A 69,484-nucleotide genomic window follows, 5' to 3' on the forward strand; every position below is an offset into this window, starting at 1 on the left:
TGCATGGATGGTCCAAGGAACCCTAACACTTCACAGATTTACAATGGTAAGACCTAATGGCATGTCTGGATGTCTGGTCACATCCAGATACAGGGTGAGAGAATATTTTTAAATATGCATGGAGTACAATGTATGGCAAACATTTGCAAATTGGACACACACACACACACACACACACACAGTGATTCAAATTCTCTTACACTTTGCAGTCTCACCAGCCAGTTATTGCATCTTTCCATCAGTTTTCTGACGCTGGATAAGTGCCCAGATCGCCCCTGGCTTTGGGCACTCCATGTGAATAGGACAACGGTTATAGAAACCGCATGGAAAATATCGCGGTCCTATGACCGGTGAAGAGGGACCCGTCGTTGAAGTCTGCTTTGTTGCGATTTTGCTCCACGACGGGGGATTTCGCTGCTCCGAGAGCTTCCAAATTTGCAAAATCTCACGTGAGATACAAACTGGGTCGTTTAATTTACGGTGGAAATTTCCACTCTCTTCAATGCCCAAGAGCGGCGCCATCTGTTCTGCGGCGGATCGCAGCGTTATGGTTAGCACTGACATGCGAAATCTCGAACTCACGCCCTCTGATTCGATTGTTTGAATGTCGTCGATTGGAGGTTTGTAATTGTTGCATGATTATACCAAGTGGCTTTCAAGCGTTTTAGTTCGAACGACACTGACGTCAGCGATGAAGTTTCTTCGGAGAGGCAGGTTTAGTCGAAGATGCGGAGGAGGGGGGGATCGGCCGCATCGGAGATGATGGTAGTGGCCCCAGAGGAGCAGCGGTGGGCGTTTCTGTCTTGTGGGAGTCAAGATATTGGAGAGAAGTCGACTTCGTCGTGTTTTGACGAGCGCTGGTGAGATTCCATCAAAGATCCGGATGCAGAGGCGGCTGGTTTGCGCGTTGTGCTGGTTGTCCATCTGGCTGTCAATCGTTGCGATCGTTACCACTGCGTCCGGTTCTCCCTCCTCACCGAAGAAATTATCGTCGTCGTTTAGGACACGCCTCGGTTGTGTCCTTCCTGGAGGTGGCGACCGAGATGCGCTCACCTGTTGCTATGGGTGCCTTAGATCTCAATAGCGTTAACTATTCAGTTACAAAAATCACTTTCTTATTTCCAAAGCTTCCTTTCTGTCTTCCAAGATGGATGGGAAAAAAGATGAGTAAACCCAGTTTCGTTAAAAGACTCATCCAACTGTCACTATTTTATTATTATATTTTAAGAAATTATAACCTTCTATCAACTTCTTTGGCCTGAATAAACGCTGTATCTAAGAACACATGAGATATATGAGTGAAATTCTTTTGGCTTACATTTATCAAGGATTAATTGTTGCAGTAAGTGTTCATTGATTATCCCATGCAAGTGTTCATTAAGTATCTGCCTGCCTAAACGGTACAAGACAAGAAGCTGTGGTACAGGTAGGCAGGTCACAAGGATACCAGTAGTTAGCCCACACAACACGCACATAAAGAGGTTCACAACTGTCTCCACGTCAAACATCAATCGAACCAGTCCATTTGGGTCGTAGCAAATATTGTACAAATCAATGAAATGCACTGAGGATGATTCTAAAATAGTGATGTACCATGAACAGAAAGTGCTAGAATGCTTCGCAAGAGGTTAAAAAAACATGAAGCATCGATATGCCGAGGAACAAGTTGTGTCGCGAATCAAATTCACTCAATAATGCACTCTGGGAAGGCATCTTCAGATAGAGAAAGTGAAGTCAAAATTAGTATCAAAATAGGGATATAAGCGTACGAACCCACTCCCACCCTTTACAGTGCATTTCCCGACATCTGCGGAAGCACAGGAGGTACAAAACGTATTGGAGTAACCATGAATTGTTGCAGTTCGCAACTATCAGCTTAGATTCTGAGAGTATGGCAATATCTAACGTGTTGTCTTACACATACAGATCAAAGATAGAGATAACACTTGCCTGTTCTACACGTCCGACCTCTCATATATGACCTTCCCGGTGTGATGACCAACAAGCAAAACTCATTAAGGACTTTGCAGTGGCTATAAGCTCCTAACTGCATCCTCAACATGGAAGAAAAAGAATAGCATCTACACAATCCAGTGAGTAGCAGCCTGCAGGCGAAGTCCTGTCGCTGTGGACTCTTTGAAGGCGATGAAAAGGAGTAAGCAAGACACCACGCGCTTTTCACACCGTACAAGGTGGTGGAGAGTGGCCTCCAGTTCAGGCCAGCGTCTGGAATTTGTTCTTTGATACCCAAATTGGGTAGAATATGCATCTTGGTACGAAACTTGTCGAGTGGACGGTTTCACTGCCGAAGGTATGCAAAGAATTGAGCAAGCTGTTGGGATCCGAAGAAAAACATGTCCACAGCTAGCATGAGCATGACCTGCATCACCCAAGAGAACCAGATGAGGTTCAAATAAACGCATGTAAGATGACCTGTAGGAGTATGCTAGAATTCTAATATGTAGCTATATTATGGACAGCGAAATCAATGCTTCAAGCGAAACAAAGCTTAAATTGATAGTTGTCGTCATACAAACTGTATGATAGTCACAAGAGCAACAGAACAAAAATTAGCTGGATTAATGTAGGACAAGAGCGGATATGACTAACCACTCTGCCGAACAGCATGGCACGGTACCCAAACCCCAGGTTAGCAGCCTCAGTTCTCTGCACATCGGTCCATCTGCCCACGAGAACCCATTAATCAAGCGACAAATTCCTCAACTTCAACATCTTCAACAGTTACTGTGTGGTATCTTTTATAAAGGAGTGTCTAAAAGATCAAACCAGTCTTTTCACAGCTAATCAACACAGACCTAGAGGTTCTTCTGTTGGAGAGAAGAGAACGATAACAAAAAGAACCTTGACGTCACACATTGATGGAACGTAATTTCTATGCCGGTAACGCACGCAAAAACAAGACGACAGTTAAGTAGTTCAAAATAAAAATAAATAAATAAATAAAAAATAAAACTGCATGTATTCAACGCAAGGACAGAAATACATCAAATTCGTACCCAAGAAACTCTGACATCCCTCCGATGCCTGCAAGTTTGAAAGGTTGCGGACCTTCTCTCTCAAGGTCCTGATGGCAACAAACAAAAACAATGTTAACAAGAAGAGGTAACTCGACCCAAATACTAGCATCTACATCGAATAGTTGTGCGCGGGAACTTTGGCTTAGTGAAATTTCGTCCCATATATTTGGAATTGATAAAACGCAGATATTGATAGAAATCTACGGAGTGGACACTAGACACTCTGAAAAAATGGTGTTAGACTGTAACAAGAAGAATAGATGAAGATTGGATGTAGGACGTACCCCTTCATCAACAGCATCAAGGCCTCCATTCAGCCAGTATAAATTCCTATACCCCACTTTGTACATTTGTTCACAGGCTGCCAATGACCTGGAATTTATGTTTGTATTAGAACCTCCACACGTTGAAATGACTAGTTACTCGTTTTCAGTGGCACCCATGTGTCACGCAGGGCTTGGACATCACAACTTAGCGTTCATAATAATTATGAACACAAGTAACGTATCACACGATCAGAACTTACCGAAGACCTTTCTGACAAGCAACAACGACTTTCGCACTCTTTGGTATCGTCGCAACAACATCAGGCATGAATCGTCTGCAGAACCCCAGCATTAAACAATATGTGTAACGTAAGTAGAAAGTATACATGTCCTCAAAGAATTGAAAGTACTGTGAAGATTGGTGTAGAGCACAATACAAAAACGCGAATTCAAACAATATCCAGGAGAATACTTGAAGAACCATCGAGAGGACAAAGACAGTTCAGCAGAAAACCTACTCGTTGTACTTCATCAATGCTTGCCCACTCCACCAACCCCCTGAAGAAACACCAATCTCTGTCGTCAATTAATGATATCTCTGAGCCCCTTACAGTCATCTATGTGAAAGAAGAAAACTTAAGATAGCTGGATCATCCGCAACCAGTACGCCTGCATTCTAAACAAAGCACGTTTCAGAAAAAGGTGCATTTGTCACATACCCATTGCTAAGTTCTGAACTTTCTTGTATAGAGTTCCAGGATCACCATGCTTGTTCACGTCATACATAGGAATCCAAGTTGAGTTTTTCACTGAGGCCTGCAGGGAGGGAAATTGTGGAGGCCAAACATCAAGATAAGGAGTCTTAATACAGTAGCTGTTCCAATACAATAGGTGAAGATCAAAGAATTATGAAGGATTGCAAGAACACGGATAGCTCACATGGGTAGGAATGAATGGGAAAGCCTGGTGTCAATACTGTACCTACATACTATCTCGGAAAGTGTTCTTACTGCGTCAGAAAGAAGATGCTCTCATGATCCTCAAATTTGGAACACAACACTCATGCTAACGTTAAGACCTAAACAATCTGAGAACACGAATAATACCTTCGCACGCTCATTTGAAGGGCGGACATCCAGGAAGGTGTATTCACCACTTTTAACGGCAAAACCTGCTTCTTTCGGAGACATTGATTTCACTCTTCCGTCTTTCACCTGTATTGGTTCAATTAATTCACAATTTATTAGTCATACATAATTGGGCACTAGAAGAGCGGCTACGTCTCGCTCGGTCAGGTAATCCTCAGCCTGATTAACCAAACTTGATACAACAGTGATTTGCACATTGACGCTGAGAAGGAGTCACTTGCCTGAGATTCCCATCGCCTCTCAGCCGCCTGCATCCTTTTCATTTGCTGCGCCAAGTTCGCTCGCACGACATGAACCTGTTGTAAAAATTTGGATCCTCATCAGCTTCCCCACATACCACTTAAATTTATCCACAATTCAATAAGTACACATCCCACACGTCTAATATGTCGCCCTAAACCATACAAAACTATTATCTGGCAGCCAGCTTTGCTTGAAACGGTAACAGACACATTCACCAGCTTAAACAGGGATACTGTAAAAATGAGCCCTCTAGATGAACAAACAAAGAAACAGACAAAAACTGCTAAACTCATGTCTAAGTGACGAGACAACTCAACCTAGTTAATGCTACCACAGAATAAGAGAAAGAGTTTCCAGAAAACAGAACATGCACTTCAGGGATACTAATCTATGCCATTCAGAACAAGTCAAGCTTCGTACCAATGCCGGACTAGAGGCATGCCGGGTATCAGTTCCTCTCCTCATAGCCACCGCCTGAAAGCCTCTACTCTGACTACCAAACCTCGCCATCTGCGAAATCTCCTGCGCAACTCGTCCCCCTTCCTGAGAGCAGCCCCCTAGAAGCTGAGAGGACGACGCAGCAGCTACCGCCCCAGACACCATAGCTGCTGTCATTGCTACCTCTCTCCCACACCACACTTCAACGAAAACCTCTCACTCTCGATGTCTCTCTCGCTCTCTCTGCTTCTTGACTCAACAGAGCACGCCTAGCAAACTCTCAAAAACTCATCCCACAGCCTCAGAAGCTCTAAGACATTCGTGCAATGCGGTTCTGGTTAACACGTGAAACAACCAACCGAGACCCAATTCGCGAGATGCACGATTAAGGCAAACCCAGCAATCGAGCCAGCACAGTTTCAAAATCGGCGATCGTGAAGATTGATGATGGAGATTGATTACGGAGCAAACCAATGGCCAGCATGGTGCGGATAAGGCGAGTCCCTATGATTCCTCCGACCACTGAACGGCGCTCCTCGGTAGTGGACGAAGGGAGAAACCGGTAGACGGGAGGGATGCCGATGACTAGGATTACGGCGACCAATTGGAAAGAGGAGTGGCTGTGATGGAGATAAAATGAGCCCCGCCCCCTCCCAACAAAGTCTTCTAGAACTATCCACGATGTCCTTCCATTTGGACTCCTACTAATATATTAATAATCATTTACCACTTTTTATTAATTTAACTCTTGTTGTGTTCTTAATTGCATTGAAATTAACTTATAGTGAAATTTGGAACAAAGATGTGTAATTGCCTTCTTTATTTATTATCATTACTTAAAAAAACAAATTATGGCATTTGATGATAATTAAGGCACTTATTGTTAGGTTAATTTGTTGATAAAATATAGTTATTGAGTGATGATAAGTAAATGTTAGCAGAACATCTTCTTTTTTTTCTTTTCTTTTTTTTCCTTAAATAAAGAATATATAGTTGAAAGGTAACGAGTGCTTGTGTTTGTTGCATTGATGATGTCAAAATATTTGGCAATATGAGATAATTTTTTTGTTTAGATAAAATGGTTTATAATCAATAAAAATTAACGATTTTTTTTTTAATTAATTCACAAAAAACTTTTTCATAAAAGAACAACTTGTATCATGTAACACTTCCATGAACTTGATTTGATTTTGTTTTGAAAATCCTTTTATTGCATGTAAATGATAAGACAAAAAATCATTCTTTTTGTTGACTATTCTGAAATTCCACTGGATTAAGTAGACTTTTAACATTTAACAAAAACTTTAATCAAATGTATGATTGTGATTTGTTTAACAGAAAACATAAACATGTGCAAAGACTTTCACATGTACTACTAATTATTGCTAAATGAAAGTCAAATAAGTAGAATTTGATTTTAAATTGTGTACTTTTTAATAGCCAAGTGTTCATTCTCAAAGAATGTTTGATAATTAAAAATCATCAATCAAGAAATTCCAACTGTTCTTTTTTTATTACAAACATTTGGATACTAATAATTAGGATTCAGATAAAATAAATTTACTATTTTTATAATACACACACAATTTTTTTCTTCTAAATATTCTTAAATATGTACTTAAAAATAAGTTCATCTAAAACACTTCAATAAAATATCACACCAAACAACTTCAAAATAAATGTAAGAATTTTTATTTTCAATTGTGATAGATTTTACTTTTAACAATGTTTGACACAAAATTTGCTTTTTAAAGACAAAAATGTACAAACCATGTATAATACAATATTATATTATCATTTGTAGAATAGTAAAAATATGATTAAATATAAAATTATATTTTCAACTATATTAAAATGTATAAAAAATATTTTTAATTAAATTTATATATATATATATATATATATATATATATGTATATATAATAGTAGAAATTCATGTTGTTGGCCACAAAAATGATGTTATAAACTATGTGTTGTAAATTAATATGACGTAAAAATCCATATAAATTTCATATAATGTGAAATTCCTTATTGCAAGCTATTTTATGTTGTGGTGCTTCTGAGCTCCATACCTAGTGATCTTGCAATGCTACTCTTTCCAAGTTTAGTTGTTGCTTCACTTTTGATAAAAACAATGAGATATGCAACCAATCATAGATGGTTTTTGTCTCCTTTGGTTTATCAAGTTGATTTATTTTGTGAGTTTATATATATATATGTATATATATAGTTTTATTAATATTTTAAAACACAAGTGATTTTTAAAGTATATCAATTTTTTATTCTATTCCTATTTTACAAGAATAAAGAATTATAATTTAGAATCTTATTTTGTAAGTTATAAGACTTTGGTCTTATCCAAACTAATATTTAAGTGAAGTTGTATGTTAAATTTTGATTTTTATTTATTTAAGATTCAATGAAGAAAAAAGATGAAATGTAAAGAAATTATGAATGGAAATAATAATTGTAAAAGAAACAATATAACATGAGATAATAGAAGGAATACCTCTACATATGATAACTTTGCTAATTGTTACAAGAGTGGCCCTTAACATTCTTATATCTCTCTTTTCTTCAATATTATCACCAACAAATAATATAAAAAATTAAAAAATTAAAAATTAAAAATTAAAAAATGAAAAAAATGACACACATGGAAACAATCTACAAATATGCAATAAGCCATACAACATAGCAAAGAAAAAGATTGAGACTACTTAATTGACTTAAGACTTCTTCTATTTTTTTCATTTAAAAAAGAATGCAACCTTTCATTTTCACTCACTTGCATGTTTTAATTTCCCTTCACAAGAAAGATGTCAAGCTAGTATTGTGGTAATTCCCACTTAAACACATATTATCACCGTGGATCTTTGGATGGCGTAACCTTCTCCTGAAACCTTTTGCGTCTGAACGTGCTTTTTTAGCCTGGACTTTAAAAGTGATAGTGAACTGACGAGCGTTGTCTCAGTGATGGACACGTCAACAGCATTCGTGTCAGGTTCACACTGTGCTCTGGCGCACTCCAATGCCACGAGTTAGGGTTTTGCGAGAGAATGCTCCAGTGTGGCAACCGATTGTGTCGAAACTCCGCTGGCGCATGATCTTGGGAAGAGAATCCACGAATCCAATCACCTCTCCGTCACGCCATGTTTGCTCGAACGATGCAGCAGGAGGAAGGCGACGTGCGGAGGAGGAACAAGCGCGTTTCGCCACTTGCTGAGCTCGCGGAGAGGCTCTCCGTCAAGTTCCGGAACGAAGAGGTGGGCAAGAGAGATGTAGCTCCATGAATCTGACTTGTTGGACAGACCGTTGTACAGCATTCAGTGCTCTGCCGATTGGCTCGATTCTGTATGCTATGATCAAGGACTCTGATGGATTGATTTGTTAGAGCTTGGGAGAAACGATATTGACGCTGAATTTTTAAAACTGATCGAATGCATTGAAAGTGGTAATTAGGGTTTTGTGGCGAGTAAGAGGTTACTTGTTTATTTATTGATGAACATTGTGTAACGTTCGAGGTTTGGTCATCTGACCATTGCGCATAACTTGAACGTAACTTAGGAAAGAGTACACTGCAGCACTGTCCTGATACAATTAGACCATTCATTCAAGAAGAGGTATCTTTAGATTCTCCAATTCTACTTCGTTCCATGAAGATACACCAAGTTCATAATGTCTTAATTTTGATGAATAGAGTTGGGATGTCTACCTAGTCTCACGGACATTTGAGCTCAGTCGGTTGTTTAAACTGAAGTGTAAATTTTGGTAAAGGTTTTGTGGATAGTGTCATTGTTGGTTGAGTACATCTCTTATTCCTGTCATGGAATGGGACTGTACGTGGTTGCAGTATGCGCCAACGAAAGAAGAGCTAGAGGCTGTGTCCAAGTGTAAGAACGAGGTTTTGGCGAGCTCATTGAAATACCCTCTCTTCTTTGGAGTTATCGCGGGGAGTGGTCAGTTGCTTATCCCTTCCTCTTTTCAAGATTCACTTGATTGGAGCGAGTTCTTGCACTCAGAAGTTTCTTCTGGACGGCACTGAAGACTGTAGGGCTTTGTCTCCTGCTTATAGTTTCCTTATAAGCAATGAACATACTAATTACCATCAGTTGCAATTTAGAGACGAAAAATCTGATGGGACAGGTTTTCCCGCATTGATGCAGTCTCTTACCGCCTGCAAGTCTTGACACGCGCGTTTAGTATTGCAGGTACTGCTCCAGCACTATTTCTTTGTTGTAGCAGAAATGAAGCTAACCGGTTTGTCCATGTGTTATGCAATGAAACAACAATCATTTACGATACTCAGTCATGGACTTGGCAATGTTCAGGCTTCTCATATTGTATGAGTATTAGAGATCATTGTTTTTGAGCTTGAATTTGTTTGAACGTGTTTTTTACGATGACAGTGGCATCTGCTTTTGGCCTTGAATATGGGCGACGGAAGGCGGAGTATGCATGCATCAAGCACTTCATTTCACTTGACGGAAGCCCAATCAAGTCAATACTTGTCGACATGTACGTGCTCCTGAGTTATTTGTGGTTATCTTTGTCTAGTAGGATCTCCTTTGAGTGAATCATTGCCATTTGGGTTATTCTTTTGCAAATTTCTGACAAACAAGACTCGGCTAATATTGGATCTTAACAGTTCACGATTGACAGAAAAAACGGAAATTATCTTACATTTGTGAAAGCTAATGAGTGCATCACGATCTCGTGCATTTCATTGTAGCCTGCAGAGAGATTTTCCTGATCACCCGCTATTGCGGGAAGCATCGCAGAGTAACTCTTTCCACTCCGAAGGTTACAAGGCTTCGGAGAACAACTTATCAAGAAGAAAAGGCAATAAAATCTGGCATAGTCGTTAGGAGTTCTGTCTAATTTAATTTATATCACTTCTTCTTGACCGTTTTGGCAAAGTTGTATGTGGCGTCAGAGGCGATCGAACCAACATACAGTAGAATAGGTTGTTGGGTCCCTACAATACCATGTTCAACCGTAAATGGCATCAAATTTGGACTAAACTTCTGTAAAGGTGCGCTGCAGAAATAGGCTTTCCTGCAGAACCTAGGGGCTTCAGCTCCTTGGGTGACAGTCCACCTGACTATGGGATGGAAGGTCAAGAACGTCAATTTGGTGAACTCGGAGGCAAACCAAGAAATATGATCAGTAGGCGTGACACACGCATCGGTCGAAGGCAGGCTGCAGAAGGCAGCGATTTAGATAATTCACAGGCATGATCTACATTCAGTCTGACATTTGCTATCTGATTACAGTGCACCACACAATGCATTGTTTATATTTCTTCACTGAAAGTGGAATCGAACTAACACATCTTTTGACCCTTATACAGGCTATCGAAGAAACGGATCTTTTAGTGGACCCGTTCAGTATAGCTGTGTGGTCGGAAATCGACGATAATTCTGGTGTCAACTCAGGGGATAAATCTACGAGGAAACGAGAGGTGCGTCTGAGTCGTATGACCAGCGAGCAGAAAAAAGAGCATTACAAAAGACTTCGTGAGCTGAGAGACAGTGCACAGCGGGGACAATTTAGTAGTTTGTAGAATCGGAAACAGTAAGAGTGAAAGATTTGGTTCTTACGCTGGTAATAATTGATGTGACAGGGGTATCAATGTTCAAAAGATGTGGTGAGGAGTGTCTGTAAATTCCATATTATAGTACACAAGAATATGTAGTATTGTAGCAAAATCCAGGGGTTTTAGGTTTAACATGATTACCTATCATAGGGTCAGATCCTAATTGCAGTTATTGATACCATTAATCAACTGTTTTTCAAGAGCTCGATGGCTTTTGAACGTACCATGTAATCTACAATGTGATGGGGCATTTCTATCAACGAAACATTGCGGATTATTAGCTCACAAATCATAAACCGTACAATCCAGCCTCAAACCCAGAAGCAACTCATCGCGCTGTACGTTGCATGACATACCTACATTCATTTAATCACTCTGGGTAATTTTTGAATCTTTTGTGGACCATCTATTTCACCGGAAACTGTGAAAGCTGTAGAAGCAATTCATTGCACTCCCTTGCGATGTGGCCGCACATAGTTTTTGGTTAATATTGCAATGCCTCTTGAGCAGGCATAAGCCGCTGCAAAAGCCAGAAGGGCAGTTATAACCAGGGTTGCTCTCCAAACGACAGAAGGCAGGACAATGGCGACGCCTGCTGCTGCTAGGCCAAACGCTGTAGCAACCTGTTCAAAAATAGTTCTAGTTAGTGGTTTCGAGAAGTAGAGCCTGCAAAAAAGTTTTCTTTTGGTTCGTAGATTGCTAAGACGTTAAAGAAACAATACCAGCAAATTATAACCCTGGCGAGGCTCACGAGGACATGGAGCTAGGTATACGAAATGTGCTGAAGGCCCACCTTTTGATATGTCTGAAAGCTACCGAGTGCTGAGAGACACGATCTGCAGTGTACAACATGACGGAAATACCGATTTGTTGGATCTCTCGCAAACATCTCGCCGAAAGATCCCTGTGCCGGGTATGAAGATGCGGCAGCCGCAGAAAATCCAGCTGGAGCGACTTCCACAACTGCCGGATTCTTAGCTTGAGATATTGTCTTATGTCCAAAGTAATACGGCATACCATGACCCACGAGGTCATTCCATTTCCGGAATTCTGAAACCCATGTATCTGACGACTTCAGGTTAAGATACAAGTCCTTCGTGGGTAGATTCTTCTTCACCAGGTCTTCATTTTGTGATGCCAAAAATCCCATATCCTGCTCAAATACCGTATTACTAGTAATATGAATATACCAGGGGGGGATCATTTTTAGCGATCCTGGAAAGTTTGTGCTACCAAATCGCGCAATCAACATACACTTGCCTTGACCAGCTGGTCTACAAAGGAAGACAGCACTCATGTGGGCGTCCGTGCCATCTGGTTTGACGTACTCTTTGTCATTTCGCACGATGCAGGGTGCTTCAAAGCGAGTCGCATTTGTGAAGCTTGGGCTGCTGATCTCTTTCCATTTCCCTGCAAACCCTCGCGATGAGCGCTCCGTGACTTCAAAAACCTACCAGTGGCAGAGCAGTTGAATGAACTCGAGTTTTATATTTTGATTTTTTAAAATCTTTACAAAAATAGGAGGATGATCATCGGACGATGAATATGAGTTGATGATGACGATTACATGAACATCAAGACCAGATATGGAGCAGCGATCTGCAGTATCAGTAGTTCACACAAGATGCCTAGTCTATCCTATCATCATCAACCTCCGAAGGAATTCCTCAAAGTGGAATGTTGCATGACAATACTTGTTCAATTGGCATCTTACTCGTCAACTTCACAGGCACTGCCCACAATAGTCTTTTTAAAATTTTCCATGAAGCAATTCATGTAAAAATACAATCAAGCAAGGGCAATCCAGTTCATAAACTTCCAAAATATTGTAAGATCAAAACATTGATGTATACGCACCAGAGCTTGAGCGTTCTCACGCCTAGCTGAGGGGTCTGTTCTGTCGTGCGAGATGGGGATGTGAGCTGGGTCCATTAGATTCTCCACAAGAATGGAGTAGTCGTATGGCAGCTCGTGAATAGCAGAGATGTGCTGGAACCCTTCCCTTTCATAATGTTCGAACCATGGCAGCTTCGAGGGATCCGCTGTTGCTCTATCACCAAGCCAAACCCACACCACTCCTTGCGATATCTTCACTTCGTACGCTTTGGCACATGCTTGCTTCGGGATTTTGGCTCCGGGCACCAACTGCCGTATCGAAATAAAGGACAGCCTTAATCTCATGACTAAGCCCTAGAAAATCTCCCATTTTCAACTGGATCGCATGTCTACACCTTCGAAACATACAAACCTAAATAATGGGAGTATGAATTCATCCACACAAAGTTCTCGTATTGATGAATTTAAGAGGCGATAAATTCCAACGCCTGTAATTTCAATATCAGAATTCGACTTTATAAAAACTGAAATCTAAAACCAAAAAATAAAAATAAAATACCTGTGGGATTTTAGTACACTGTCCACTACCCTCAAATTGCCAGCCGTGGTACAGGCACTCGAGCTTTCCATCAGTCACCTTTCCTTCTGATAACTTGGCAAGTCTGTCACCACAAGCATTGGCTGCTTTTACTTTAGTTAACCACCAGCAAGACTAAGAGATTAAATGAAAGGCAATAACCATACATGATGCTGGCCTCCTACAATCGAAGAGGTAAGTGGGACTTGCAACAATTGACAGCCAAGTCGTTGGAGCAACATCTGAATTGTGGCAGAGAGGCATCCATAGAGCCTTAAATTTGCAAATTCAAAGTACACACACAGATGCAGAACAACGAGTTGTTGCAACCAAGAAGTAGAGGCTATCTAACCTGTGAGGGCACCGATCTTCAAAGCAATGCAATTCGCCTTTATCGTCATAGAACAACACCAATTCCCTATCAAATACAGTGAGACCAAGCGGTGCGGCTTTGGGCATCTCTGCTGTCAAGTACATGGGATACCATTCCTTCTCCCAATCATACTCCACCACATCTTTCACCTCATTCTCCTCCTCAGGATGAAGTATAGAATCCTCTTCAATCGAATCCTCTTGAATTGTTGTCACTCCAGAATCCGCCACCACTTTCAATCGAAAACTCTGCGACTTCGCTCTTCCCTCACTCACACCTCTGAACCCACCCAAACTGCTCGTCTCACATTGCATTCCAAGGATCGGTCGGCGCTTCGCAAGAGCAGGAAGAAACCCACCCGACAACCCATGAACCGTACTCAATCTCTTCACACCCCTAACTCCATCCCTGGAGCTCAAAACCGACCCACTCACCTCAACTATAACTGAGGCGGTGCACGCCATCCCTGCTCACATGCACTCAACCCTCAACCAACGAGCTGCGAATCCAAATACAAGCTCAGCTCGAGCTATTCATCCCCTAAAATCAGGATAGAAGTGAAAAGCTGCGAGCTCGTTTCGTTGTTGGAAATCCACACGCATGCAGTTGAATTGGATCCAGGGGGTGTCGCTGAGATCGCAAGCAGCGCTGCGAGAAGAGAAGGTCTCATACAAACGGAGGGTGTAGGCGCGGTAACAATGGGGCCCAGCTCGTCATCTTCTTCCTTTCCTCCCCTTCCCAATTTGTGTGGTTACTTTCAATTTCGCGAAAAGCGTCGTCATGTGGACCCACCCACAACTACGGACTCGCACACACGAAGCTGCTGAAAAAACATCCGGATAGAGGGAGCGAGGTGCGGAAAAAACAGTCATGGGGCAAAAGAAAAAGCCACCATGCCGGGTCCCGGTATGCACACCCTCACCGGCAACGGCGCCGGTAAAACCTTCATACACACGTGCTCCCCCCTGTGTAGATCGGAACCCTACCTACCCACCTATCCCTAGGCCGTGGACCTCATCGCCCGTGTGATTTGAAGAGGATGGGGGTGGAAGATTTTATTATTATTATTATTATTATTATTTTGTTAATAATTGTGGTAATACTTTGGACATTAAAGAGTGACAATCGAGGGCTGCAACAAAAATAAATAAATGAAAGGCATGGTCGAGATTTCATTGGTGATAATGTGTGGCAATGTATTGATATGGCGATGTGAGGATTCCTTCTTTTCAAGATAATTAACATGAGCTATTTAATTATTTTATGAATTTTTTATTATAATTTTTTTTGTTAGTTTGTTTGATTGTTTTCTTTTTCTTTTTCATCAGAGTATTTGTCATGTGTTGGAGCTGACTGAGTAAGATGTCTTTTTGCAGTAGGCTTGGAGATGGATTGAATTTTAAATAATTTATATATATCAAAGTAATAATAGAAGGGGGAAAAACCATCACAAAATTATGTTTATAGTGAAAAAACTAAAGCAAAAGCAATGTTTTCTCTTTTTATCTTTCTTGCTGTTGTGTGTTAATGTTGATTTCAACAGATTTCTAATATGAACTAATAAGGGAAACTTCTCTATTGTACAAATGTTTTTTAGTTGTATATTTTTGGCTTTTGAGCACTTTCTATTATTTTTAAAAATAAATTAGTCATTTCTTCTTCTTTTTTTCCCTTTTTTTCTCCCTCTTTTCATTTATTTATACTTGTTGCACCTTTAAAAGTGATTCTAAACATCTAAATATTTTTTATAGTTATATTTTAATATATAGTAGAAATAACGTTAAGAATTTATTATTTTTATTGTTAATGTTATTTTTTAATGTTATAATGTGCCTTTATAATGTTTTGATAATGTTATATGTCTTTATTTTAATACAAAAGATATGCATTATATATTATATATTAGAAGTTAATAAATTAACGGAATTTAGATAAAACTTTATTCTGAATTTATTATTAACAATGTAAAATGCAAAAAATTATATTCATTGCCTTAGAGCCACAATCTGTTAATATCTGCATTATAGAATTATACAAGAATTTGAAACATAATTAAAGTTTCAATTACCAATATTAGAATAAATATTAACCATCCTTACACATTGATTTCTATACCTCTAATGAACCATGAAATATGTACACTTTATTGACAATTTAAACTTTCCATTACCATCTTTTTTGTTATATTTTTGTGTATCAATAATATACAATATTTAGATTTATAAATGCAAGCTGCACTATAGCTACATTAATTGCATCTATTATTGTAACTAATATAATTTTATTTTTTTATTAGTGTTAATATTTATATTATTTGGTACGATCTTGATTCTGCTACCGCAAAGAAATAAATGCATTCTTGAACAATTAGAAAAAGTAAGAGTTTGGTTTTAAACATACTTTAAAAAATAAAGTTAAATATCTATTATTTCATTCTTCAATTTTATAACTTTTTTTTATTTTTTATTCTGTAAATATATCAAATAACAAATTGATCATAAATAAAAAAATAAAAAATAGTGTGAGAAAATTAAATAATTAAGATAAAATTATCAAAATAAATCCTTTTTCAAAAGATATAATCTTTTAAAACTTATTAAAATTAAAGAGAAAAAATTTTAAAAATAAAAACTGGAGAGTAGATTTTAAAGATATTAATTTAAAGATTAGTTATAATTTGAATGCATACTTATTAACGTGCAATATTCAGAGATTAAATTCCAAAGTATATTTTTATTTTTTAAATAAAATTTTATACAATAATTTTATATAGCATCAATGTTCACAAAATGATTTTTAATAAATAAATTAACAACATCTAAATGAAATTTTAGTTGGTCTTAGAGTTTGTCAAATTTGATTCTTAATTGATATTCTTGGTTTTAATATTTTAATGAAAGTACAACTTCAATTGTTAAAAAACCAAATTTTCTTTAATACATTCATTGAGAATCTACAATTAGTTTATTGAAATTTTTAGAACTATCATCAAAGAATTACATTAATCATAAATATGCCTACAAACGGTTTCTACTTTTTAATTCTAAAAATGGTATTTTACAAAAAAAATTGCAGTATTATAATCTACAAAAAATACCAAAGTGATTATTTAAGGTTTTTGATGTATTAGATAGAATCTACACTCAATTGGTTTGTGAAATCAAAATATTAAAAAAATATATATACTTTCGTATGATGGTTGTGTTCATTATTTGCAACCAAATTTGATTAAAGTGCATCTATATATATATATTAAATTCTCTAACTTTAGATTTGACAAAGTTCAATAACTAATTGTATTTGGTTAACAAATTGACCAAACTTGAACTTAATACTATTTAAATTTTCTAAAAGAATAATTATTGGTTCTTTTACAGAAGAAATTATATTTTAATGATGTTTTGTAGTGAAATGGTCACCAAAGGTAGTACAATTGTTGAAGAAATTGTATTTAAATGATGATTTGTAGTAAAAATAGTCACTGAAGGTAGTGCAATTGTCCAAGCAACTCTTGCATAGCACCTCTATTTTATTAGTCACACTTTATAATAGTTGTAGTAGTAAATAATTTGATGCATTGTAAGCATTTCATTTATTTTTAAATTTGTATTGTAATACATTTTTTTTCTATAAACTTATTTTCATAAATTAATATCAACAACTTTAAAATGACTTCAATTCTTTTAAAAAATTGATAGTTTATTCTATATTAAAAATAATTAAAGTCTATAATTAGTAATAAAAAAATAAAAAGGCAATAAATATAGATACATTTTTTATAAATGAGGATTTTAAAATTAAATTAAATAATAAAAAGAAATAAAACCAAGAAGAAATATTTATCAAAGATGAAGATACTAAAAATATTACAAAATCTTTAACCAATACTATATTACATATAAAAAATGAAATGACTAAAAACAAGCTTATTTTTAGCCAACAAGAAGGCAATGAAGAAGCTTTTTAAGAACCACAATGCTTTCTGGACAAGTACCCAAGCTATAAAAAGCTGTTATAGTGGCTTTTTAAATGTAAAGAACTTATAATTGTTTTTGTAAAACCACAGGATATACACACAAAATTAGTCTCAGTAGTTATAATACATATTTAAAACCTATCAAATATACAATATTATAAAATATATGACTTAAATCAACCATATTAAAAAATGAAACACCAAAATTAAAGATAGAATAGTTTGTGTTTTATTTGGTATGTTTAATGCACAATATTAAAAATCTTTAAAAAATATTTTAAAACATAACCATGTAATATTCAACTTTTTTAAAATTTTCACATGCAAAGAAATAACTGTTTTTTTTTTTATTATAATATTTCAATAATTTTATAATTTTTTTTACTAATATATTGTATTAAAAATTTCAATATATGATTTATGATTCTTCTATCTCAGTTTTTGAAACAAAACAGCATTGCATTCAAATACACTGATAATGTTAGATGCATTGTGTGTGTTTACGAGCATCTTCATTTAAGGTAGATTATATATTGGGTATTGTGTACTGGTAGTCTATATTCCACAAATGATAGAATATGCTCATGGATCACAGGGCTACGGTTTCATTCATCACCAGTTCATTCAGCAGGACGTCATTCATCAACGGGTCGTCGATTCATTCGTTTCCGGTTCAAGTTATCATCCGTCATTCGTGTTGAGGTCGGAACCCTAAAACCGAAAACCTTCGGAAGGTCGCAGTTTCTGTTTGCTTCTGTCTGCGACTCCATCTCTTAGTCCCCCGAGAATTGTACTAAGCTTTCCACATAATTCTTAAAATTTGTGTTTCACCTGACGTGAGAAGCTGATCAATTTTTATTCGCGGGTTTTCTAAGGTTTCTGGGTCGGTTTCGCTCAGAGAGCACTAGACAGGGGAAGGGCAAGAGAGGAGACATGACGAAGGCTAAGAAGACTCGGAAGTTCGCTCAAGTGAAGCGTATGCTCGCGCCGAAAGCAATTAAACAGTGAGTTGATTTCTGGGTAGAATGTATGCAGTGACTGTGAATTGTGGTTATGCGGTTTGGAGTGTGGCAAAATGCTACCTCTGCGACTTTCCTTCTCGTGTGGCAATTGGCAGGAAAACTGATGATTGCTTTGTTTGTCCACGAAGATACAAGGACGACGTTTTGAACCCGAAGAGGAAGGATACTAGCTTAGAGAAGCTCCCTAGAAACGTGTAAGTCCGCTCTCTTGAGACCTATACTCATCTGCCATTACACATGTCCACCTTTCGTTCTCGATCTGTATCAGTATATGCAATCTTGGGGTTATGGTTTGCAATTTGTGGATTTGGCCTGACCTCTCTTGTAGTAAGTAATCCGAGAAGAGTTGTTGGGAACTCTCTTTAGGGGTGTATTCGACATATCTGAATCAAACGCATTTAAGTTTAGCTCAAAGTCGGAATAGGACTAGCGTTTCCTGTTTAGTCACTCTTCAGCTGGTTTTGGATTGCTGTGATGTAGACCGAATACTTCCTCAGCCCTTTTCTTCAAACATAATACTGCACTTGGACCACCGTATCAAGTTTTAGTGGATACAAATTTTATCAACTTCTCAATTCAGAACAAGGTATGAATCTAGCACGTGGTTGCTTTTTATTCGACGCCGTGGGTTTTGTTTGCTTAGCTCAGGGCGAAATCCTGCATCCTCGCACTGAAGTGGTTATCGGCTGAAAGAAGTGTAGTTTTCTTAGATGTCTAATGAGTATTAGGTTTCGTTTGATCGATTTCACTTTTTCTAATTTAGTTCTAATGTATGCATTTGCTGTGAGTGGTTCGCAGTTGGATCTGGAGAAGGCGATGATGGACTGTCTGTATGCCAAATGTAAGTAGCTTGCTTTCGCCAGCGGTTTCATTGTTGTTTTTCTGAATACCTAGTGTTTATTCGTTGCTAGAGAATTGGTCCATAGAAGTTTACGGTATCAAGGTTGCTTCTGTATCCTGTTTGATTGGGCGAGTACATGATTAACGATTTGTTTGGCCTACAGGTACACCTTGTATCACGGATTGTGTGATGGCCGAATTAGAGAAATTGGGTCAGAAGTATCGCGTCGCTTTAAGGTGCATATGACTGCAACTAGGTTTAATTGCCTGTTACTGCTTATTTGCTTATTTGTTGATTTATTTTGATGCGTATGTCGTTTCTGTCTTACTAGTGTTACGTTACGGAGCTGTGAACATGGTTTCAAGAATTTAATGCTGTAGTTTAAATTTGGTATAGATACAAGACAATGTGAACGTTTGCAAACATGAAAACATTATCTTGAGTGGTCGTATTTCTTAGTGTATCGTTGAGATTTTTGGCAGGGTTGCTAAGGATCCACGATTTGAAACATTGCCTTGCACTCACAAGGGTACATATGCTGATGATTGTATTGTGGAGCGTGTTACTCGAGTAAGACTAATTCTTCTCTACTTATCTACATCACTAGTTAATTTTGCTCTTGTGAGATAGACATAAGATTGCAATTTTAGCAGTTTTTGTATGAGTTAGTGAAGTTCCGTTCTTTGACTTATGGTGTAGTTTTGTCTTAAAGGATTTGGTTACATAGCTTTTGAGTTGCTTTTCTAACTATAATGGATTCCTTGATCGATGTACAGAATAAGTGCTATATTGTTGCTACATGTGATCGGGATTTGAAACGTCGCATTCGTAAGGTTAGACTATTGTTTCTCGCAGAGTTCTGTTGTTCTGATATCACCTAAGTACCTGGCTTTGTGTCGGCGAAGCTCTGTTCAGCTAGATCCTGATTTAATGATTCACTTGTCGCAGATTCCTGGTGTTCCAATAATGTACATCTCACAGCATCAATATTCTATAGAGAGATTACCTGAAGCTACAATTGGGGGAGGTATGTATTATGTGTGCCTTGAAAGTTTTCGTTTATTTTTTGCAATCGAAGCATGTACTTGTTGCAATGTGGCATAATTCTTTGAATTGTTTGATTTCTGGTTGGCAGTAAAGCTATGATGTCTGTCTGCACCCGAGTTGTAAAGCAATCTATATTTATGTTGTTGATGGTTGGCAGCTCCAAGAAAGTGATGACCGCGAAGCTCACAAACTTCCATTTGGAGGTGTTATTGCTGATAAAGGAATTAAAACCAAACCCCTAAGTTCTTTGAAGTACTTGTTAACGTTCAGCAATGTGCTTGCTGAGCGGTTATCATGCAACAACCAGCTGGGTTAAATTAGAGTCGATTGTATCAAGGTTGGATTAGTCGCACTTGTGTATGTTGGTTTAGGAGGACCTGGTTTACAACTAGTATGGTTCTAATTCTGAAGACATGTTGCTAGCAGAACGTGTGTGTTTCGGTTTGTTTGATGGCGTTGCCCATTTATCGGCCTTACATTAACGTCTCTCTCGATCATTAGCAGTGTCCTTCTGTGCATTCATTTTTAATGTCGCCTGTGCGTATAACTTTTGGCGAAACATCAACGAACTTCGTAGGTCATTCGTTACATGGATGTTGCCATATGGTATGATTTGAGCGACTCTGGTTTCTCTGGATTCGATGACAGGCTTTCGACAAGTGCAATCTCGCGTCGTTTTCTGTTAATGTTGACTCTTGTATTCTGATTGCTATTTGCGGGGAGATTCTTTAAACCATATCTCATCAATATGGAACTTCACGTGGTGGTCTGAAACACCTGTCTTTTTTTCTGGTTTCATCATGGCGCTTTACTTCACTTGAACTATTGTGGCATCCATCCCTCTTTCTCATGAGTCTACAATGAACTTTTGCTTCTTGTTTAATTCTTTCCAATTGCTACTTCTGAAGGTAGCACTCCATCAATGCAGTGAAGGTTACAGCTATCACCAGAATGAAGTGTATTAAACACCCAACTTTTTTGCGGCTGCACAGCAAGAAATGAGCTTTCACAAATCTCTCCGTGGATGTAGTCTGTTAGGGACAAAGAAAACCCCGCCTCCGTGGATGTAGACTATTAGGGACAAAGAAAACCCCGCGGACCAAATTTAGGTGCACTTAATCCCTTTTTCTGCGCTACAAACCACCTGCAGATGTGTGTGGCCTCACAGAGTGATCTCGCTACTAAGTGGACAACGACACTGGACATTCTGACACAGGAACAAAGAAGCAAAGTGGTTACAAACTGCATCAGATGGGGCGGTACAAGGTGGCCAGAGCGCCCTGACATCCGGCATGACAAGGACGTGGAAGTGTGGAAATTTGGTCAAAAGACAGCCACTTGAGCCTGGTTTTCCGCTGCGACGTGCTGACGTATACAGCACCAGGCTCCATACCTGGGATACTTCCTGCTCTCCTTATCAACAGAAGCCAACCACCGTGAGACATCTTCAGCAATTCCAGTAAAATCATCATCCTCCCCACCAACCGTTTCTGTGCCATCATTTCTGGCTTACGTCTTCTTCAACTGAACACTTGGTAAACAACTTATCATTGATTTCCTCTTAACGTCTCGTCCCCAACAATAGCAGCGTGCGATCGTGACGACACACAGATACTCTTGATATATTGAACCACCACTTGCAGTTATATCCTAGGCACATGGAATGCTGGATCAAATTCCTGAGCTAGCGGCGGCTGGCTGACATTCAGTACACAAAAGATCACCATGTGAATAAAGGCAGTTATCAAGAATGCAGGAATATCCGAGTAGACTAAAAGATGAGATCGAAGAGCTGAAGCTACACCATCGCAAGACACTTGAAGAATTTGGTGATCGACCCGTTGAATCCTCAACCATGTCTTTTGTGCGTATGTGAATCAACTCTTCATGATCCATCAACCTGGAGACCTACAGCGAATCGTCCAACTCGCCGACTTACAGTGCTTCCTCTAATTGCAAAGCTGTCCAAGGTCATGTGAGAAACATTGATTACTGCTTCAACGGCCAGGCCATCGTGATTCCGTCGTCCAGCTCAGATCTTCAAGGTAGAACCCAATAAGGAGGCGTTTTATGGACACGATGGCACGGCAACGAAGGGACTAATTGGGCTTCGGAATGGAGGGAAGTCAAAGGGGAAGAAGAGACGGGGAGGGGTGCGCGAGTGATGGGCAGCTTGACAGATCAATAGTTGTACAGAGTTTTCTGAACGATTGTCGGAGTTGCAGAGTGCCTGAGCCTTGGCAGTGAATTTTGTGTCATACATGAGTTATCATTACTGCCATTGGCGCTTCTTGCGTGCCTCTTGCTCGCTCTGTGTGGGTCGTCTTCCTCGGGTGCCATTTGGGAACACTACTCCCTGGTCAGGCATTGTCTCTCTACCTGCCGTTTCTTACAGTGCTCTATAACCTATTTTCTTTCCCTCATTTGGGCTGTCTGTGGAGCTTGGGACTGGGGAAGAGGTGGACAGGAGTACGGATAGGAGATTTTTTTTGTGCATGTGTGATTTCGACTTTCCAGCAACGCTCGAAGTGCAGGTTGGTTGTGGGTAGTTCGATCTTTTGTGTTGGGATCTTGGGTTGCTTGCCATGGGGTGGAGATGAGCTTTGAGGTGGCTTTCGGTGGAGGTTGCGTCTTGTGCTTGTTTGTTTTTGTATATACACATTATTGTAAGTGCTGTAGTTTATTATTCCTTTTTTGTCTGTTTCTTCTATGGGTGCTTGTTCGTGTTGACTTGGTTCTTGGTCTTAGCGTAAGCATCATACACGTACTATTCGTTGTTGTTTGAGGGCGCAATTGCTGAACGAATCTCGATAACGTTGTCTACAGCTGTTCTGCAGTTTTTCGGGGTTATGATGGGCGCTTTGTTAGATATGGAGCATTTTAGTAATTGGGGAGAGTTCTTCGTTAGGACCGTAGCGCAGAGTCAGCGAAATGTAGCACAGTGTACGTGGAGTTTTTTTGGGGGGGAACATCTCTCCTCTTAAGGAGACTACCTCTGTATTGTCTTGCAGCTTGAAGGATGTACGAGCCTGCTTGATATCAAAACCTTCCGTGGATTTTGTATTGTGTAGGTGATCTTGTAGAAGCCACAATGGTTCAGCAGCCTGTGACGGACACCATTGTGGATACAACTTGCGGCACACTTCTTCGTGAGCTCCAGGTTTATTTGCTATCCTAAAACCATGTAGTCAATGTTGTCTAAACTCACTTGGTTAGCTCGAGTTCATTCTGTTCATATTGACAAGGGTCACGCACGGCGCTTAGCCAATCATCTTTGATTAGATGTTTTCTCAGCCTCATTTCGGTCTATTCAAGATGGTCTCTGATACCTCATGGGATAAACGCTGCAGCACATATGGGACGAAGTTGGAGAAAACGAAGTGGAAAGGGACAAGATGCTGTTGCAGCTGGAGCAGGAGTGTCTAGAGGTTTATAGACGCAAAGTAGATGCAGCTAACCATGCTCGAACCCGGTTGCATGAAACCCTTGCAAGTGCGGAGGGGGAATTCTCCGCACTGTTCTCTGCTCTTGGAGAACCTGCTTTTAGTCAACGTGTAAGTATGATAACCTGTCTCCAATTTATAACTCAAGGTCAGCATGACCTTTAGAAGAAAGTCGCTTTTGTGCTAGGAAATAGAGCATTTAATGTTAGAGATCTTATTCGTCAAGGTTTGACTCCTCCTTGCATCTACTTGAAGTATATTTGCACTGCAAGAGCCCTGCCCCCAACAGTTGAGCGAGATACACATTAGCTTTCCGTGAGAATGCTGAAGCGCGTTGATTGCCGTTAACAACAATTAATGTGGTGGGGTCGACATTTTTTTGAGTTACTACGTCATGGTGGTTGTTCTTATTAAGCTGAATTAACATCCACGACATGCTTACCCGGGCTCTAGTTATCGCATTTAGGGATAAATCAGTACGAAGTGGGTCGGTATGGCTCTCTTTCCGATGATTTGGTCTCAAAGTAGTTTTATCTTGTTGCATCTTTGCTGATTGAGCACTTTTGCACCTTTTTTCAGGAGAAGCGCACTGGTACACTGAAGGATCAAGTTGCCGCTATCGGGCCTCAATTGGAGGAACTGCGTCGAAGGAAAGCAGAACGAGCTAGGCAATTTGTGGAGGTGAAGACGAAGATTGCTAAGATTTGTGAAGAGATTGCAGGAACTTATGGAGAAGTGAATGTTCCCGACGAGAAGGATTTAACGCTCGAAAGGTTGAACGACTATCATGGCCAGCTGGAAGCACTCCAGAAAGAGAAGGTAGTTAGTCTAATACATAGAATTCTTGTCACAGATATTCTGGCTCTTGAAGTTTGTCGTTTCAGTCGATGATTCCATCTAAAATAGATTGCAAACCTCGGTATATAGGAGTGTACCAAGCCTCGAAGGAAAATCATGAGATCTATAAGTTCTGGGGTGGATTTTTCTTTATTAGACAACGTGGATCGATCTTGGATAAGGCCGAAGGCGACTCTCTGTAATTTCTACTTCAGTCCGTGTTATTGATGAATGAAGAAAAAAGGTTGGAAAGTTATCTGTAGATTAGGTAGTAAGCTTATTAGTTAAACCTTATTACTGTCACATTTATCAACCTCGGTTTTGTGACACTCTTTCAACCAAGATTAGAGTGACCATTTTGAACATTCAATATTTTTAGCTTCATGTCATACATCTTATCTCAATTTTTTAGTATTCACTATAGTAATTATCCTCAGATTCGTCGACTTAGATACTTTTAAAACGATATGTGTGGTTCTGCCTCAGATTGCTTTGAGTAACGACGCTTCTGAAATGCATAGAATATCAAATTAGGATTTTCCTTTCCACGAGAGAGGAATGTAAAACTTGTCAGTATTGCAGAACAGTAATCAGCGTCCTGACTGTGACTTTGCTCATGAACGGTATCGTGTTTGTGGCAGAGTGAGCGTCTGCACAAAGTGCTGGAGGACGTGAACTTAATGCGACAACTGTGCTCAGTCATGGGCATGGACTTTTTTCAATTGGTTACGGAAGTTCATCCCAGCTTGGACGATTCACAAGAGCTTCCCAAAAGCATCAGCAACAAAACTCTTGATTGTCTGGGAAAGACGATTCACTCCTTGCAGGCTGAAAAGAGGAAAAGAGTAGCAAAGGTGGGAAGTTACAGTTAATAAATAAAATCACAAACTTAATTAGGAATTGAACCGACTTCTGACAGAATTGGTTTAGAGGTTTATTTCAAATTGTTTTGCATGTTCTAATTTAGAAGTCTTAGCTTTGATGAAGGTCATCTCATCATGGTGGATGCTGATTTTGGTGAGTCCGTTTCTCGCACGCAGATTAAGGAGCTTGGAACATCGATGATGGAATTGTGGAGTCTGATGGAAACTCCAGTTGAAGAGCGGCAGATTTTTCAGCATGTGACATGCCTCATCTCAGCTAGTGAAGATGAAATTAGTGGCCCAAGTTCTCTTTCAGTAGAAACTATTGAGGAGGTATGCTACATCTCAAAATTTAGTCTATTATCGAGGTTTTGACGATCCTGGTTTGTTGTGGACGTGAAGTAAAATGTTAGAGCATGTGACACTGTTGTAGGCAGAGAAGCCACGGTTTCTTGCTTCAGCTTACTAAAATGAATTTTGAGAATTTCTACCAGGCCCAGATTGAGGTAGAAAGGCTTGATGTGCTCAAGAAGAGCAAGATGAAAGAACTTGTGATGAAAAAGAGAATGGAGCTAGAAGAAGTGTGCAAAAGTGCTCACTTGGAGCCGGATGCTAACACTGCTGCTGAAAAGCTTATTGCTGCGATAGATTCAGGTACTGAAAGTTGTCACAGATTAAGATCGCTCACATGTGTCACTGTTTGTGCTTCTTAAAGTACTCAGCTCAGGGTCGATAGCTGACTGGGTTAAATTTTTGGGAAATAGGAACGGTGGATGCAGCAGAGCTTCTCGCAAATCTTGAAGAGGAGATTGTTACAGCCAAGGGGGAGGTAGCCAGCAGGAAGGACATCATGAATTTAATGGAGAAGTGGATGTCAGCATGTGAAGAGGAGGGGTGGCTTGAGGACTACAATAAGGTACTTGAATTCCATTCTATTGGTTTCAAGGATGTATTCATTAGCATGGCACATGGAAACAGTCTTTTCAAGCGCTTGGATTTCAGTTCTTTCCTGTTCCCACCGTGAGGGCTAAGTTTGCACATGGGGTTTCAGGATGAAAATAGGTTTAATGCCAAAGGCGCTCATTTGAACCTTAAACGAGCTGAAAAGGCACGTGCAGCCATCGCCAAACTTCCTGGTCAGTCTTGATCTTCACTACTTCTGATTCTTGGAGTACGACTTTCCAATCCGCATATATGCTTTGTATACCTAGCCTATTGTTGAAGACTCTTCATTTCAAAATGTCCATTCAAAGCAGCTCTGTGTTTTTCTTTTTGACTTTGAACAGCCATGGTGGACTTATTGACGCAAAGAACAAAATCATGGGAAGAAGAACGAGGCATTCCGTTCATGTTCGATGGGGTATGTTATCCCAACCTTGTGGAGCCATGAATCAGCTGCTACCTATCTTTCCTGACCTTTCTGTCCCTTCTGAAGTCGGTTCACTAAAGAGCCTCTTTTTGTGAGAATGGTTGTAGGTGCGGTTGCTGTCTATGCTGAATGAATACAAGAATCTTAGGGAAGAGAAAGAGGAGGAGAAGCGTCGCCTGAAGGTATCGAATAATCTACAATGCTCTCTTTGAAACCTGGTGTTGAGTTGACTGTCACAAGAACGTTGTTGGTTGCTATGAGTGACAGCATTGTCATCACGAAATCTCGTGAAAAATCGTTTTGATCATCTTAGACGGGGTTAAGCGTTTTGCAGGGGCTTCAAAGTACAATTTTTGTTCTAGACACTGAAGTAATAACTTTTTACTCTCTTCTCAGAATCACAAGAAAGTCCAGGAGCAGATGTTGACCGAGAAGGAGACCCTTTTCGGGTCTAGACCAAGTCCTGCTAAGCCTGCGCCTTTGAGCAGTAAGAAAGCGGAGAGAGGCCCTCGAATAAGCAACATTGGAGGCAATGGACATAATCCGGCAAGTAGGCGCTTGTCCATGGGTGATGCTATAATGCAGCCTCCAGCAACTCCTGAATTGTCTCGTAACGGTAGCACTAATTCACGGAACCCAGCCTCCAACGGGAATGGCAAAGAAATGAAACGTGAAAGAACCAAACCTGCTGCGCCTGTTAGTAACGTTGCAATCGAGAAAGAGATCACAAGCACTGATGGTGGATCCGCACCTACTTCCCCTCGGCTCTAGCTCTATGTTTACCTCGTTCTCCTGGTATGAAAATTTTACCCCTACGATCGTATCATGTAGAGATTTGTAGTGGATGTTGGCGTATTTTCCTTGATGTGTCTTTCCAAACAATATGCATCCTTCTTCTAAGGAAGTGAAACCATTCCTTCACTTGCCGTCTTATCCAGGTCTAGGTTTTCTGATCCTTACTTTCTGAATTGCATCCACAGCCCAACAGCTGTTTTGTGGACGATGTGGACGGGCAGTCGGTCCCAGCTCTAACCATTCAACTGTACCACATTCAGCGCTCCGAAAAAGCCCCCTTGTAATCAACCAGAGCTCAGCAGCCCTTTTCTAAGAGGAAGCCGGACCCAATCTCGTCTTGTCGAGCACCATCGTGACTTTTTGTTGGAGGAACTTAGGGTTAATGCTGTTCTGGCTTCTAATTCATTTGCCTCAGAAATCCTAGGAAGTAGCAAAAGTGGATGGAAGCTCTTTTGCGTTTCCACGTGTATTAATAGCCTACCAGCGAGCACCAACCTCTGAGCAGCTAAGTTCCTCTGTCAATCATCTAGATTGAATGGGTCTGTCAAGTACTGACACTGTACCATCGTCTCGTTCATCAGAAGGTTGGATTGTCTGCATTTAGCACTGAATGGAGAGGACAGATTTGCATGAGGAGGTTGAGGGGTCGCGAGCTGAGGGCACGACATTATGCTGAACCAAGTCTTAGCTCTGGAATTAATCATTTTAATACCATAAACTTATCTTCAAAACACAGGACCCAGTCTCTTTCGCAAGTACCAGTTCTATCTCGTATATGCTTATATTATACTGCTAATGAAACGCGCATCTTATCCAAGCGAAATGACCCTGTGGCAAAGCAGATGCTGCAACAGTACAACTTGTCGCTGTGAATTTCTATTTAAATTTGATAAGTGTCGAGAATTGTGTATCAACAATAATTGGATATGGTAAAGATCATATCCAGATTTGATGTAAATTACTTTAACATGATACTATACTGCAGCTGCACATGTTGCTACATTTTTATAGTTAGTGATGACCTAATGATCGAGGTTTACAAGCGAATATGTCCACTTGCGGCGGCCGCATACTTTCGGAGAAGTTGTTTATCGCTGATTGAATTTGTCACTGGAGGCAAGTGGCAATATGCTGGGGAGGGAAGAAAATGGTACAAATTGGTAAAGGGTATGCTGAAAGAGTAGTATCAGTGGGAGGAGTCTGAAGTTGTAAGTTGAAAAAATTCTGTACAAAGGTGCCATTTTGCACTGCATAGCCAATCTATCATTAATCCGGAATGTAATCAACTGTCTGAAATTGATCTACGACTTTCGGACATTCCATGTCACTTTCCTAAAAAGTGCTGCTACGCATGAGTTGCAACTGTGTTTGTCTCAATTGATGATGACGAGTCGCTTGATCAGCGCAGTTAGGAAGACATACTATAAAACCAAGGCAATAAGGATTGTCGCCTGGAAGTTCTGATAGCTAAATGTACAGGAGGAAAAAATGAGTGATTTGCCCTTTTGGCAATAGCACCAGCCTAGTAACTAGTTTGCAGGCCGCCGTAGGGTACACTGGCTCGGCGATCATCAAACGAGAATTCAAGGGTGCGCTGCATGCGAGGGGTAGTATTCTCCAAATCTCCAAAAGAGGTTGGCGTGCTTGGCATGCCACTCTTCACGTGACCCAAGTGGGCACCTGAAGGAGTAGTTGGCTTCTTTACCGTCAAGTAGGCTGCACGATTGCTGGCATCATCCATATGGAGTTGCTTCAATGGAGCTAAGGGTGAGAAAGGGTACAGAGGTTGCCGATAAGCTGCGGCTAACTCTTGTGCTTGAGGATGATTAACAGCAGCCATACCGTTCTTGCCACCTAACATGGAATTTATCACAGAATGACTTTTTCAGTCAGCCTGACAACGCATAGACTGCATCAAGAAAGCTTGCTAAGCCAGGAAAATATTTTCTTTAAGCGTGCTGATTATTGACAGACGTGACAGCAGTCGTGTGGTCGCGGCACCATGACGAATACAGGAATCGAGGGGAGATGGGAGCTGACGAACCTGCAGAGCTGACGTCGTCCTTGCTGCTTCCCATGTGATTGGAAGGAAGTCTGGGTCGCCCAGGCTTCATATCCTTACCGGCTGAGGATCCCGTCCTTGTGATAGTACTATTACGTGTAAACTCTGGAGTTCCTGGCTGCATAATAGCATTGCCAAGAGAAAGACGCCTGTTTGGTACAGATTCTTGACGCGTACCAATACTACTGGCTCGAGAACCAATACCTCCTCTCCTTGGATTTATAGCGAATTTACTTGGACTTGGCTTAGACCCAAATAGAACCTCTTTCTCGTTCAACAGCTGCTCTTGAAGTTTCTTCTGATCCTGAAGAAATCGAAAAAAAATTAATTTCAGAAGCATGCTAGTAGGTGCCTTACAAGTGGGATGCAGGATTTGCAAAGAGTGTGGTAAGGCATTCATGCTGGGTGTATTGCTAAGGTAAGGGAGTGCAATACCCTCAATCGTCGTTTCTCTTCCTCCTTCTCTTCTCTTAGATGATTGTATTCATTCAGCATTGCAAGTAACCGTACCTGCCAACTCGAACATCATTCGTATTGTTAACCCATCAACTGATTTTTACACAAACAGTACGGTCGCGAGCAGACGAACTTACTGACATACACCAATGAGGACTCACCCCATCGAACATGAATGGAACGTTACGCTCCTCTTCCCAAGCCCTTGTCTTCAGTGTCAACGAATCAACCAGAGCTGCATTCATTTATGTTAACAGTTCAATAAGCATTACACATGGTAGAAACACATGAACAAGGGCAATGATCACAATACAGCGGATAAAGATAGATTGGATAGGCGCCTCATACCTGGAAGTTTAGCGATCGCTGCCCGAGCCTTCTCAGCACGTTTGAGATTGAGGTGAGCACCTTTGCTAGCAAATCGATTCTCATCCTGCGTAAATAAGAACTTTGTCAATTTTCATTCTACCAGGACGGAAATGTGTCCTTAAAATACAAGGTCATGAATGAAAGGGTAAAGCTCGCCTTATTGTACTCTTCGAGCCATCCCTCCTCTTCGCAAGCCAACATCCACTTCTCCATAAGCACCATAATATCTCTCCTGCTGGAAACTTCTTGCTTAGCTTTGCTGATCTCACCCTCAAGATTGGTGAGAAGGTCTGCTGCGTCGACCACGCCTGACTCAATTAATGCGACGAGTCTGTCTTCTGCGGTATTCGGGTCTGGCTCCAAATGCGCGTTCCTGCACACCTCCTCCAGCTCTACACGCTTTTTCAGCACGAGTTCTTTCATTTTGCTGATTTTCAAAGCTAGTAGCCTTCCAACATCAATCTCCGCCTGTTTCACGAAAGGTAACAGCTGCAAATGTTTGAGTGGATGCAAGTGAACACTGAAAATAAGTCATTAAAGATTAGTCGCCTTTGAGAACAGCAACAAACTGACAAGGGCTTAGTCCATCCTCAAAACGATGAGCCACAAACAGAAAGATGTTTCCATAATTTCTAGGCTTCAAAATGCTTCACAATATAGGTATATAGCATTTAATGACCTGCTCTAGAGTCTCCAATGAGAGGCATCCTGGGGTGGTAATTTCATTCTCCTCAGCGGCAATGTTGCATGTGATGTGCGCGAACATTTGCTGATCGTGAACTGGGGTGTCCATCAAGCTCCACAATTCTAACATTGATGCGCCAATTTCTTTGACCTGAGGGAATAGATGGAACAATTTAGAAACCGAAGTATCTGAGGAGGCCACTAGATCAACCATCGATGGCTACAATATAATTTGAGCTAGAATGCGCTTCGTAGTGTAAGTGCTGCGGGAAGACAACCACCTTCATAACCCGTTCATGCTTTTCAGCTTCCAAAGACTGAATGGTTTTCTCAAGAAGGTCGAGAGTGTCGTTGCTGATGCTGCTGGGAAGTCCCTTCGATTCATCCAGGCTGGGATGAATCTCAGCAAGAAGTGGAAAGAAGTCCATTCCCATCACCGAGCAATATTGGTGGATCAAATTCACATACTCCAACACTTTGTGCACCCGCTCACTCTGATAGAATCACAGTAAATAGTGGTTACCATAACACACAGGTCAATTGACTGGCGCAATCGTCTAGGGATAATTCTGACCGTGTGATGGAAAGTTTGGCCCCAACCACAGGGCAAGGAGGACATTCAGCCGCATGAGATACTCCAACTCAAGAGTGCCCACTCCTTACCTTCTCTTTCTGTAAGGCTGTTAACTGAGCTTGATACTCCTCCAGCCTCCTGAGAGCAAGATCTTGGACTTCGTCAGCGTACATATCGGAGTAATTCGATCCTGCAATTTCTCCACAGATGTTGGCAATCTGCATCTTCACCTCATGGAACTGTCTCGCACGGTCGTCTTTCCTCTTGCGTAGCTCCTCTAAATGAGGTCCAATCGCAGCAACCTGCTCCTTCAACGTACCAGTGCACCTCTCCTGAAATGGATTGAGGAATTCAGTCAAGAATCACACATGTTGGATAAACTGAGGGAAAACACATGTTTTCGTTCTGCTGTCCGGTCGAGCAAGGGAATTCTCCATTGAAAACCTAGAGATGGTAGTAGAGGGTCTATTTTGGAGAATCAAGGGCGGGACAAGGACACTCACACGTTGACAGAGCGTTAGTTCACCTAGAGCTGAAAAGAGTGCAGCGAATTCCCCCTCCGCATCGGCAATAGTCTTGTGCAGGAGTGCACGGTTGTGACTGGCATTATCCACCTTCCGCCTGTAAACCTCTAGACATTCCTGTTCTAACTGCAAGAGCATTTTGTCTCTATCGCTGTCGCTTTCTCCAACTTCGTCCCAAATGTGCTGCGACGGAAACCCCGATCAGTCCTAGTTGACATTCAGAACGAAAAAATCCCTAGTGAACATAACCCACACACAGCGATAGAAGCTGACCTGGAGCTCACGGAGTAGCGAACCACAAGTCGTGTCCACCTGTTGCACTCCAGGTTGAAGACCCATCGCTATCTCCTTGATTGTCACCTGGTGATCACATTCAACTTAATGTAAGGTTGCAAACTCACATGAGATTGGAAAATGTAGGAAAATGAGAATGGAAGCAGGTCGACAATAGCCATAATGCCATTCGCCAGGATTACTCAAAATTACTTCTCGCAATCGAATCTCAATGTGAGGACATATTCTCGAACGTTCAAGACTGACAACACGAAACGGAGTTTTCTGTGAGATCAACACCACAAGACCATGAACGATATACGAAATTCCGGGAATACACGATCCAATTGAGCCGGATCTGAACAACCCCAGCCACTCGTCACAGAGGAAGGGCCATCTCATACTGGACAACTGGCACCCGCAGCACGGGAAACTAATCCTCATTACAAATTCAACAGGGCCGCTACAAAGCTAACCAGGAGCGAAAGTACAACCTGCCAATAGATCTCGAATCCCAGAAACGCAACGCTACGCACCAAAGAAACACTTCTCCCCTGGTAGTGATCCGGGAACGATCCAAACTCGGAACACTCCCCAAAACCTCCAGTACCTAACTCCAAAACCTCCAAAGCCCTCACCAAATCTACTCACGTCCAAAACTTCCACCCGAAGTCCACTCAATGCAGCCCCGAAACGCTCCTCAATCCACTGCAACAGACTGTAAAAGCAAATGGAAGCGCAACACTTAACGACCGAATCTCTCCGGCGCCGCCGATCCCTGTGACAGAGCGTAACACACACCCGAAAGCTGCGTAGAGGCTATTAAAATTAAATCGACAAGCTTCGCCGGTCGCCAATGGCACCGAAGGCGGACCTTGTCCTTGTCCGCCAAGATGTCCACCCCGCTCCGACCTCTACGGCCCCATAATCCCGCGCGCCCGCCCGCCAGTCGGGACAGACACAATAAATTAAACCCCTATGAATGTTGAATGCGTCTTCCGCAACGGCGAGTACAATCGCGCCACGCAGTGCGTCCTCGGTGCGTTTGAAGGCGGGGGCGAAATTGAAACTCGCCGCATTAGGCCGTTGGAGCTCTGGTGACGATAGCGTGACTTGCTCCCTTTCAACTGACTCAGTGCCGTTTAATTCCCTTCCCCTGCCGCCTGTGGGCCCGTCTCCTTCACCCTCTCTCACTTATTTTTTGTGGCTCCTCTAACGGCTTTCTCGTCTCTATAATTTGAATGCAGCTCCCGCTCCCTGTCCTCCCGAAGCTTTACTGTTACCATTGCTCCTCTCCTCGCATCTTGGACCTCAACTGTCACGAGGCCGTTATGTCACGTGTATTTTTTTGTTTGCTTTTTCTTCTCCTTCGCTCGTGGTTCGCTACATCACAGTTTGCTCACCGTTCCGCTCCTCTGGCTGAATTTGCTGCAGTTTAAGTAGCCTGGTTGCTGCTGCTGTTAGAGGATGCGATGCGTACCGCTTTGTCGAGTTCCTTACCGCTCCTGTTGAAATTTTTTGGGAGCTTGAATAGCTTTCGACGATGATTCTGCATGGTAGTGTTCGCTTTTCTTTACACCTTCCCGGACCTTTGTGTGATTATTCAAAGCTTTAAATTCACAGCTTCTGCGGCGTTTGAAGAAGTCTATGTGGTCACAGAGTGTTTTAGAATAGGAAGAATGTGTCCGCGTAGGTTGCTCTTGGCTTTCTCTTCCAAGCTCAGCCTCACTTCGTGAATTTGTAGATGATGGATCTCTGAGCTTTGTCTCAGACTCGGATATTGCTTTAAGTTCATGTTACTTGGTCAATACAAAAAATTGACAGATAACCATTCTTTTACTATGGTTATCTGTCAACTTCTTTACTATATATTATTATCATTGTTCTTAGTATTATTTACAATTTTCTTATTATGATTTTTACATAAAAATCTAGCAATTTTTATTTTATTAACTTTCTATTTGTTGTAATAAATATTATAAATAATAAATATATAATTTATTAATTAATTAAATAAATATATATATGTATGTATATATATATATATATATATATATATGTTAGTAGATATATTTTAAGGTTAAAATTTGTTTAGGTCTTTGATAATAATTGACCTTGATATTGCAGTAAAGTTACCACATTTTACTTCAAATCTTTAAATAGATATTAAAAAAATATTTTTTGAAATATATTCTAGATTTTAAAAGATTTTTGGTTAAAATATTTATGATTGGAATCTTAAATTGTATTTGTAATTTTTTATTTTTTCATAATCAACATAATATTAAATTTTTTTAGATGTTCTGTTAGTCTTAATATGTTCAATTACCTCGTACTTTTTGAAATTATTTTGTAATTTTTATATGTATTTTTTTAATTTCAACACAATACCAATTTAAAATCTATAATAAGAATTTATTATTAATTTTATAAAAGTATAATAAGAATTGTTTTATTCTAAAAGTTTTGTTCCAATTAAGGTTTCATAATTATAAATAAAAGATTAAAAAAAACCATTGCTACTTATAGTTTGCAATTGGTGTGTATATGTAGTTATATATCTGACTTAGAATCATAATCTTTGCATAAAATGTTTATTTTATTTTATTACTTTCATTCCACTGTGCTTGCACTCAGGCTCTAAAACTGTCGTTTCTTCTTATGTCAACAGCCGCAGTAAGAGGGTTTTCAATGAAGGTCGCTCACATGCTTTGTTTTACAACTCGAAAGAACGTCACAAAACTGCAGCGAAGTGATGGATCTCTGTTGTGGTTTCAGAGGGTGAGTGGATGCAAGTATCTGCAAGTGGACCCTCTCTCGCGAGACTTATCTTAGGAAGGGAAACTGGTGAAATGTGGAGCAGAGGTGAGTAATACGGTTATCGTCCACAAACTGTGCAGTGGATGTTGTCATGGTTGGTGTGTGTCTGTTGTTCCTAGTGCCCACCATCGAGGTACTAGATCTTCCCATTCTGAATTATGAGCTTTCCATATCAGTCTTCTGGAGTGCAACACCTGCGCTTCATTCTCTTAGTGTGAGGATCCGAGACGGGTGCTTCTTCTTTTTCTCGTTTGTCATCACCATATGTGAAGCTTTAGTTGAAAGTTGTCATTTATTCGTTAAGGTGGGCGTTGTGTGTTGGCTTGCAAGCTTTTGCAATGCTGCTCTCTGTGAAGGCGACTTTATATTTGATTTCTTAATTTTTAAAGATTTCTATTAGATTTGAAACTCATCATCAGAAGACTGAATTGCGATTGTTTGCACACAGTAATTACCAAGAATTAAGTAATAAACATTAGCCCCAGTAATGTGTAATTGTGATGAAAAGATGGGTTACAAGGCAGTAAAAGCGAAGATATCAAAAACTTGTTTCAATCAGAGACACTTCATGTTGTGGAAAATTTCTTCAGCTACCATGTGAAGAGAAAATCCCCAGCTCAACAACTGCGCAAGTCTTTCTAGTTTTTGTTCAATTATTGATTGCTGAGGCAGCATTGGGATTTGACTACCACTTCCACCTTCAATTGCCCGGATGTCTCCGTCCTGGTGCAAACAAAAACAAAACAAAAACAAAAACAGGAAATCAGGAACCTCGGGGGGTAGCTCTGGACCCATCTTTTGACCGATCGTGTCCCTCCGCCTCTCAAAACGTGGTTTAACATTCTTCCTCTCTCGCGAGTTCCAAGGACGGCGTATTCAAAAGGACTCGTCTCTTCACTTCACATCCTTGAACAGGTGCTCGAAAGCACCGTGGGACGGTGATACAACAAGGCTCTGGTGGCAGAGCACCAGAAACCAGCGCTCTCAAGACTTTCTCAACTTCTTGATGTGATGAAGTATCAAACTCTGTTGAAGAGGTCAAGGTTTTTTGAGAACCACGCATCACACGTATTTCAACCCCAGGGCGAAGGTGTGCACAATATGTACGCCTTCAAGTATTATTCACTTGCTCTTGGAGTGTAAGTTCACTGCGTTGTAAACTAGTGCGGGGGATCAGATTCTGGAAACTCGCAGTTGGTTTGCAATCACTCGGAAACCATTCTCCACACCGACTTTCTGTTGCTTCCTTCAACGTGAGCATTGTCATATGAACAGCTACAAGTTGGTGACAAAGATGGGTCAAGGTCTGTACGGGTCAGCAATAACTTGTTGCATACTGGGCGTGATATTCTCCGATGGGATCAAAAGTGATTTCTTTTGACAAGCAGAGAAGAATTATTCAAAAGCGAGTATTAATAGTCGCAGACTAGGAAAAAAGAGATTATTTATTATTAGTGTTTTTTTCATTATTATAAAGAAATAGTCTTAGACGTAGGTATTCTTGAGAGGAATGAACGGCTTAACTAAAAAAAAAAAAAAAAAAAAAAAAATCTAATGACTGAAGAATTTGACTGTTAGCTAACATGTTGAACTACCATTTTTGTGAGCAGTTTTTATGTGGTCTCTGGTGTAAGAAACATCTACAATGCTTGTTGTCATAAAAGCAAGTATATTGTTCTGTCATCTATCCCTTCAATCTATTGTTGAGTGGCTGTTTTTGTCAGTGATCACACAACTGATTCTCTTTTTTCTTTTCTTGTTTCTGAATCTAAATCCGATTAAAATTCTTGACTAGTATCTCGTTATGTAAAGCAGTCGCAAGTGAAGAACATTTCTCAAAGAAGAGTAAGCAGACGGAGTCAACAACATATCGATACTCATCCCCGCTGCGCCTTGCAACCGATACACTCCAAACCCAGCTCACGTCACTTCATTCCATAGAGATCAATGTCGCATGTCCAGCCCTTTCAAACCTTGCAGAGCTCCATTATTTCAAGAGAGATTCATACGACTATGGCAATTTGTTTTAGCTCTAGACTGTGGTCTCCTTCGAAACCCATGAATCGCCACTTCACAGCTGCTAGTTTTCAACTGCAGCTATATAGAATTGAATTTTAAGTCCCAACATCAGCTCCGGTGCCGAGGATTCTCGATTTCGTGAAGTGAGTTGGCTTGCTTTGGTTATGGTGCTACGTTTGGATCGCGGTTTCGGTGCTTGGTCGAGGCTAGAGTGAACTTCGCGACTCTAAAAGGATATGAGAGTAGCAGATGTGGAGGAGGAAAGTCTCATCCTGCTCCGATGGATATATTGCTGCCCGGGTGAAGTTAAGATTTGTTCACTGATTTTCGGATTGCAATAGCCAGGACATGGTGATGTCTACATGATTAATGTTCGGAGGTTTTATTTATCACTATTCTGCTAGGATGAAGGTTTTTCTACCAGGGTATTGAAGCGGTTCACGGCTCTGCCAGCAGGTCGAAACATGTGAATGCCGTACATAGAGTTGTAGAGCCAATTTGGTGCTACAAGTAGTTTTTAGCTTGTGCAATAGCTCTAGAGTGAGAATGCATTGTCGCATTTAGTTCCGGCTATCGGGTGAAATCCTTACACTTGTGTTGATTCATCTCCTTTGAGTGAAGAAATTCTGGAATTAAAAAGCAGGAAGCATGGCGAATGCAGCGGTCTTTGACTCGTTTTTCCGAATGGCGGATCTAGATCGCGATGGTCGTATCAGTGGGAGTGAAGCAGTTGGGTTTTTTCAGGGCTCTGGGCTACCGCAAGCCACTCTCGCAAAGGTTTGCGCTGTTCATTTTTTCTTCAATTATCCTTTCTGATTTATGCAGATGTGCTTGAAATGCCTTAAGCCACCTCATTTGTAAATTGGGAAGAATGGTCGAAACTCTAATGAAATGTGTAAGGAACTCGTCGTCATCACTCTATCAAGTTTAGCCCTCAGAGGTAATGAACCTGAAGACCACGACTTGTGAGAAGTTTGATATGAATTCTTCTCAAATGACGTTGAGTGTGTCTTCCGCCAACGCACGACCTTCAATCTGAAGGTACTTAGGAAGGAGGCCGGAGATGAAACATGTGCGACTCACACTGTGGCACCAACTAATAACATGGAATAAATTTCCACAAATCTGGATTTTTTCTTTCAAATTAGATCGAATGAAGTTTTAGTAACATGCGTTGAGCAAGGCCCTCATCTAGATCGCACAAACGAGTTGGGTTTAAGCCGCAGTGAAACACAATTCTCAACTTCACTGCAAGTAGTTTTTATTTTAGTCCTGTCATTGATATAGGGGGCATATATCTGGGATGAGCTCCGGGCTATAGACCGTTTGTTAACAGGAATTATAAGTTTAAAAAGAATATGTCAAGCGGCTATTAAGCTATTCCGAAACCATGTCTTCGTTGTTGGCGCTCCTAATACTTTCGGAGTTCTGTACACACGGCTTGTTCACAGAATCGCCTAAAGCAATGGTTGGATTTACTTACTGAGGATTGTTGGCTGCATGCCTTCTAAGATCTACGAAGATAAGATTTGCATGTGTCCACGAAGACTGACATTCATGAAATGTGCAAGGTTGGTCTCCCATCTTTAACCTGAAGCTCTGAAACTGTCATGAACTTCCAGGTCTGGCAATTTTCGGATCGAAGTCACACAGGCTTTCTGTCACGGCACGAGTTCAACAACGCATTGAAACTGGTGACAATAGCACAAACGGGGAGAGACCTTACACCAGAGTTGGTGAATGGAGCTTTGAACGGTCCGACAAGTTCACACATTCCTCCTCCACGGATTAATACACCGACTCCACCATCTCCTCCAGCTCGGGCTCCATCAGTTGCTTCACAGGGGAGTTATGCGCAGCAGTTTCCAGCACAAAATGATCAAGCTTATCAGCTTAGCACATGGGGTGGGTATAGTGACACCCCACAGTTTGCTTCACTTCGCGGTGGTGTCCCAGCAATGTCTAAACCACAAGGGTGTTACTCTTCCGTTGGTAATATATCTCAGGGGACACCGTCACTACCACAGCAATCCAGGCCTAGTTTTCCTTCGACTGGACAAGGGATGACGGAGACCAGGCCGACCTTAGGAGGTTTGATGGGTACTTACTCGCATCTATCTGGTGCACAGTTTTCCAGCGTCATTGGTTCAGCTGGTTCGGGGTTGCAATCTGCTGCAGATTCAAGGTTTCCAGGACCTAATACTTCAAGCGCCCTACTATCGACAGGAGGTTCTTTGCCGAGCTCAACGAGCTTGTCTGCTTTCCAAGCAGGTCTGATTTGCGACCATCATTTTCCTCATTACAAATATGGCTGCTTTTCCAGTGCAAATTTGTCCGTATCTACCTTCTCCACACTATCTACAGTTTGGTGTGGTATCACTGCTTTCTTAACTGCATGCGTGACGAGGTGTTTTGAACATACATGAACAGCCATACATTTGCTTCTTTGCGGTTGTTGAATTCGGGTGCTGCTTCCCCTCTTCATTTCCTCTTCGCGATTTCTGTAAAACACCTTCTTAATTATGTATATCTTATCCCTGAAATTCGTTCTATTCACCTAAATATTCTAGTGTCTAAATCTGAACAAATGTGTGTCTAAATGAATTAAAATAGGGGGAGCTGGAGGTCTCAAGACTGGACCGGAGTCTACAAGTATCGGGGATCTATATGGGACGCCAGCATCGACAAGTCTAGCTGCTGGTAGCTATTCGATAAAGGCGAAGTCTACTTCAGAAGCACAAGGCTTCGGAGTAACGTCCCGGTTCGCGAATTTAAAACTTCTATCTATTTGCAAGAATTAGGACTTGATGTCCAATCCTTGAAGGATTCATGTCGTTTGAAGAATACTGTGGTCACTTGAAACACTTTGGAGAGCTCATCGTACATACAACGCCACGAAGTCATGCAACCTTTCAGCACTAGTTCCAATTTTTAGGAAGTTCCTACGCTCTTAAAACAATTTTTTCAACTTAAACCGCAACATCGCGTTTTTGTCATTTCAGGAGAAGCTCTGTTGATCCTGTGGCGCTTGCACCCACAACACTTTCCTCTTCAACCAGCTTAGTCGCTAATTCTACTCGTTTTTCACAGACCCCGCTGATGGGTCCTGTATACGGTACCAGACCCCTAAATGAACCAGCGGTGACTCCTCCTTGGCCTCGGATGAATCAAAGTGACGTTCAGCGATACACGCGTGTGTTCAGCAAGGTGGACACTGATCGCGATGGGAAGATCACCGGAGAGCAAGCTCGCGCACTTTTCCTCAGCTGGCAACAACCGAGAAGTGTGTTGGAACGATCTCACTGGTTTTGTTCGTTGGTTGTTGTAGATGTTTGCAGTCGTCAGCACCTTGCTTATGCTTAAGTTAATCCACTGTTTTTTTTGCCAGTTCATAATTCTTCAGCAGACTGTGTGAGTTGTCAGTTCGTTGAACGCTGCACACGGTGCACTAACTTATTTATCTGGCATTTTCTTTTTCTTTTTTTTCTGTGGGGTCATAAACGGTTCCTTACTTTACCACAAATGAAATCACCGCTGAGCTGAAAATGAATGTTCGGTTTGTAATATCAGATATTCTGAAGCAGGTCTGGAGTCTTTCCGATCAAGATGGTGATAGCATGATGTCGGTACGCGAGTTTTGTACAGCGCTGTATCTTATGGAGCGTTTTAGGGAAGGCCGATCTCTTCCTAGCAAGCTTCCACCGGGCATCCACCTTGATGATCCGCCTACTCTTGATGAGCAGATGTCTTCAACTCCTCGTCCTGGCTATAGTTGTGCTAATTGGCAGAACCGAGGTTATTCTGTTATGCTGAGTTGTCACACTCCGTGAATATGGCCTCTGGAGAGAGTGTTGTTGATATATCTTCGAAATTGGTCATGATTTTGGTTGTGCCTGCTTGACAGAATTCTACAATGAACGCCAACACTTCCAAAACTTTTACATCGTGTGTCCACTTAGAAACTAATATTACTTGTCGATTCATGAGAATCTTGTTAATAGGGTGTCTCATGTGTGGTTCGTATTTATAGGCATCAGTTTTTGAAATTGCGTCTTCGCAGGCGGTGTTTTCCTGGCCTTGCCTTCCTCAGAAATGTTTTTCTTGTTACCAGAGAACACGCCGCAAGTGGGTCCAGGATATACGCCAGCACCGAAACGTGCTACGTTATTGACCACTCGAGAAGCACAAACTCGTCTCCAAAATTTAACTCCAAGCGGAGGAACTAATGTTGATTCCCTTATGGATTCTTTCTGGAAATTCAACGATTCAAATGGGAAAAGGCAGCCTGCTAAAGAAGCTCCAAGTGCCATTCGAAGGGGACTGGAAATATCTCAGAATGAAGTATGTTGTAGAAGTTTACACGACACCTTCACGCTGTCAAGATGATCTGCTATTTAGTCTATGCATATGTCGACACGTGATAGGCTATGGGTTGTATTGCGGTTTTGTGCACATTACAGGTTTTAGGAACACAAAAAACTCTGGTGCTTTCCTCGTTATAATCTTAGTGTATGCATAGGTGAGGGTGGAAACGAAGCTGATGGAGCCAAGACAGAAGGCAGCGTACTACCGAACCAAGCTCCAAGAAGTCGTAAGCCTCTCATTATTCTCATTCAAATTTTTGTTCGTGCTATATTGTTGCATGTTATAATGTATGAGGGTGTTTGGAAATGTTAAACCAACTGTGTCAAATCCACTATGATGTGCTTTACAAACAACTTAAACTCCTGACATCGTTGGGCGTAGAAGTCTCTTCCCATCAGGTGTTTTACGTTGGAATTATCTGGTTGACCTTGCCAGGTTCTGTTCAAAACTAAATGTGACAATAAGATCACAGAGACAACTGAGAGAACTGCTGCAGGCAAGCGAGAGGTTTGTTTGATTCAAGCTTTTGAAACTACTACTCTGGCGTTTTTTACCTGCTTTCAATCAGTAACGTAATAAAATGTTCTGGTTTAGAGTATGTATTCTACCACTGTGATGCGTATAGTCATGGTAGCGGAATTCAACATTCAATGTCTTCTCTTTGATGAATCACACGTATTATAGAAGTAGATCTTAGCTTAGTTTTGTGGGATGATCACAACCCAAAATGACTTAAGGTGATATATCGTGTATGCAACTCAAAGCATCGGCATGGTTTAGGTGGAGTCATTGGCAAAGAAATACGATGAGAAGTTTAAAGCTGCAGCAGAATTGAATGCCCAGTTAGCTGTTCAGAATTCAGCTCTTCGAGAAACTCAGGTACTTCTGGTTCTATCAATCTAAATCCATAGAGATGATTATTAGAGAAGCCTTTCATGGATTTTGATGGGCGGAGTTTTGGCACCACATTTTGTTCTGAAATAAAGTTAGTGCATTATGAATCCCACTCAGTCCTACATTTGTTTGCTCTTTCAGGAGAAAAAATTGGAGCTTCTAGATGCACTTTTCAAGATGGACAATGGTGGTGATCCTAACGCCCTTCTTCAGGTACCTTCTATATTTGATAACTGTAGAGCTTGTTCGAACTACAGCCAGTAGTCCATTTCGGTTCGCTAAGGTGTGCATATGTGAACTTAAAAGCTCTGAAAATTAATATAGTAGGGATCTTGGGATGAATTGTTTTTTTTACTTCTTTTCCTCTGACTCCTTTTAGCTTCTGGCTATATTGAAGGTAAATAAGTGCATTTGAAGTAAAGGGTTTGAAGCATTACTCGGTAAAAGTTTATTTGTCAAGCTTGGGGCTGAGAGTGAGAGTAGAGAATGGGTCCGTCATGGTCTTGTTCAGTGTGTTCTGACAGATGAGAAGTAGCCTTGTGAACATGCTAACTTGGACGTCATTTGAACACATATTACAGAAAAGAGCAGATCACCTTGCAACAGACCTGGATAAATTAAAGATAGCACTTCGTGGTCGTTGTCAACGTCTTGGTGTGAAAGTTAGAGAGAGCATTCCAATGGAGATGCCTTTTGGTAAGTGCCCAAATGTTGTGGATTCGTGCAATGTGTATGCTTCTTATCTCTGTCATACATGAAGTATTCTTTTCACCAACAGAGGCAAAAAAAGTATCCTTTTTTATGTTATATCCGTGGACTGTTATTCAGGCTGGACCCAAAACCTTCAAGAGAAAGCTGCTGAGTGGAGCGAATGGGGTGAACTGGAGGATCCAGGTTGGTCTGCTCTTATAATGATGAAGTGAAGCTCGTTTGTGAGTATGTTGTGTAGGTTTTATTTCTTCTTGCTTGTTTTTTATGGTCTTCGTGTGCTTCAGGAAAGTAAGAGCTGGGTTGCTAGGTGTCCAAGCCCCAATAGTAATCACATTGATCAAGACTTAGGAGATGTCCATTGAAACCACTGTAATTGGGCAATCGATACATATATTTTCCCTGGACTAATAAGTAAATTCCTGGCAGAGTTTTCTGTGGTCAAAAATCTGACGAATGAGGTGCCTTCCGTAGAGAAGCCATGCGCTGCTGCCAGTTGGGGTAATAAGCCAGAGAAATCAGTTGAGAATGACTATTATCATGTCCCTAACAACAATAACAGTGCAGGAAAGGAAACTGCACTGCCACCTGAATCAGCCAAAGATATGCTCTCTCCACTTCGTAATGAAACTCCAGCAAGGAAGGTAGTGAGCTTCAGCGATGATGTCTTGTTATTTAAGCCTTCTTCCGACTTAGAAATTCGTCGAAACCGGCCAACTTTTTCGGTCTCAACAACCAATCCTTCTGAAAGGTATGAAATCCTTCGCAAAATGCTATCAAGTCACAGCAAGAGATTGACTTTGAGACGACTGTGTGATCCAAATGGGGAGTAGGCTTAACCACTTATAAATCAACTGGAACAGTATGTCTTTGTGATCACACGTTCTGCTAGTATTGGAGATGAAATTTTCTTTCAAGTATGGCATATTAATATATTCGATTCTGATTAGATTATAAAAATTTCACTCTATCATGACTCCATCCACTTATAAACACGGTGGTCTTATGTGAATAACCCTGCAAGTGCAGAAGTGCAAATGCAACAGAAGAGCAGGAGTTTGAATCAAGTGTATCCAATGGTTCTCCAGCATCCAGCCCTCCCACAAGCAGGTTTGTGTGATATTCGGCTGATATTTCCCCTCCAATATTCTCTTCCCTGTTTGAAATTGTTTTGCAGTCACACTGACCACGTTGTGGTATTCCACGTATTTTCTATTTTTTAAGAATGTGTGCTTGTTATCTTCAGTCCGGGAACAGAGCGAGGCTCTATCGCTCCCGATGCCTTTAGTGGAATTGGCTCCTCTTGGGGCTTTGCATGGAACGACAACGATGTCGATTCAGGTCCACGAACTTCGTGGAATGTGCAGAGTAAACCATTCAGCACGCAGGTATTACTCTGCATCCTTTTCTTTAATCAACCTATAATTTTCATCTTTCAAATGCATCCGTAGTGGTATTGCACCTGGAAGTAGCTTTCCACAGGGAATGCACATTTCCTAGTTGAACAGCCATGATACGCTTTCAAAAATGTTCAGGTTTCTTCTTGAAAATCTAACCCGTAAGAAACATTGTAATCCAATGAAACACAAATAGTATACTGTTTGTCGCTAGTTTTCTACTTCGGAAACGGAAGAGCTTACTCGTGCTGCTGCTGCTGCTACTGAATGTGAAGAAAGAGTTCCGGTTTCTAGTGAGAGTTGCGTTACTGCTTACAAACATATCTGCAAGTGTGTACTTACTCATTCTGTGCATGTTTGTAGGAACCTCTGGAAGTCGCTAACCAGCGTGGTTTAATACGATTCAGTGGCTCTAGAAGTTCCGTGGTACCAGATGATGATTCCTTTGACTTGGACTCACCACGCGCATTAACAGTTGGAAGATCCTCTAGCCCCGCACAGCCACATGAAAGAAATGTAACGAATCTCAGTCGTAGTATCGACTCTTTTATGACGGTTGCACCGTTAGCTATAAAAGATTCCAACAAAAAATTATCACCATCCGGGGGGGACCCAAGCCCAAAAGCTGCTCCTACTCCATCACCAGTTTCTCCAAGCCCAAAAGCTAACTCCACTCCAACACTAGTTAGTGCAAGCTCAAAAGCTGCTCCCACTCCATCATCAGTTAGTGCGAACCCCAAACCTGCTCCCACTCCAACACAAGTTGGTGCAAATCCAAAAGCCTCCAAGCGAAACAGCGGATTCTTTCGGTTCTTTGGAACGAACCAGTCCCGTAACCGCAAGCAGAGATCCAGCTAAATACACAACGCATGGGATGTTCTAGCATTTGGTACTCTCAACCCTGCATCGCCTCACCACCGCTTCCACAGACGAAGTCACAAATAGCCCATGTAAGACGTCGGCATGCACTGACTGGTGAGAAATGACCCTGCAGCTTTTATAAACTGGCTAGATTCCTGCACCAGTCTTCAAACAAACGAAGCACACAGCAGTGAGTTGCTCTCTACCGACAAGCTGGATCTAGATTCTGAGCGACATGACTTTTCAGTGCAAAACAAGCGCATGCTTCTGACGATTGGCAAGGTTTTTGTCGTTGTTTTTGAGGATGATTGGTTCATGTTTTGTGTGCTACTCTGGCACACAGGGCTTGTCTCACCACCTTGCTGTGGGTCTCCTTACTGTGGTTTACATACAGATTCATTTGATGTAGCTCTTTAGTGTAGGTCTTTGATCATTAGAGTGTCAAGTCCCAGTGCAGGGTACTTGTGTGAAGAATAAATAGCAAGCTTCATTAACTAGTAAGTGTGTGCGTTGGATGCTCATACTGCTCTTCCAAATGGGTGAGCCCTTGAGATCATTGCGATTATTAGGATGCTTATGATATTTTCAAATGGGTGAGCCCTTCGACGAAATCAGATTTCTTTCTTTGCCGTCAAAGATTGTGCAGGGAAGGAACTTTTGTCTCCCTCTTTGCAACCTACCATCCTGACACTGTCAATCGAATGCTCTGAGAATATTAGCAATTATCAACACAACCTTGAAAAATTTCAGTCAACACGTACTATTTTGCTCTAGACCAAACTAGCATTACTTCGGTTACTTGCTGCACAATGTCAATGCTAAAGCTATGACTAGCAAAGCAAATTCAAGCACATCAGTGCTTCTAAACCAAGTGTGCAGATTACTCTTCTGCAACTTACAACAATGCATATTTTGGTTAGATCCAAATGTTCATTTTCAAATATGTCAAGTACTATACATAGTCAATGATGTGCAAAATCCTGAAAAGAACCAATGAACATACAAGATGCATGTTGAATAGAAATCAATGTATAAGTTTGTACAGACAACTTCTCTAAGTGAAGAAAATATTTGATAAGTTATTGACATATGATAATATTAAAAAGCAAAAGGCTTATTTTTGTTGAGTTGCATGTTGTGGTTAAAAAAATCTACTTATTGTTAGAAAGTTGTAGAAATAAAAAATGGTGTGAAGTAACTATCTTTCAAATAAAAAACAAAGAAAGTTTTAGAAAAATTCTTTTAGATTTGATTCTTTATTGCAATGCAATAAGTGATGTGTTAAAAATGCACTATTTGAAAGAATTTGAAGGCATTGTATGAATAATGTGTAATGTTGATATGTATGATAAAGTTAAAGGAGATGATATAAGTTTCTATGAGAAGTTGATTGATGGAAGCCAAAATGCTTATTTTGAAGAATAAAGATTTGCTAAATATATATTACAAAGATGGAAAGATTTGGGTTGTATTGAGGGTAGAAGATTGGTTGTTTAAGAACATTCAAACAACATTGAAAGTTTTAAAATTAATGGTTGCATAGGCAAAGGTATAAGTAGAATTGTTTATAAATCAAAGTAGTTTGGAATGTTAAGTACTACAATAAAAATAGTTGGTAGTTTTGAAGTTATCTATTGAAGTTGGTATCTTAGCAAATTTGAGATATCTCAATCTTCTAAAATATTTTTTTGTTGCAAAAGTGAATATCAATAAAATTAATAGGAGTTCGTCTATAGAAGGGAGAAATAAAACTTTGTATTTAGTAACAAAACTAATTGACATGAGTTTGGTTGATATATTGAAGAAGAAAAAATCTATGGCATATGGTTTATTTATTGATATTATATGAAGTACATGAATCTAAAAGAACTAAAAGATCAATACACTCTTGTATTACTTGAAAAGATTAAAAATCACTTGAAGATGGTATAATATTAAATTAAAATAGATATTACTAAAGAAAAGAATATTAGAAAGTCTTAAAACAAGTCTAAGGATTAGAAAGGCATTGACAAAAATGAAGAAGGCTTCACTCTTACTTCCCTATATACTATCTAATCTGGAGCTATGTGACAATGTTCTATAGGACTTCCAATACGTGTTGACTTTATAAGATATGTATTTTAACTTCCGAGACAAGTTTTCTATATGTGCACCACATAGTTAACTTATTCTACAAACTACCAATATGTATGATATATAGTTAACTTGTTGATCAAGTTTCTAACTTAATAATCAACTACAAATATGTATAAAGTCAAAACCACATCTATGAAGCTTCTAATAAGCTTTTCTAGAAGATATTATGAAATTAATCTACTTTTTCCTACTTCTACCTAATCATATAGATAATTATTGGAATAAATACGTATTTCTTGATATTACCGCTTTCTGTTTTTCTTTTTTTCTCTCTCTTTCTCCCTACTTTCTTTTTAAAGATAAGTTCCACAAGAGACAATATTGTATTATAAGAAAACTTGCTTGAAAATGTATTGGATATATGATTGTGGAAGGAAAAAGAAAATTGTAACAAGTCCTAACAATTCTAATAGAATCATATATAAATTATAATTAAAGCTTAATAAATATAATCAAACACTGATTAAGTTCAATTAAATTTTCATGAAAATTATAAAAGAAACACAAAGAAATCCTAAAGAACTTCTAAAGAAATCATAAAGAAATTCTAAAAAAATTCAAAAGAAATCCAAAAAGAACCTTAAGGAAATCCAATAGGAACCTTTAAGAAATCCTTAAAAAATCCTAAAGAAACCATAAAGGATCCTAATGAAACTCTAATGAAAATTTAATCAAACTTTAATAAAATCCTAAAGAAATCTAAAAGAAATCTAAAAGAAATCCTAAAGAAATTTTAAATAAATCCTAAATCTTAGACCAAATCTTAATCACCTCCTAATAAATCCTAATAAAAACTTACTTAATTTAAACCAATCCTAGAGCAATTTTAGAACCTCAATATTTATTGATTAAATTATTGATCTTACTTAAAATTTTACACACCTCTCAATTCTTTAGTAAAAAATAAACACAATAATTTTGAAAATAATCAAACTTATGAAATGGGAGAAAAATATCATAATCCACTCAAGTATCAGTCGGCCTCTATCTTTGATCTTAATGTTAATCTTTTAGTAGCAATAACTCCTAATTGAACCATTAACTTTCTCTCAAATTTCACACAAGTATTGGAAGTAAAGTTAATTATTATTTGTGGTAAAAAAATACCTCAATTTAATAAGAAAATTTCAATAAATCTAAGATAATCTTATTAAATATAAAAATCCAATTTCTAAGATCCTAATCAACTTGAATTTCAATAGCCTTCAATCCAACTATCTGATTAAATTTAAATTTATAGTATATTTTTAATACAACTATATATATAAATTCAAAAAAATTTATTTATAGATCTACTACAAAATTTATGAAATTTTTCAAATTATAAATCTTGTTTTATTTCACAAAATCCAGAGTCATTCAAAACAACCTTAATTTTTCTAAGCTTTTATAAAGTTATTTAAAACTCATATCACTCAAAATCAAAGCTTAAAAATATTCTATAAAGTCTTCTCTCAAATAACACTCTTTAATTTGCAAAAGAGCCTTAGAGTAGCCATAGGTATATAGTTTTTTACTTCAGAATCTGATTTTGACCTAAGTTGATAACCAATCTTCTCCGGATATCAATATTTAATAATTTGAGATAATTTTTCCTTTACACTATTGTTAATTCTTTCTTAAACATGCTTATATTAATTTTTTATCTTATTTATTTTGATTTGGTTCATTTATGCTTCTATAAAGAAAATAGAAGTTCCTTCTATGAAAAGTAGCATTAAGACTAAATCTTTTACTATCTTTTTATTATTTATTCTTATTTTTCTACTACATCTTTTTACTAGGCTCTTCAATAATAATATCCATATTTTTATTTTTCACTATATAATCATGTTATGACATGACAGTGATCATCATCTTTCATGGATCTTGTTATTTTTTATTTTGAATTTGATAGATGTTGTCAATGAAAAGCTTCAATCTTCTTTATTGCATTTACAAGATTTTTTTTTAGCTTCTATGTGTATTCACTAATATCATATTTGTGCCAATGAACAAGATATTCCAATCTATTTTGGAGTTGCCTTGAATCTAAAATTCCTTCTACCTCAAATTCTTGATAATTATCAACTTCTATAGGAGAAGGTAGCATTTGTCTTCTTTTCAAGATATCCACTGTTTTATATAGCTCAAGAAGAGATATGTAGAATATTAGATAGATTTTCATAGACTTCCATAGATATAATTGATAAACAACAAAATTGACTTATTCTCAAATAAAAAAAGATTAAAATCTACCATAGTCAAACTTATCACAATAATAAGCAGTCTTAATATTGCAAAAAATAATCATCTTTGTCACTTGCTTTAAATTATGGTTGTTCCTCATAATAGGCATCTGCATTGATCTATTATTATTCTTGAGCTTCCTTGAATCGCACTTTTATTATTGCATGTAATTCTTACAAATATTTTACCAAATCTTTTGTAATAAGACTATTAAATTTTAAAAAGTCAAAAATATCAAATAATGGATGATAACCATAATTGAAAAAATAAAATAAAATAAAAAAAAAAATTATTGAATAAAAGAATATACTAAATTATTATATGCAAACTCTACTAATAACAAAAGATCTATCCAGTTATCTTGATGAGAGTTGATAGTATATCTCAAATACTACTTCAAAACTTGATTCATCCATTTTGTTTGCTTATCAATTTGATGATAAAAATTTGAAGATAATTTTATATCCACTTTTAATATCTTAAGAAGAATTTTTTAAAATCTTGATACAAATTGTATCCCTCTATTTGATATAATATCTTTTGTCAATCCATGATAACAATAGATATTATCAAAGAAAAGCTTAGCTATTTCTTCACCTGAAATAGATTTTGTACATAGTATAAAATATGTTATTTTTTTAAAGAAATCTACAATCATAAATACAGAGATATATAAATTTGAACTTAAAATATCTATAAATTTTTTTATAGAAATAAAAGATCATAGTTGTTCTAGTATAGGCAATGGTTGGAGAAGTCTATAAGATCAATGATGAGAAGTTTTTGATCTTGAAAAAATATTATATGATTGTATAAAGTCTTTAATTGCCTTCTACATTTAAGGCCACCAAAAATCTCTAGATATTAGCTTCAAAGTCTTATTGTATCCAAAATGTCTAGTTGTTAGAAAATTGTGATAAGCTTAAAGAATACATAATTATATTTTACTTTCTAAAATGTATAATTATCTCTCAAAATAAAATAAATTATTCTTAAATTCAAAATTAGAAGTATCATAAAACTTAGAAGAATTGTTTTTAATATCATTAATAAGAAGATGAAAGGACATACTTAATTGAACTTATTTGAAAAAAGTTGAATCAATAGTCAATGTTGATTTCATTACTTAAAGATGAAAATGCATTGGCTTGAAGAAAATCATTCTTTATTAATCAAAAATTATATCTCTTTCTTTTGGTCTAAGTTAAGAATGTCTAGAAAGGACGTTTGATAAATGTTATTGTTTTTAAAATCAATAAGTGATATTGAAATCAAATCTTGATAGAAATATGCTCTAATAGACTTGGCAACAATTCAAAACATGTGCCAATATGAAATACTTAAGGTTCTTGTGATTCATATATAAGGTGATTTGACTAAAAGCGTCTTCTAGATAATGATACCATTTTTGAAATGAATCCACGATTCCAAGAAGCTCTTTGTTGTAAATCTTATAGTTAATCTTGGTTGCTGAAAATTTCTTAGAATAGAGAGCTACCAGATGGAGTTTATCATCTACTCCCATTTTTGATAAAACAACCTTCATAGCAAAGTCTAATACATCTATTTTCATGAATAATGTCTTAAAAAAGTCGATGCAATACAAAATTGATGTAGAAATAAATGTTGTCTTTTACGCTTTAAAAGATGTTTTTATTTCTTTGTTCCATTCAAATTTGTCTTTATATATCAAGCATGTAAGAAAAGCCACAACTTGAAAAAAATATTGGTGAAGATTTGATAATAATTGACAAATCTCAAAAAATATTACACATCTTTGATTGTTTTTGGAATCTTTTTATCCACGATAATTTGGACCTTCTTAGGATCCATCATTAGACCATTGTTTGAGATGATGTATCCAAAGAAGTCAACTTGAATAATATAAAATATACACTTTTCCATCTTAGCATATAATCCTTTATTTTTTAATTTTTGTAATACACAATGAATATAAATTTTATGCTCTTTTATATTCTTAAATTAGATTAAGATATTGTTTAAATAACAGATGACAAAATCATCAAGAAACTCACAAAAGACATCATTCATTAGATATTGAAAAGTAGTTGGTGCATTTATGAGTCCAAAAGGCATGACATCATATTCAAAATGTCTATATCTAATTCAAATTATAACTTTTTATTCATCTTCTTTTTTAATATATACCAAGTTACTTACTTCTTATAGATCTATTTTTGTATAAATTTTTTTTTCATTTAATTGATCAAAAAGTAATGAAATAAAAGATAAAGAATACATATTCTTGATGGTGATCTTATTGAGTCTTCAATACTCCACATACATTTGTAGAAATCCATTTTTTTCTTTAAAATTAAGATTAGAACCCTAGTTGAAGATTTAGAATGGCATATGAAGTTTTTAACTAAATTCTCATCAATGTACTTCTTAAGTGCAACCAAATTATTCTATAGATTCTATAGATTAGTCCAAATGGTGGTTGAATTCTTTCGTAAAGATCAATGGAACAATCATTGGAACAATATTTTGGAAGAATATATGTATTATATTTTTTCAAAAATATCTTAGTAATCTTAATATTAGCTTCGAATGCTACTTAAAATCTTTTTTCTATCAATGATAAATATGGCATATATAAAAAAAAGTTTTTCTTTGTTTTGTAACATGCATAAAAGCTTTCATATCTACTAATAATGGTTTGGATGTATTGGTCTTATGGATTTCTATTTATCTAACAAAATCTTGGAAAAAATCAATGTTATGAAAAATCTACTCTATTTGAATATTATACTTTTTAGCTACAATAATTTAAAATAATTGAGTTAGAAAGAGATCTAATCATATTAAATATTCTAAATTATTATGACTACTAGTTGCTATATCTAAAAGAACAGTTTTATGTATTACATTTTTAGAAGACAACAAATGACTATCTATTATTTTTACATGCCCAAATTTGATTTTTTTAACTAAAGAGATTTCTTATTTTTTGACAAGATTTTTGTCTATAAAACAAGCTAATATTAATAAACCTAACAAAGCTAAGTTTTTGTAATTTTTTGATCCTAAACAAACTTCTATTATAAAACAAGATGAAGAATCTAAAAAGATTTTTTAAAATATTTTTGACAATAACAAGTCTTTTCTTATTCAGTAGGAGGTTTAAAACATATTGTATCAATTTGCATAAGCTCTAGTCTTGACAAATAAGCTTCCAAAAAATTAGAAGATATTGCCATGGCTTAACTTGTACCTCTTTAAGCAAATCTTTATTCTTAGCATCTTTCAAAGAATCAATTATTAAATGTAATGGCTTATATAATAAATTATTCTAATGAATATCTTCTTGACATTGTCAATAATAAATCTTTGATATTATCTTTTAATCTATATCAAAATTGATTAATAAGGGCTTTACCATTCGAATCCATGTTGCAAGCAATATTTTGGAATTTAGCAACATATGTAATAGCTAAATGTAATCTTTATTGTAGTAATATGAGCTTGGTCTCTATTATCCTTTTCCAATTACTTTCTCTAAATATAGTTATAAATATTTTTAAGAATGAATTCAAATCATAGAGTAGTCATGAATCTTTTTCCATCAAAGGTGTATACCAAGAAAGACCATTCTTAGAGAAAAGTTCTCTTATAAATCCAACTTAAGTAAATCTATTAGGATATTGAAAAGGAAACAACCTTAGATAGAGCTTTAGTTGTTATAAAAACCCTCAAAACTTTGATTTTGTTCTATCAAACTTCTCCAATAAACTTATCTTTGTTTCCGTATAGTAGCCAGATTCTTTAGATTTAGTTGTGAACTTGATCTACTTGTTTCTTTTAATTATACAACTTCTTAGCATAGACTTTGAATTTTATTGTTGACTTCTTCTATGGATGTAAGAATAGTACTTTCATGATTAATATTAGAAATACATGAGATTTCTATCCTAAAAGTGTTCATAAGCTCGTAAAGATCTACAATAGTTGCGAATCTATTCTCACCTCCGCCAAAAGTAGCATCTATAATTTTTTCTTCTATAGACAACTCAAAAAAATTCAAAAATTTAAATCAGATGAAGATAATCAATAACCTCTAATATCAAATAAAAATTTCTACAAAGAAGGATAATCTACTCTCTTTAAAAAAAAATCATTGTCAAAAAATTAAACAGTTTGTTTAAAGGAAGGTAGTCTGCAACCTTCAAAAGACAAAAATAGAAGTAGAATATTTCACTGACTTCTAAAACAAAATAAAAATAATAAGTTATCACTCTTATCAAATTGTTGAGGACATAAATATCAAAGAATTAAAAGATCAATATATTCTTGTATTATTCAAAAAGATTAAAAAATCATTCAAAGATGGTAGGATATTAACTAAAATGGCTATTGTTAAAGATAAAAAGACTATAAAGTCTTGAAACAAGACTAAAAACTAGAAAAGCATTGACAAGAGTTAAAATGGCTTCATTCTTGCCTCTTTATATACCATCTATTATGAGGTACATGGCAATATTCTATAGGACCTCCAACACTTGCTGACTTTGTAAGACACATATTTTAACTTGTAAGGCAAGTTTTCTATATGTGTACCACATAATTAGCTTATTCCATAAGCTATCAATATGTATAACATGTAGTTAACTTATTGATTAAGTTTCTAACCTACCAATCAATTACAAACATGTGTAAAGTAAAAATTATATTTACAAAGCTTCTAAAAAAAATTTCTAGAAGATATTATAAAATTAATCTACTTTTACGTACTTCTATCTAATCATATAGGTAATTATTAAAATAGATATATATATCCATGACATATCATGTATTAAATTCTAAAAAGAATGTTTTATTTTTATGACATATAAATTGTACATTGAATTCTTAAGCCACATAATATACTTATTAATTTCAAAAAAAGAAAAATCAAGAAAGATAGTGAATGATCTTTTGAAGAAAATGTATTTTTATTTGCAATAAACATGTTTATAGATGTTTTCAAGAAAAGAGCCATATTATAAAAGTTCTATATAAAAAAAGATATTAAAAAAGATAAGACAAGGAGAAAGTTCAAAGTTACTTTTAAATTATGATGAGTTGACTAATTTGATTGAAGAATGTTAGAGGTTGATTGTGCAAGTATATTTACAAGAAGCTTAGCTACTACATAGACAAGAATACTCAAATAAGTTATTAGAGCAATGTAAAAAAGATGTAAAAGCAATATATCTTATTAACATAGATAGAATGAGCAAGATAACAATGGCAAAGTTTATGTATAATGATGTGAAGTGTATGTATGATGCCTCATGTTTTGTTGAGAACATTCAAAATAGTAGTTATAGCTACATCATTTGTTGCAAAATTTTAAAAGAACTCAAGATTGAAAAAACACCAAAGGCTTTAGAAGATGCATAAGTATTATTGAAATTACAATTAAGTTTTAAAAAAATCATCTTAATGTTTAACAATGTGAAATTGAAGACATTGTGCCTATAGATGTGTTGTTTGCAAGCAATGGAAGCACTTTGATTGTAACTACATGAAATTGAAATTTCATGAAGTATTATTCTATAGAGACTCATAAAGTCAATATTGAAGAACTTGAAGAAGGTGCAAGTTTAGAGTTAAAAATGAGCTTTATAAAGGTTAACAAGAATAAGAAATGTAGATGGAGATGAAAAAAATAATAATCATAAGATTTGAACAATATTGAAAGTAAGCTTTGACAAGTTAAAAGTTAAAGAAAAAAACATATTTTTGGACATTTGTTGTTTCTTTATTAATGATGTGTATCCACATGGAATGTTGAACAAAAGAATATTGCAAGTATGGACAAACAATAAAAGATTGATATTGCAGCAAGATGTGGTGTATACATTGGACACATTTATTGATCATTAATTGGTGAAAATAGATAAAGATAAAATTATGAAAATACGTAATCATTTATAAGATATCGGTCGAATGATTGTTGAAACAAACAAAGCATTTAAAAGATACAAGAATATAAAAAATAAGCATGGTTTCATCTAACAGATTTTCATTCAAGGTACTTGACTTGACACATGTGTAAATGACATGCATAAAATCAAGAATGATGAACAATAGTTTGTATGTAGTATTTGTAGATATAATATTGTATCATTGTTTTATGAGATGATATGATAGCATATAGGTAATTATAAGATATCTTGTATTCATATTAAGTTTATATTGATATAAATTAAAAAAAAAAAAAAAAATTGAATAAGTTGAAATACTAAATTTGATTGTATTTCATTGTTTGATAGTTGGAAGGTTTATGTTACAATAAGAGAGAAAATATCATACAAGGTAACATTGGAGATATAAATTATTCTTTGTTAAGACTATTGATTGACAAAAATACTTCAAAAGATGTTATTGAAGTATAAAATACAATAATAATATTAATAAAGCAATCATGCAAACTAAAATCACTTTTTTTTTTTATATATAAATATGCTTTGTAACCTTACTTCTTTGATAACCTAAATAATAAGTTGGTAGTATATCTTAATATAATTGCAAAAGGAATAGACAACTTTACATCTTTAACAATGTTTTATATAATGGGGTGTGAGAACTTGATATTATTGTCTAAGAAGTTGGACAATCTTACATCTTTGATATTGTTCAATATCAATGAATGTTCAAACTTAACATCATTTCTAAAAGAATTAGGCAACTTCACATCTTTGACAATATATTAATACAAGTTGGTATAAGAACTTGACATCATTGCCAGAGCAATTGGATCACCTTACATCTTTGAGAAGATTTGCTATAAGATGGTACAAGAACTTAAAATTGTTGCCAAATGAGTTGGACAACCTCATGTCTTTCTTAAAGTTTGATTTAAGTTGGTGCAAGAACTCAAAAACATTGCCAAATAAGTTGGGCAACCTCACATCTTTGACAACATTGGATATTAGTAGCTATCAGAATTTATATCATTTATATTTTTAAATAAATATAACTTAAAATTAAAATTTAATCCTATCATCTTTATGAAATACATGTTTGTCACAACACTTGAGATAAATACTTACACATATTCTTTAAAATGAATGAATTGTAAAAGATGTAAAATCAGTTAATGAATGCCATGCAAACAACTACTGTTGCAATTTTGCATTTGCCATTTTGCAAAGGTAGTGCTTTAAAGTCAGAACCTTCTTTAATGTTTCAATGCTTATGTTCTTTTCAGAAAAAAAACAACTGCCAATAGAAACTCACATTTTCATTAAAATGATTATTAAAACTGTAAAATTATTGTGTATGATTAACTTTATAAACATGAAAACTGAACATTTTAGTTAAGAATATTAATTTTCCATGACATTTCCCATGCTCAGTTTTTTCACATGTATCTATATAGATATACATACACAAACATCACTGAAGAATAAATAAATAATGAGAGCAGAATATTCACTGATAATGTGGAAAATGTTAATCCATTGACAGTAAGTAAAAGGATGTTTATCAAATGTTACATATTAAGATCTGTTTAAAAACACAAAAACTTGATAAATACGTGAAATTCGTTTTTTTCTCTAATTTTATTTGCTATGTCGTGGCATAAAAAACGGCCGTAGGGGAATAAGTACCCAACTGTTACCTGGTACCGGATGAACAGAAAATCCTATTTTCTCCTCGCACCAGAACATTTTAATTAACCCTCAACCCTATCTAACTGCTCATAAATTATTTTAAGATTTTTTATTTTATTTTATTTTATTTTATTTTCTGAAACCCTTAACCCTGCACCCCTTCTACCAATATAGTAGGGACTCCCAACAATTGGTTGCCAACATCAACGTGTCTGCACACGCATGTATGACGGGCAAATGATGTTATAAGGTCACAATGCGACCTGGGTATCTGCGAAATTGATTTAAAAAAACTAGTGCAAAACCAGTGTAAAAACACAATGCAACGAGTGCAAATTGGTAAAAGGTAATAAACATGTATACAAGGGTTTATTCCTTTCATGATTCTTACAGCACATCTTACTTCGTCAGAGAAGGCTAACGTAAGTGGTTCTAGTGTAACATCTAAGCTCATCAATCGGAAACTTTCACTCCTCAATTCCATTTTGCAACCTTGAGATCATCTGCATAGCATGAAAATCGGGAGCTTCTCTACACAATGCTGTCAATGACCCAACGCTAGAATTTGAATTAATTTATGGCACAATATGCGGAATTCTTAACTCACAGTACCAAAAAATTATCTTCTACATGGCATCCCAGGGACTGATTTGCATCGAATTAGCTGAAGACTCAAAAGAGATTGTCAAGACTTGCCTTTACAAAAATATGTACTCTGATTACACAATTGATATGTACTCTGATTACACAATTGATATGTCAATTGATGACACAATTGATTCCCAAATTCTGCAAAGTCTCGTCCACAAAGTCAAGGTCTTCGGAAACCTTCCTAGCAACAATGCAAGCGAACTGAATGAAGTATCGCGCCTATTCGCAGGTAAAGAGAGTATTTTCCACGTTTCATGAGAACATTGGGGAATCTGTCAGGCAAAAAGAGTTCGTCAGACTATCATTCTGAAGAAATCAATCAGTGGACATGACTGATGGCTACTATGAGTTCCTGCATTCGTTCAATCCAGGACGTATGCTTTATCATTGGTCTCACAATTTCTGTTTACGCAATAAGCAAGTGGTAGCCCAATTTGCCACATCTTACCATGTAATCCTCAGTTTCCATTCACTAAAGCATATTGCTGGTCCACATCATTTGGAAGGTTCATTTAACATACTAATGCAGACTGATAGGGTAAGTCGAAATGTTACAACACAAAAACCAGAAATCTCTAAAGGTCTCTCAAGAGGTGTCTCAAATTTTGCGCTGATTTTCTGGCGTCAAAGAGATAAGAGGGATTTTAATGACTTATTACAAGAATAACAAGAAAGTTGAGATTTAGAAAGCATACCAAGTTATACATGAAGCTTTAAACACTCCAGAAATGTGTGATGTCACAAGTGTGATCGACACTCCGACTGGTCAGTGGTTCACAGTTGTAAGGCTATCTGCACTTAAATGTGCACACCGCATGGAAGCTCAATCTTCAGCATGAGCTACAGAGTGTCACAGGTGGTGGAATTTAAATTAATCTGTTGCGATCTTCAAATTCTTCAGACTATCACCATCCAATTCCTCTTTGTTGAAAGAAAAGCCATTTCTACAACTCTGGAAGGGTGATCGGTGTAGCAGCACAGCTTGGATGTGCGACAATACCAAACTGCAACAAGTGGAAGATGCTAGATGGATCTCTCGAACATCACTCAAACCCTTCCACTTGCTCCAAGCATCTTGTCTATGCCGTCCAGGGATGTAGTGTGCGTCACATAGTAACTCCAAAAACTTCTAAAAAGAAAGGAGTTGAGATTGCAAAGCCCAGAAGACCTCAGTCTTGAAAAACCCGCCAAAGGTAGTCAACGATCACGAACACAATGGCAGAGTGAATAGCACACTGCTTGCTGAGAACGAGTCCAGCATCGGTATCACGAGCAAGCTTGGGGCAGGATATCATCTGACACAATGTGCATTGAGGTTCTTTGCTTGTGACACGGACGACAGGAGCCGAGAAAAAGGGTAAATGAAACATGGTGGCGCTCGAAAACGGATTTATTACGCCACACAACGTGAACAGAGAAAGGGCAGACGAACAGAAAAGCAGTGAAAAAATAATTGGGCAATTCTTCTAATAAACCACGGGATGTAGACCCTCCCGAAAACACCAGCAGTACCGACGTCGAGAAAACTCCGATTCAGCGTTCCAAGTTCTGAAGAAACTCTCCACACCCTAATTCACTTCAGCAACTAAACAAACAACTCCAACCACCTCCGCCAGAACTCGCTCAGAGCAGCAACCAAATAAGATACCCTTGCTTCAAAACGAACCACACGGATCCCAACCTTCGTCACCAGAAAAGATTCCAGGAACACAGACCCTAATCACGATCACCGTTGCAAAATCAGGGTGCGACGAGCGCTCAAACTCACTGATCGAGTCCTCACTGATAGCTACGAACTTGTCAAAACGATAAATAACTGTTGAACATCAAGAGCAGAACGGCGCACAAAAACGCTTTCGATCCGGGCATTTACACATTCACGCCTGCATGCTAAGATCGGACACCCCCGACGAACCATGGCGTGCCCACGCACGCCTCACGAAAGGTCTCGTCCAAGCATACAGACAGGAATCGAGATAAAAAATAAATAAATAAATAAATTCGTTGGAAAGGGCCCTTCAAACTGCTCTTGTAACTGCGCGCCGCTTCGAAACTCATCGAAGAACCACGCCAAGGTGGAACTTTCTACTTTCAGCCTGACAGAACTGAAAGTTGAACCCCGAACCCATGGAATATATTGAGGTGCAAACCACGCTCGCTACTGCGAAGCGAGAAGGTCGACGAGAACTGTAGCGAGCAGTAAACCGGACGTCGCCGCAAAGGCGGCCCGAAGTTACAGTCCGTGTGGCCTAGTAGATTCGAGAACGTCTTTGTTCCCAGTCTTGGGAACATGGTGAACAATGGCTGCAGTTACTTGGTTTAGAGAAGCAACAGGATGCGTTAAACGCAAATTAGTGTGGTAGTGAGTAATAGTGGAGTGCGGTCCACGGGGGACAATGTAATTTGTGGTTTGGTATTGTTAGAGTGTTATTCAAGCCAGTAAATGGGCGCCACGTGTTGTGACGTGAATCGATAAACTACTCTGGTTTCCACGTCAGCCAATGGCTTTTCCACGTAGACCATCTGACGGAGACCTAAGCTTGAATTTGCCTGGACCCGCTGCTGGATCCTTCTGCTTCTTGCGTTTGCCCGCTTTAACTTGGTGGCGGTCGTTCCGTGTTGGAAATTAGACATGCGTAGATTTTACGATGCGAAGAACTGATCGCGTAGTACATGGTTTTAGGGACTAAAATAGATGAACGCGTTGGTTTGAAGACGATGAGAGATTTTGGTGAGTTTCGAGTAGCATCGCGAACCGTGGCCTGCTTTCGTCACGTCGAGTCAACTGTGTAAGTGTTCGCTTCAGTAAGTTAATTCTTCAAGCTAATCTTAGGGTGAACTTACGTAACTTCTTCCAGACCTGCATAATTCTGAGCCTCCAATCGCCGATCGCAGATTGGGTCACAGGAAGTACCGCAGAAAACTTCAGAAAGTTTGTAATGACGAAATATTAACGTGATGTGTCTGAGCATAATTTGATATTGACTGAACGATTGATGTCAAGTGTATCATCGACGAGCATCCACTTTGGTAACTCGTTGAGTTATGCACCTCTGGGGATTGACCTGCAATCTCGATAAAAGAGTTTCGAGACAGCTAATGGTAAACATTGTGAATCGAACGAGGGAAATTATTCAGTTCCCCCCGGCAAGCTAACCACTCGCGCAGGGTGGATTTTGAGACAATGTAGTCGGTAAGAAGGCATCCATCTTCTTGCAGCATTCTGGCCAAGATAAGGCGTTGATTTTACGGAAAGATGACTTCTGGGAGACGAACTTTCTCTTTGACGTTGTTTACTGTATGAGTCTTCAGGTGCACGTTCATTGTGATGGTTCGCCCGTTTAAAAGTTTTGTCTAACAGATTTGAGCCTGAATATGCGCCGTCTAGCGCGTTCTAGAAGCTAACCCCACTGCGCAGACATAGCACCAAGTGCAAGAATGCTTTCTTTTTGATGTTGTTGTCGGCGAGCGTTCCGCCGCTTTCAACATTCTTTCCTGCGACGATGAGACGCTGCTGGAATCCCTCCCTTGTCTTGGACTTTGATCTGCACGTTGTCGATGGTGTTCGAACTCTGCACGTTCAATCAATGTCGACGGTGTTCCTTGTCAACGTCGTCCTAACGGTCTGCGTCTTGACAAACAGAGCGTTCGGCACTTCAAATCCCGGGAACCTACACTTGGATTCGAGCATGGATTTTGTAGCAAGCCACAACGTCTATAAAAACAACATGATATCTGTCCACGCACAGTGCAGGCTATACAAGTGAAAGAAACCCCAAGGAAACTTAGAATCTTCAAAACAAATTTCCGTCTGGAAATCTTCTTCAAATTTCTCTTGGCTGCTCCAACGTCGCTGATCCATCCGTTGCTTGCCGACAGCACTGTTAGCGCCTGACCGAGGAAACAATTATTCACCTTCGTCGAAGATATCTGCTGGAATGACGACCTTGTAAACAAACAACAAGGTTTTGGTGCCCAATGGGCCAATTGTAATAGTTAAGCATCCTAAAATAATACATGCAAAGAGTGTATTATGCATACATTATGGTCAAATCGTTGTAATTTTTTTTTTAACAATGAGTATTTACTTTTTTTGTAGCACCTTTCCATTGATAGTATATATGATGCAAAAACTTGTTTGTGCAATATGACAAATCTTAATTTTTTTTAGGCATGTACATTAATTTTGATACGTTCAAATAGAAATATTTTTTGTGCTATTTTTTTTTTCTAAACAAAACAATATTCACATTGTATGGATAATGAAAGAATCAATTTCAGTAATGTGATTAATATTTTAGTTTTTAGTTTTTTTGGTTTTCTTTTTCTTTTTCTTTTGGCATAAAATAAAAATTTGAATACCATATTATTCTACATAATATGAATGGTATTTTGATTGATTTAAGTATACATTAAATAAGTAGACTTTGTATTATATTGTATATTTGATATTTTATTTCATATTTTTTTAATAGGTTTTTGTGATGTATGATGATTATTCCAATTGTTATGCTTTTGCTTAAATTACTAAGACTTTGTAATTATATACATTGACAGATTATTTATGTGCACACTCTCTATGCCATGGTATATCAGATTGTGCTTTTGCAACCAAAATCATTATTTGAATATTTAGAATAGGGCTTTGTGAATATCACACTGTATTGTTATAATCACCCATTGTTTCAACACTTTGTTGTCACATAGTTTTAAGAGCTTAATACTATGTACTTACAAAGAGTTATCACCAACCCCAAAAATATGCATTAAGAAAATATTATATTAAATTAAATTGATTCTATATTATAATATATAAAGATTTTCTACAATTGGTATACATAATGATATTTAAGTTGATCTAAATCCTAGTAAAGCAAGCATACAATATGAGAGATGGAATACTCATTTCCATCTCATTTTTTCAAATTTGTTGGAAATTCAAGAAAATTATGCTCAACATAGAAATGCTTAACATTGAATCTACTTCTACATTGGGAGAAAAAATCAAAGGTACTTAGTCATAAAACTAAATTACATAATTATGGTAATTATTCTAAATCATTTAATTTTATATTAATATTTTATATTTACATAAGTATTTGTATTTTTTTTTTTGTAGGCTCTCCAAAAATATTTCTAATCACATGTATTCTCAATATTTTCAAACCAACATCTCAATACTAAAAAAAACTCAAATATTTTGAATTTAAATATTAAAAAATCTATTTATTTAAAATCACAATAATACTCTGATTTATAATAAAATATATAAGAATATATTCATGTTAAATAATTCTCTAAATAAAATGAAGAAGCTTTTCAAAGTAAATAAAACAATCAAATCAAATATATTATGAATTATATTTTAAGCTAAGAATAAAAATAAATAATAATAATAATAATAATAAATACCATATGCCATTGTATACAAATATATATATATATATATATATGTTCAAATTCATCCTAAAACTTTTTAGTGTAAATAAGATTATCATTATATAGATCGAAAAGTATGTGCCATAAAGGAAGAAAAGATAGTGTCTACATAATAAAAGATGGATATCTATCTAGTGGATTTTATTATTTATTATCTAATATAATTATTAAAAATATTTTAATTATTTATTTAATATTAAATATAATACTTATAATGTATGCATGTAATAATTATAAATTTAATATTTATATAATATAATCATGTAACATAATTATATAATAAAATTATTTGATACAATCAATAATAGTAGGATTATAAACAAAATACTTTATATTATATTTTTATAAGAAGGAATAAAAACATATATATATTTTATTTATTTATTTATTTATTTATTTAATAATATCATAAATTATTAAGAAAAACATCCTATAGATAAGATACAATATATTATTAGAAAAAGATTTAAGACTATTTATTAAGGATAAAAATTTGATGAAGGCAAATAAAGAAGTGAGGCTTTTCTCAAAGAAATATGACAAAATGGAAATAAGAAATTATGTATATTAAAAAGAAACTAAAATGGCTATTTCCAAAAGATAAAAAAAAATAAAAAAAATAGAGATCCTTGAAATTAGATTAAAAGCAAGAAAAGAATTGATAAGAGTAAAGATAGTTTTATTCTTGTCTTTTTATATACTATCTACTTGGGAGTTACATGATAATATTTTATAGGATCTTTGACATGTATCCAATTTGTAAGACACTTGTCTTAAATTGCAAGACAAGTTTCTTATATGTACACTACATCATTAACTTATACCAGAAGCTAATAACACGTGCAACACATGGCTAACTTATTGGTTAAGTTTTTAACCTATCAATCACCTATAGACATGTATAAAGGTGGAATTGGATCTATAAAGCTTTTAGAAAGCTTTTCTACAAGATATTATCAAACTAATCAACTTTTATTTATTAATATTTATTCATATTATTTAAGTAATTATTAAATTAAATTTTTATATTTGTGACATTATCCCCCTTTCTATAGATAAGTTTCAAAAGCAGCAATGATAACATATTGAAGAAGTCTAAAAAATGATAAATTATATTTTTTACATACTTTGATCTTTGTTCCATATGAAGTCAGTTGATAGATTGTCTCAGCCACCAATAATGTTTTATTTCAAGGTGAAAAAACCACCTTATTATTTGATTATTGTTAAGGCCTTCATAACTTCTTTCAAACAAAATATTTGTAAGATTATTAGTAGTTGTTCCTACTTTCAATAAAATCACCAAATATTAAAAGTTTCTTCCACGATTGTGATATTAAATGTATTGTATCTCAACATTTATTTGAAAAACTTATTAATCTTGAAGGTCTTTATCTCTAATACATTGTCTTGAAGTCTATGACAATCACAATATCTTATTCAGCAAGTCAGCAAATAATAGCTCTTGAATTGAATCTGCTAGCTATTAGTTTTTTATCTTATTGGCTCCACTAACACAAAGACATCACAATAAAAGATAGAAGATGGAATGTAATTTTTATTGAACATCTTTATTTTTATAGCAAGGATTTGATTGACTCTTCATCTTAATTTTGATAGATGTTGTTGATAAAATTTTTTGACCTTTTTTGCTATATTTATAAGATTCTTTGTTGGCTCCCATGTGCATTCATTAGTATCATATCCATACTAATAAATAAGATATTCTAACTTAATTTGATGCTACTTTGAGACAAAAACTTCTTCTACCTCAAAGTTTAGTTTATTATCTATTTATGTAAAAAGCAATGATATTTGTCTTTTTCACAAGATATTCATTATCTTACATGGCTCAAAAATAGATTCATTGTCTTGATACACTTAATTTAAATGCATCAAAGATATTTAAAGGATAATTAATTTTATTTATAGGAAAAGAGGAATATAATGCTACTATATTTATAAATTTGAATGGAATTTAGAATATTTTTTTTTTTGCCTTGAATAGATTATTCAAGCTTTGATAATATTATATTTTAAGGTAGATATTCAACTCTATGATGATTCTAGGTAAATATTGAGAGTAAGGTTAAAAGAAAGGAGATTTTAACATCAAACAAGGTTTTTTACTTAGATAGGTGTGTAAAAGAAAGAAGGTCATTGGAGTTTTTGAGCAATTAGTTTTAAGATTGGTTTGGAGTTTTCTATGTTTTTAATTATATTATTATCTTTTAGCATTGAGATTTAGAAAAAAACTAGATCTTATTGTTAGCTTTCCAACAAGCTTTAGTGTACAAGAAATGAAGCTATAAGAAGAGAGATCCAAGGAAATTTGTGGCCCTTGAATTTTTGAATAGCAAGTTTCAAGACTAGATTGAAGTTTTTTATGCTTTTTATTATTTTTTTGTCTTTTTATATTAATTCTTTTTTTAAAAAAATAGATATTATTGTTAGCTTTCCAACAAGCCTTAATTCACAAGAAATATAACTATAACTAAGAAGATTCATACAAACTTATGGGAGGGGAAATTGTAGAAATTTCAAGTGGCAAGATTCAAGACTAATTTAAGATTTTTCATGTCATTTATTGGATTTTTATTATTTTATATTAAAATTTAAAAGAAAGTTAGATTTTATTGTTAGCTTTCCAACAAGTCTTAATACACAAGAATTATAGTTGTAAGAAGGGAAATCTAATCAAACTTGTGGAAGGGAGGTTGCTGGAGTTTTTGAGAGGCAAGATTCAATAGTAGTTTGAGGTTTTCTATGTCATTTATTGGATTTTTTTCATTTTGACTTGAGATTATGAAAGAAGCTAAATCTTATTATTAGCTTTTTAATAATCTTTTATAGATAAAAAGAGAAGTTGTCACAATAGAGATCCAAGCTAATTTATAGGTAGAGGTTTTAAAGGCAGTAGTTATAACAAGCAGCCAACTTTTTCCTTGGTTTGGCTCTCAATTTCTTTAAAATTTGTATATCAAATTTTACATTTTGAAGTTTGTAGCTTGAGCTAAATTCAATGAGCTAAGCTTTGCTTAGATTAGATTAGTAATAAATCTAAGCTTTGCTTAAATTTATTATCACAAACATACATATTTATTCTAATATTTATTGATATGATTAAATAAAAGTAAGTAAAAGTAGATTCATTTTATAATATTTTCTAGAAAAACTTCCTATAAGCTTTATAGACATTACTTTGACTTTACATGTATTTGTAGTTAATTAGTAGATTAGAAATTTGGTAAACAAATTAATCACATGTTGGTAGCTTGTAAAAAAGGCTAACTATGTGTCAAGGACAAGAACTCGATGAAAAAGCAATTCAGACAAGTGAGCCTTCACTCAAAGAAAGATAACAAAATATAAATAAACAAGTATGTATATTGAAAGAGAAACTGGAATGGCTATTGCTAAAAGACAAGAAAATTAGAGATCCTTGAAACTAGACTAGAAGCAAGAAAGGAGTTCACAAGAGTGAAGAAGCCTTGACTCTTGTCTCTATATATACTATCTAATTAGGGGTTATGTGGCGACGTTCTATAAGACCTCTAATATGTGTTGACTTTGTAGGACACATGCCTTGACTTACAAGGCAAGTTTTTCTACGTGTGGGCCACATAGTTAGCTTGATCTTCAAGCTAACAACATGTGTGGCACATGGCCAACTTATTGACCACGTTTCTAATCCAAAAAGTCAATTAAAGACACCTATGAAGTCAAAGCAGTATCTAGGAAGCTCCTATATTAAATATTATAGAATTAACTTACTTTTATCTACTTTTACTTACTTCCATCTATTTGTATATGTAATTTCTAGCTTACATGAGTATATCCGTGACATTACCCCTCCTTCTAGGGACGAGTTTCATGAGGAGCGGTCATCATATGTTGAAGAAATCTATGATGCGACAAATTGTATTTGCCACATATTCTGATCTTTGTTCTGTTCGAAGATAATTGATAGGGCCCCTCAACCATTGGTAGTGTCCCATACAAGGGCGGGAAGACCACCTCGTTATTTGATCATTGTTGAGCCCTTCATAACTTCCTTCGAATAGAATATTTGGAACACCATCAGGAATTGTTCCTACCTCTAGCAAAATCACCAAACATCAGGAGTCCCTTCCCAAATCGTGATACCAAATGCATTGTATCTCGCCATCTATTCGAGGAAGAACATGTTGTTCTTGAAGATCTTCATCTCGATTGCATCATCTTGAAGGTTGTGACAATCGTAATATCTCGTTGTTGTGTTGTAACACGAATATACCATGAAAATATAAAGAAAGGGGACTTTTATTAATGTTCAATTACCTCGAAGATTGGGAGAAACAACCAATTTCAGTGCAAATACTGAGAGGCCAGGTTCAGTCACCCCGTTACAGTCAGCCGCGACATACTGAAATGCTCCGTTCGATTCCAATAACGGGAGTCAACAGAAAGAAAAGGGACCAATTCAACGACGAGTGAGCCTGGTTCGAAGAGCCAATTGGATCCAATTTCAAGACATCCAATTCGGGTCCTCTTACCCAATATGAGACTTGACTTGGTCGGGCAATCCAATGCGGACCAATTACGGGAACATCCAGGTCTTATTACGGGCCTCTTAGCCAATATGAGACCTGAATTGGTCGGGCGACTCAATGTGGTTCCGATTACGGGGCTCCGATTCCGTTTCAGGCTGTTCTGTCCTTTGTGCCGTTCCAGGAACGTCCTTTCGATAAAAGGATCTCTTAAAGGTAAAAACGAAGGAAAAAGCTCTGACGGCGGGAGTCAATTTTGGATCCAAGATGGAAGATTGAAGAAATTCAGAGGCTAGGGTTTTGAGAGAGGAGAGAATTAGGGTTAAAGGGGAGGATAGGTTAAGAAATGGAAGGGAGGAGAATAAAGTTTTGAGAAGGATCGGAGAGCTAGCTTCATGCTTTGGAGAGGAGAAAAAAGATAGAGAATTGAGGTTTTTTTTCTTCATAGGGTTTTGAGAAGACTGAGGCAATCGTTGCTGAAGTCAGTGTTGTACTAGTGAATCGGGATTTTTAATGAAGTGGGTTTGATTACTCTTGACTGTTTTGTGAAATCAAAGTTACGTCTGTGATTGAAGAATTAAAAGGGTGTCTATAGGATTGAGTATGCGAAGTGATTGAAAATTTTTGGATTAATCTAACAAGACAGTCAGTGGATACAAGGTCGTGAGTATAAAGCAGTATCAGAGATTAGCAGATTGGGTTGTCCGGGGTTCTCTGTAACGTCTAGAGACCTAACGGCTGGGGCAAAAAGGACTTCGGCGAGCAATTGAAGGACATCCGTATAGATTTACGGTATATTCTTGCAATTATTTATATTCTAATAGTCAAAAACCGATAGACTGCTTGAATATTAGCGAATCTCCATACTACCTTCTACAGCCAGACGCCCGGCGCGTTCTCGAGCAGGAAAGCACGTAATATGACATAAAGTGGTGAACTCGACATGAAAGCTTGAGGTACAAGGTATTCGATTTTGTTTGATTTTATTTTTATTTTTATGGAGAACGAAAATAAAAATTTTGAAGGATCTTTGAGAGGAGTTTCTGGTGGGGATTCTTCTAAAGAACAAGGTATGCACATGGATCCATCTATTGCTAGTATGTTTCAAGCCTTCTCATTATCAATGCAGCAACAGCAAAGCAATGATCGAAAGGAAGC

At 37.3% G+C, this 69,484-nt stretch overlaps 7 protein-coding genes and 1 long non-coding RNA gene across 11 annotated transcripts; 4 read left to right on the top strand and 4 right to left on the bottom strand.

Annotated features, from left to right (window-relative positions):
• Positions 1-1,720: 1,720 nt before the first annotated feature.
• On the bottom strand, positions 1,721-5,480 carry LOC112284942 (rhodanese-like domain-containing protein 11, chloroplastic). The gene is made up of 10 exons (XM_024525341.3): positions 5,116-5,480; positions 4,674-4,748; positions 4,411-4,518; positions 4,024-4,120; positions 3,823-3,862; positions 3,565-3,639; positions 3,323-3,410; positions 3,018-3,085; positions 2,611-2,683; positions 1,721-2,380 (listed from the first exon to the last, which is right to left on the bottom strand). Exons 1-10 carry the CDS (start codon positions 5,308-5,310, stop codon positions 2,300-2,302), a joined length of 900 nt encoding a protein of 299 aa, XP_024381109.1. The 5' UTR covers positions 5,311-5,480; the 3' UTR covers positions 1,721-2,299.
• A 2,730-nt stretch (positions 5,481-8,210) lies between these two features.
• Positions 8,211-11,028, top strand: LOC112284628 (uncharacterized). Its single transcript, XM_024524616.3, has 7 exons — positions 8,211-8,399; positions 8,987-9,092; positions 9,300-9,344; positions 9,543-9,651; positions 9,866-9,975; positions 10,180-10,367; positions 10,487-11,028. Exons 1-7 carry the CDS (start codon positions 8,286-8,288, stop codon positions 10,697-10,699), a joined length of 885 nt encoding a protein of 294 aa, XP_024380384.1. The 5' UTR covers positions 8,211-8,285; the 3' UTR covers positions 10,700-11,028.
• LOC112284627 (protein TIC 55, chloroplastic) lies at positions 10,765-14,360 on the bottom strand. Its single transcript, XM_024524615.3, has 5 exons — positions 13,498-14,360; positions 13,128-13,230; positions 12,590-12,877; positions 11,526-12,182; positions 10,765-11,355 (listed from the first exon to the last, which is right to left on the bottom strand). The coding sequence occupies exons 1-5, from the start codon at positions 13,980-13,982 to the stop codon at positions 11,176-11,178; spliced, it is 1,713 nt and encodes a 570-aa protein (XP_024380383.1). The 5' UTR covers positions 13,983-14,360; the 3' UTR covers positions 10,765-11,175.
• A 3,887-nt stretch (positions 14,361-18,247) lies between these two features.
• Positions 18,248-20,901, top strand: LOC112284669 (uncharacterized). Its single transcript, XM_024524695.3, has 9 exons — positions 18,248-18,498; positions 18,645-18,710; positions 18,997-19,102; positions 19,315-19,357; positions 19,521-19,593; positions 19,840-19,927; positions 20,134-20,190; positions 20,306-20,384; positions 20,562-20,901. Exons 1-9 carry the CDS (start codon positions 18,428-18,430, stop codon positions 20,573-20,575), a joined length of 597 nt encoding a protein of 198 aa, XP_024380463.1. The 5' UTR covers positions 18,248-18,427; the 3' UTR covers positions 20,576-20,901.
• Positions 20,902-22,062: 1,161 nt separating this feature from the next.
• Positions 22,063-28,444, top strand: LOC112284668 (65-kDa microtubule-associated protein 1). 3 transcript variants are annotated; one of them, XM_024524694.3, is made up of 13 exons: positions 22,063-22,763; positions 23,476-23,564; positions 23,755-23,958; positions 24,427-24,666; positions 25,326-25,538; positions 25,725-25,880; positions 26,042-26,201; positions 26,312-26,463; positions 26,599-26,683; positions 26,834-26,907; positions 27,024-27,098; positions 27,313-27,711; positions 27,897-28,444. In XM_024524694.3, exons 2-12 carry the CDS (start codon positions 23,496-23,498, stop codon positions 27,685-27,687), a joined length of 1,803 nt encoding a protein of 600 aa, XP_024380462.1. In that variant the 5' UTR covers positions 22,063-22,763; positions 23,476-23,495; the 3' UTR covers positions 27,688-27,711; positions 27,897-28,444. The 3 variants fall into 3 exon arrangements, with proteins under 3 accessions (XP_024380462.1, XP_024380461.1, XP_024380460.1); XM_024524693.3 differs by having other exon boundaries at positions 22,489-22,938; XM_024524692.2 differs by lacking the exon at positions 22,063-22,763 and adding an exon at positions 22,939-23,070.
• A 453-nt stretch (positions 28,445-28,897) lies between these two features.
• On the bottom strand, positions 28,898-33,797 carry LOC112284667 (65-kDa microtubule-associated protein 1). The gene is made up of 12 exons (XM_024524691.3): positions 33,148-33,797; positions 32,654-32,740; positions 32,360-32,563; positions 31,946-32,188; positions 31,564-31,776; positions 31,278-31,433; positions 30,755-31,066; positions 30,578-30,662; positions 30,391-30,464; positions 30,209-30,283; positions 29,756-30,077; positions 28,898-29,565 (listed from the first exon to the last, which is right to left on the bottom strand). Exons 2-12 carry the CDS (start codon positions 32,717-32,719, stop codon positions 29,234-29,236), a joined length of 2,082 nt encoding a protein of 693 aa, XP_024380459.1. The 5' UTR covers positions 32,720-32,740; positions 33,148-33,797; the 3' UTR covers positions 28,898-29,233.
• Positions 33,798-33,849: 52 nt separating this feature from the next.
• On the top strand, positions 33,850-46,381 carry LOC112284460 (uncharacterized). Of its 2 annotated transcripts, XM_090251973.1 has the most exons (18): positions 33,855-34,209; positions 35,325-35,518; positions 35,922-38,269; positions 39,115-39,763; positions 40,106-40,253; positions 40,495-40,775; positions 41,063-41,287; positions 41,604-41,833; positions 42,012-42,083; positions 42,293-42,364; positions 42,638-42,736; positions 42,893-42,964; positions 43,333-43,447; positions 43,580-43,645; positions 43,889-44,210; positions 44,489-44,569; positions 44,706-44,847; positions 45,220-46,381. In XM_090251973.1, the coding sequence occupies exons 3-18, from the start codon at positions 38,141-38,143 to the stop codon at positions 45,712-45,714; spliced, it is 3,198 nt and encodes a 1,065-aa protein (XP_090108099.1). In that variant the 5' UTR covers positions 33,855-34,209; positions 35,325-35,518; positions 35,922-38,140; the 3' UTR covers positions 45,715-46,381. The 2 variants fall into 2 exon arrangements, with proteins under 2 accessions (XP_024380037.1, XP_090108099.1); XM_024524269.3 differs by having other exon boundaries at positions 33,850-34,209; positions 35,325-38,269; positions 44,027-44,210.
• A 12,006-nt stretch (positions 46,382-58,387) lies between these two features.
• LOC112284423 (uncharacterized) lies at positions 58,388-60,291 on the bottom strand. Its single transcript, XR_002970399.3, has 2 exons — positions 59,054-60,291; positions 58,388-58,630 (listed from the first exon to the last, which is right to left on the bottom strand). It is a non-coding gene; the product is annotated as an uncharacterized LOC112284423 (long non-coding RNA).
• Positions 60,292-69,484: the final 9,193 nt, after the last annotated feature.

The sequence above is a fragment of the Physcomitrium patens genome, chromosome 7, assembly GCF_059467195.1.
Source record: "Physcomitrium patens ecotype Gransden chromosome 7, ASM5946719v1, whole genome shotgun sequence".
Taxonomy (NCBI): Eukaryota; Viridiplantae; Streptophyta; class Bryopsida; order Funariales; family Funariaceae; genus Physcomitrium; species Physcomitrium patens.

Bases quoted from the DNA above. Each gene is read 5' to 3' on its own strand.
- LOC112284628 (XM_024524616.3), top strand. From the start codon at position 8,286: ATGTTTGCTCGAACGATGCAGCAGGAGGAAGGCGACGTGCGGAGGAGG. The intron at 8,400-8,986 runs GTGGGCAAGAGA...ACGTGGTTGCAG, and splicing joins TCAAGTTCCGGAACGAAGAG to TATGCGCCAACGAAAGAAGA. The intron at 9,093-9,299 runs GTCAGTTGCTTA...GCATTGATGCAG, and splicing joins TGGAGTTATCGCGGGGAGTG to TCTCTTACCGCCTGCAAGTC.
- LOC112284460 (XM_090251973.1), top strand. From the start codon at position 38,141: ATGGCGAATGCAGCGGTCTTTGACTCGTTTTTCCGAATGGCGGATCTA. The intron at 41,288-41,603 runs GTTATTCTGTTA...TCTTGTTACCAG, and splicing joins TGCTAATTGGCAGAACCGAG to AGAACACGCCGCAAGTGGGT. The intron at 44,848-45,219 runs GTATTACTCTGC...GCATGTTTGTAG, and splicing joins GTAAACCATTCAGCACGCAG to GAACCTCTGGAAGTCGCTAA.
- LOC112284942 (XM_024525341.3), bottom strand. From the start codon at position 5,310: ATGACAGCAGCTATGGTGTCTGGGGCGGTAGCTGCTGCGTCGTCCTCT. The intron at 4,121-4,410 runs GTATTATTCGTG...CCCTCCCTGCAG, and splicing joins CTTCAAATGAGCGTGCGAAG to GCCTCAGTGAAAAACTCAAC. The intron at 3,640-3,822 runs GTAGGTTTTCTG...GGGGTTCTGCAG, and splicing joins GCATTGATGAAGTACAACGA to ACGATTCATGCCTGATGTTG.
- LOC112284627 (XM_024524615.3), bottom strand. From the start codon at position 13,982: ATGGCGTGCACCGCCTCAGTTATAGTTGAGGTGAGTGGGTCGGTTTTG. The intron at 13,231-13,497 runs GTTAGATAGCCT...TTGTGGTGACAG, and splicing joins GAAGATCGGTGCCCTCACAG to ACTTGCCAAGTTATCAGAAG. The intron at 11,356-11,525 runs GTGGGCCTTCAG...ATTTTTGAACAG, and splicing joins GCTTTCAGACATATCAAAAG to GTTGCTACAGCGTTTGGCCT.
- LOC112284669 (XM_024524695.3), top strand. From the start codon at position 18,428: ATGACGAAGGCTAAGAAGACTCGGAAGTTCGCTCAAGTGAAGCGTATG. The intron at 18,711-18,996 runs GTAAGTCCGCTC...GCTGTGATGTAG, and splicing joins GAGAAGCTCCCTAGAAACGT to ACCGAATACTTCCTCAGCCC. The intron at 20,191-20,305 runs GTTAGACTATTG...CACTTGTCGCAG, and splicing joins TGAAACGTCGCATTCGTAAG to ATTCCTGGTGTTCCAATAAT.
- LOC112284668 (XM_024524692.2), top strand. From the start codon at position 23,001: ATGAGCTTTGAGGTGGCTTTCGGTGGAGGTTGCGTCTTGTGCTTGTTT. The intron at 26,464-26,598 runs GTACTTGAATTC...ATGGGGTTTCAG, and splicing joins GGCTTGAGGACTACAATAAG to GATGAAAATAGGTTTAATGC. The intron at 27,099-27,312 runs GTATCGAATAAT...CTCTCTTCTCAG, and splicing joins AGGAGAAGCGTCGCCTGAAG to AATCACAAGAAAGTCCAGGA.
- LOC112284667 (XM_024524691.3), bottom strand. From the start codon at position 32,719: ATGGGTCTTCAACCTGGAGTGCAACAGGTGGACACGACTTGTGGTTCG. The intron at 30,465-30,577 runs GTATGAGGCGCC...AAATGAATGCAG, and splicing joins AGCGATCGCTAAACTTCCAG to CTCTGGTTGATTCGTTGACA. The intron at 29,566-29,755 runs GTTCGTCAGCTC...ATTCCATGTTAG, and splicing joins GGACGACGTCAGCTCTGCAG to GTGGCAAGAACGGTATGGCT.